This window comes from Lissotriton vulgaris, chromosome 2_2 (genome assembly GCF_964263255.1).
Source record: "Lissotriton vulgaris chromosome 2_2, aLisVul1.2, whole genome shotgun sequence".
NCBI lineage: Eukaryota > Metazoa > Chordata > Amphibia > Caudata > Salamandridae > Lissotriton > Lissotriton vulgaris.
This window is the reverse complement of record NC_141688.1, coordinates 202,209,658-202,281,746: the sequence shown is the minus strand read 5'-3', so window position 1 is coordinate 202,281,746 and position 72,089 is coordinate 202,209,658.

Sequence of the window (72,089 nt, the reverse complement as noted above, 5' to 3'; positions counted from 1 at the left end):
CCAGCTCCATGCCTTAGTTTTGTGTTGTGGGATTTGTAGTCCTGATTATACATTTGGATAATCAAGAGTACAGTTTCAGAATGATAAGCAAAAACCTTCTGTGGATGAGTGAGTCAGGCGTGGACATGGGAGATTGGAGTGCTCTGTCCTATAACCTCTGCCCACACAGGTGCATATAATTGTGCAGTGGCACCGGGGTCTAGGGTGCTGGGGAGTCCTCTTGACCATGAATCTTGCAGTCTGTGCTTCTTAACTAGAGATCAAGGGACACATATTCCATGGCTGCATTAGGGTCTATTGCACCCCTCCTATGCCACTGTTCCATAGTCACCGCGATGGGACAGGGTGGGATCCAGCATTGAAAGTCGATTCCAACATTTTTCTTTGATGTGTGAGATTTAAAGTCTTTTCGTAATTCCATTATTAAATCAAACTGACAAGTCCCAGAATTCAAACAAAAACTTATACCTGATGGCCTACTAATGTCTGAAACATTGAGGGGCATATGTACAAGCCCCTATCGCCACCACATTATCATTTTTACCAACCTTGTGGTGTCGATAGGGGCTTAGCCTAATTTACAAGGCAGAGTTAAACCACTAAAATGGCTTAATGCTGCCTTGTAAATAAGGCCCCATTTCACGCTATGTTTAGCGTGATAAGGGGGGGCAGTGGGTGTTCCACCGAAACACCAATACATCTTGACGCTGCCCCCTATGTACAAGGGGCCAACTCCCTGTACATAAACAATCCTTCCCTGTGGGCAGACACCTTGCACTATGTTGCAAGGGTACCTGCGCTAGTGCTAACTTGCTAAACTAAGCGTCGTCGCAGGGGGTAACGCAAGGCTGCACCACATTCTTGTAAATGTGGTGCAGCCTTGCGTTTCAGAAGTGGTGGAGAGACAGAGTAGCAACTAGAGCCACATTTCGGGGATGGGGCCACTAAATATTTTGGGAGCTAATACTTCTAGCAATAGGCAGAATAGAGTTGGAGGGGTGAAAAAACAACAAAGCCTCGTTAACACGCAAATGGTTTTTTAAAGACCTGTAAAGTACTCGGTGCGGCTGCGATCAGCTCAGAAACTGTCTGTGTGTCAGCCCAGGAAGCTGTCTCAGCCCGGCTGACACACATGATGGGGGGCTGAAGCCCTAAGAGTCCTATGGGCGTTGCGCGCCGGCGAAGATAGGCGTTAAGAGAGGACGTCTAACGCCTCTCTCCGCCACTTCCTTGTACATATCCCTCTGAGTCTGAGAGCTATGACACTGGGGTACTGAGGTTCTTGCACCTTTGGGATAGGGTGGTGTGGAGAAGGGAGAACAGCTTCTGGAGTGGGTCGAGTCCCTCGCCCCAAACACCTTCACAGCTTACAGGGGGCACGAGAAAGGCATTAAACATCAGACCTGCTTCACCCCTGGTCCAGCCACAGGGGCCAAATAGATGAGGGAAGGAAGATAAGGTGCTGGCTTCACACAGCCGTTCTCCATGCAGAGAGAGCTGGCCGGCTGCCTGCACCTGTGACCTGAAGGATGCAGAGGAGAACTGAAGACGTGCCAGCCAAGCCTGGAGACCAAGAAGACGGCAGCCGAAGACACAGCTGCCTGGGCTAGCTTCCCAGCCCCCACCTGGTCTAGGAGGAAGGCGGCACTAGGAGGTGTAGCCGGGTGTTTCAGTGGCCAAGCACCGACCACCAGCCCTCTCAAGGTCCAAGACTCCGACCACTTCAGAATCAGAGAGACCCGGCTACATACCATGATCAGTCTCCAGCCTGCAGCTCTTAGTGAAGTAGCAAGAATGAAGCAATGTTTGGATGAATGTTGTTGCTCCTACTGACTTTAAAGCGCTTCAATCGTGAATCATTTCTCCAAACATTAGCCCCCTTATATAACCAAGCAATGTTCTGCAAACGATCATAACTGACGAATGTGGCAACTTTTTTGGAGTGCCCATTTCTTTTTTTTTGTTGGTCCCAATCCGAGACTTTCCCCGACGCCTCCCCCCTTCGGACTTATTCCCTTTCCATCCGCAGAAAACAAACAAAAAGTTTCAGCGAAACTGATTAAAAATTCACTGTGAACAGCGAAGGAGTCAGAAACAGCCGGTGCTTTCCAATTCAAAAAGAAAAAACATACTCTGCCTGGAACAGACTGCTGCATTGGAAAAGGGGCACCACGCCAGCTACGATCGTGTCTGTCACGAAATAATTCTCATTTGGAAATTGCGAAGTTCCCCGCTGCGCTCCCGCACATCTGCAAGAGCGGCCCCGCGGCTGCGCGCGGAATGACAATGCGCATTCCGCGCCACCTGGGACTACCAGAGTTTTACACTGGATTCAGGAGAAAGTGGCTTCAATGGCACCTCCCTCTGGTACTAGGCAATTTATTTCAGATATAAAAACCGAATAAGGGCCTTGGGCACCAGCTGTAATAGCATCCACTCTTTCTGCAGCCCAGACCGTGCGCTACGCGCTTTCTCTCTCGTAAGAAAGGCGGCCCTTGCGAATACTTGATGCGCCATAAAGGGACAAAAAGCGGAGTGTGGTCCAGCATGTGCCCTACCGCGGTTGGCATAGACCACGCAGGCGGCGTGTGAACTCTCGGCTCTCTTGGCAGCGCGCGCGGAGGGCGCGAGGCACGGGGGCGACAGCGTGCGCCTGAAGGCCGCCACGGGTGCGCACTGATCACCATGGGCTTGCATTCGCTGCTCTCGCAGGCCCTCTTTGATTCCCACCCTTTGATCTGTGCCCTGGTGCAGCCCAGCGGGCGCCTTCTCATAGCTGGTCTTATCTAATAGATCACAGCGCTGCTTGGTGCAGCAGGAGCTCGGGCAATGTTCAGGACAGAGGCCGCTGCCTCCATTCTTATACAGGTCCATTCACCCGCACGTTGCCTATGACGTCATTTCCTGTCATACAATGGTGTAACAGGTTACAGTTCAGCATGGCAAGTTTTAATGGTCGCTTAAGGGGGTGGGGAGGAAACCTCAAGAGTATAATCACATAAACGTGCTGACAGTCTTTGTTCTAGGGAAGGACGTCAAACTAGATGTCCGGGTCCAGGCAGTTAGAGCTCCTTCGTTGGGGCCGGGAATCCAGTGGCAGTGGGTGTCTGTAAAGTTTCAGCCTCCGTACTGGTCCATCATCTCCTTGTGTTTACTTTGTTCACCCAAAGTTGGTAGGCTATGCCAAGACATTGGTCCCCTGCTCACTTTGCCACCGACATACCCCGAAACCGGTCCCAGGATGCTATTTTCCGGTCCAGGGAGGACCTGGCCTGGCAGTTCGGTGTGGACTGTTCCCATGAGGCACAGGGTCAAGAATGATTTGCAAATGGTTGGGTCTGAACTGGGGTGTCATGGTGAGCAAAATAACATGTATTTACCCAAGATCTATTGACTGGCAGTCAATGTTTAATTTGCTCTGTATTTCCACCATCATATGTGTGCCTTTTGCCTTCTCACTCTGAGTACGCTGGGCATGCCCAACGTGGGTCCCAGGTTCACTGTGCTACTGGATTCAAGCTAGCCTGGCTGATGAGGGGGGATGCCCCAACATCCGGTTCCTAGATGCTTGTTTTAGGTCCAGGGAGGACCTGGCTTGGCAGTTTGACCTCCATGTGTGGTCAACAATACTTGGTTAGTCCAGCGTTTTAGACAACTAATGGCAGATCATCATTTCTAAGATCAATTTTTTTGTTTTGCAGGGGTCTGTGGATTTCGACCTGCTCAAAATATAGACTTTCATAACTGCAAGTCATGCGTCGACCCAATTCCTCCTACGATTTTTCAAGTTGTTGGTAGTGGACATGTACAGTAGCAGAGTACGTCAAGGTGGTACAAAGTCATAACCTGTAGCATCCGTCATACTGGCCCAGACCTTGAACCAATACAGCTCTATGGAAATTCAAGGCCTAAGTATATGTAGCTTCGCACTTCCACTATTGTGAATCAAGGATCATTCCCATAGTTTTGTTTTCCTGGTAGGGTTTCAAACGTTAGTGCTTCTAGTAGGCATGTAAGACCTGATTAGCTGGTCTAGAAATCAGATAGGTGATAAGGATACTATGTAGACTAGAGACCACACCCCTACACTTATCTAATTTCATGTAGACACTAAATATCGGGGAGTTTAGCAAAGATTTAGCCAGTCTGCAATCTGCATGAGGATTCATTTTGACATTTTGATTTCACTTTATGAAAGGCTGTTAAGTACCCGTCTTGTAGCATGTCATTCAGAGCGTAGATGCCCAGAGAGGCACATTCTTTCCAAAGATTGGTTTCATATTACCATGAATTTTAATATTGTTATATAGGATTGTATTAATGTGGAACTATTTAGATACCTTAAGTGAACTAAAGGTATAGATCCACACTGTGAGCATTAAGTGGAAAATTAGTTTACGGTTCAACCTGATACCATCCAGTTTGTAGAGCATGTCCTTCCCTTAGAAGGTTAGTCAATAGTTTCTCACCTATGGTGTGCCAAACTCGCTTGACTTTCATGTTTGGAGAAAGATGCTCCAGTAGGAAGAGTTAGTGATGCTCGTAAATTGTATAAATTCATGCTTGGGCGTTGAAGTACTGTCAGGGAATGTAGATGATTGGCTCTAAGGCGCCATAAACGCTTGTCTGCCCCTTACCCACAAAAAATGAATGAACCATCCTTGGTTCAGCAAATCCTTAAAAGCTGAGAAATCTAAATGTAGGTGCTTAGAACTGAGATGGAGGAAGCACTACTCACCCGACTCTAAAGATGCCTATAAGAAGGCAAAAAAAACTCTACCACAATCTCTGAAACACCGCCAGGGCCAGCTTTGTCTCCAAAACTATTTCTGAAGCTGCAAATTGTTCTAGAATGCTCTTTGGGCTGATCATAAAGCTTGCTGGCACTGAGACCACTGTAAAACCGCTGCCCCAAAACAAAAGCCGGTGCGTAGAGCGCGAACCAATTCTACACTCACAAAATCGAAACAATCTATTTGGATATAGCTAACTCACACCCCAACAACCCTGCAACCACATTCAATTAACACCTCTCGCACCACACCCTGTCCTTCCCAAACCGATCCACCTCATATTAACTCACACTTGGATTCCTGGCCGCTTCTTAACCTGGATTCCCAGAAAAATATTTTAGAGAAATTAAAATCCGGCTCACCAATTGATCCTTTTCCCATCCCAATATTAAAACAACTTGACAACCCTCATCAGTCCCTTATTCTAAAAACCCTTAACTCTTCCCTGCACATTGGAAACACGCCATGGTGACCCCTCTCTTGAAAAAGCATACGGCCGACCCGAACGTTCTCTCAAACTATCGCCCAATTTCTCTTCTGCCAGCCTTCTCCAAGATCCGTGACAGACACATTCACTTCCATCTCTCCCAATTCATTGATTCTAACAAAATCGTCCATCCCTCTCAATCCGGCTTTAGAACCGGATTCTCCACCGAAACCACACTACTGGGGGTCAAGGAGAAGCTGCGCCACCATCTTGATAGATGCTTTATATTGCTCGACCTCAGGGCGGCGTTCGATATGATCTCCTACACCATCCTCATCAACACACTAAGCTTGCTGTGCATTTGTGGCCCAGCATTGAACTGGATCTCCTCTTTCCTTGCCAAAAGCACGTTTCAAATCTTTTCTACCATGGCCAATTCCGATTTCCACTCTTCACCCTATGGGGTACCCCAGGGTACTGTTCTCAGTCCTTTGCTTTTTAATTTGTACGTCAGGCTTCTAGTGCACATTGCCGAACAAGCGGGCCTAACCCTATTCACTTATGCCGATGACTCCCAGATCACCTTTTCCGTTTCGAGCATGGACCCGTCTCGACTTCTCTCCTTTGATTTGGCTTAGAGAAAATTGCTACATGGATGAATGACAACCTTCTAAAATTGAATGGCGATAAGACCGAAGTTCTGATTCTAGGTAAAAAGAATGACCAGTCACACTGGCCTGTAGAGATGGCCGCCCTCCCTCTGCCCTGCAGACACGTCCGTAACCTGGGAGTTACTATTGACGATGCCCTAACCGTGCACCAACAGGCAGTCAAGGTCTCAGCCATCTGCTTTACCGTCTTGCAATGTCTTAGGAAAATAATCTGGATGCTGCCAGGTGACTCCCAAAAACATGTGGTCCATGCCCTTATAACATCTCGGCTGGACTACGGATATATCCTTTATTTGGGTTCTAACAAGGCAGTGACCAGACGACTGCAGCTGGTACAAAACTCGGCCGCAAGATTACTGTGCAGGATTCCCAAAACCACCCCTTTCTCCGCGCCCAACATTGGCTCAGGGTAGAGAGTCTTATCGATTTCAAAACCCTGAGCTATATATTTAAAATCAAAATGGGCACTGCTCCACAATACTTACAATCCAGTGTACGTCCCTACACTCCCACTCGCCATCTACGATCTACAACTCATGGAAATTTTACTGTACCTAGAATCAAACTCTCCAGGATGGGTGGGAGATGTTTCTCCTGCCTGGGTCCTTCACTATGGAACTCTCTACCCTCTGGCATCCGCAAAGAAACCATCTACACACGCTTTTGCATATCCCTTAAGACCTGGCTATTTAACCAATAACTCTGCCTATCGGCTAAAATTAGCTATTACCTGCACTTAGTCCGTCCAGCGCCGGGAAACCCTTTTTGGGTAGCTGTCGCGCTCTATAAACTCAATAAATAATAAAATACATTGGGCGATGCAGACCCCAAGAAACCCTGGCTGCCTTGAATTTAAAGACCATTCGTTTCAGCCTTTCACCCAATACATTTACATGATTTGAAGCAGACGTTGATATTCTGCAGCTGGAAACTAAAGCCCTATGTCTATAGCATCATAAAAATGGTTTTATCCTGAGGGGTCACCTCTCTTCCTCTCCCAGAGCCAGACGTGTACCAGTGACCACCTTGTGCCGTTTGCTGCAGGTTTGTCACAAGCTTCAAGTTTGCCATTACCATGTCAGCTAGACCCTCTTTCAGTTGTATCCCCAGATGTTTACTATGCTTATGGACAACCCTGTAGGGGTAACTGTCGATAGCTCCACTCCAAAAGGTCCCCCATTTGCTACAGCTGACTTTGAAGCTGGTGAAGGCAGGGTAGTCTGATATCTCACACCGCACTCACCTGAAGGAGCTCCACTGGCTCCACCTACACAAATAAGCACAATTCAAATGACACACTCTTTCAAGGCGCTACATAACACTGGTCCAGAATACCTTTTCAAGTAATCTCGCTAGGCATAGGTATGGCTGACACACCTGCTCAGCACCTTGTTATCCTCCCGGGAGATAGAGCACTTTACATATTTGTAGAACATAACAGTCACATAATTTCACATATAGAGGCTTCAGGTGGGCTAGTGTGAGCATACTACCTCAATACTGAGTTTTAAATATTGTGCTACTAAAATATGTGAGCTAGAATATCAGTATTGTCATGGTAGGAATATATAGCAGGACTTTTAGTGGGATGTAAGAAGTGAGTGGGGTCTCTAAATGGGGCATGTTCAATGTAGATAAAATGGCTTAACCACTTAATCTACATTTATGATTTCCACAGGGTGTCACCGACTGGTATTTTGGTGTCTCTCTGAGCTTTCTCTTAATGCATCCATGATATAATAACTCAGCAACGGACGTACACCTACAACCAGCCAGGCTAATTGACTTTGTCATTGGTTGTTTATGTGCGCTTTGCAGAGAGGCCAAGGATTGAATGGCCATGTATTTTGAACAACTTTTTGACCCACAGGCAGGCACTGTGAGACATTCAGACCTTCTTTAGCCTGAGCTCTGTACCTCTTAATAGTGGTAGTTATAACCAGCTGGAGGCGACTTATTTCACACCGTGAACTATACAAGAACAATGTGCTACCGAAAAAAAGAAATAGGAAAACACAGCATCCTGGGAATAGCTAACACTGTAATAGTGTGCAAGAGTCAGTAAAATATGAAATATAAACAGGAACTAAATCACTGACATTAATTTGTTAAGAAATCGTCATTTTTTTGCCCAGTAAAGTTAAGGACCTGAATATAGGACCCGAAAGGGACCCATTTCAATGTGCATTCTAAAATGCTATCAGGTCTGATATCCAGAGGGACCTGGTCCACTTGAATCCCTGATACATAGGTAAGTACAGATCTACCATTCTTAACTCCACGCCTGTGTACCTTGCTGATATATATCTCTTCAAGGTGCATCAATCTGGAGTTAATGCACTGTAAATATATATTTACCTATGTATTCTTACCTTCACAATAATTTATTATCTGATATTTTCTAAGCATAACTTTTCGAACTCAATATTCTGATGTACAATGCTAATATGAGCGTTGTGTTGTCGGCGTACAGCATGATATTCTGCATGTCAATATGGGTGCCAATGCCTCTTATCCCTGGGGATTTTCTCATAGCAACAGCCAATGGTTTAAGAGGAAAGAGATTGCACAGAGGAAAGAACAGCTAGCCACAGTGTCGGCTGGTGGCATGCATAAGTGGTGGGGCAAACAAATCAGTTATATTGACCCACTGAAAGGCACTGAGACATTGTGGATGCCTTTAGGGTCAGCGCCAAAGCTCTCAATCATGACTCGTTATAAACATTGTTCACAATGGACCACGACTGAGCGCTCTGTAGTTGTGGCTGAAAGCAGTGCGAGTTTCTCACAATGCCCATAAGTGGGTCATAATGTTAAAAATTTAATATGTACTGACCCACTGGCTTGCCTCCTCCTGTCCTCTTCTCGTCGGTGTTCCTCAATTTTGCGGGGAGCACGTGGTTTTAGATCCAGTACTCTTAACCACTCCATACTTTCCTGTCATGCTACTGATAATCTTAAACAGCATGAGAGAAGCGCCAGGATTGTATGGAGTGTGTTGGCTCGACATTCCTTCAGGCACAGGGGCCACTACCCTGCTGTCTAAGAGAATATGCATGGGAGAGTTTTAATGTGCGCATATCTGGCTGGAATTCACAAGACCGCCAGCCAAAGGGACATGCGCACTTTAAAACATAAGTGCCCACAGCTCCTCCCTGCTACTGCCACTCAGCAGCAATAGCCCCGCCCTGACACTCGGAGCGGGACCGAGTAGTGAAAAAGAAAAGGATAATAAATGAACTTTGTTACCAGTTTATTTTTCAGCTCTGCTGTATTTTGTTTAGTGGTGGGATGTTTCTCCGCCCTAATGGAGCTGACTAGCAATAGGTCATGCCCCCCTTGGCTTTGAATGATGTAATAGGAGATCCAGCACAGTTAATCTGAGTGACAGTGTCTGAATAGTACTATTTCACCTTGGTGATGAACTGACAGACAGCCCCTTGTGACCTGGTTTACAACCAGCCGCAGTCCTTGCAGGTAACTTTTGAGACAGAAAGGCTGTAGTATGTTATTTTTTCTAGCTGGCTACTCGGGGTTTGCTGTACGTTGTTTTCTTTTTCTTAGCACAAAACAGAAATGAAACATCTGTAAATGATCCGTGTTGATCTCTCTGAATAGGGAAAGAACAAATGAAGCACATATTTGGATAATTCTGAAGGGTGTTGGAAGCAAATATTTTAATACAATCAAAAACAAAGCAATACACTAGGTGATAACATTTCCAAACACTATTGATTGTGCCTTAAATACTTTTGTCAGTAAAACGGTGTCTGTGCAAATGTAATGGTCACTTTAATTGAAGATGTGTTGTCTGTAATGGCAGTGCGCAACTACTATGTATGCTCCAATGTACCCCACTCTGCTCTGCACATGCCACTGCACTCTACTCTGCACCACTCCACACTATGCCACTCCATACTGCAACATTGCACTCTACTCTGCACAACACCACTTCACTCTTCACCACTTCCTTTTTGCCTCTATGCCTCTCTATTCTACACCACTCTACTGTATGCTATGGCACTCTATCCCACACTACTCTACTATGCACCCCTGCACTCTTCTCAACTGCACACTATGCCAGTCCCCTTTAACCTACTCTAATCTACCCGCTGTACTCTACAACACTGCACTCTATGACATCCTACTCCCTGACACTGCACTTCACTCGACTCCAAAATAAACTCATATCTACGCCAGTGTACTCTACACCACTCTATTCTACTCTGCGCTATTCCACTCCACACCACTCCACTCTACGCCACTGCAGTCTATCCTGTGCGACCCACTGCTGTCTATGCCACTCTGTTCTACGCCACTACATGCTATGCCGTTTACACACTATGCTGTTGCACTCTACGACACTTTACTCAAAACCAATACATTCCTCTCTGCACACTGCACTGTACGCCATTATGTTCTACTCTGCAGCACTCTACTCTAGACTATTGCACTATGCACCACTCTACTCTACTCCATTGCACTGGGCATACTTTACTGTGCACCACTCAATGGCACTGCACTCTACACTAATGTACTCTATGCCACTCTACACCACTCCATTCTATGGAACCCTACTCTGCAACATTGCACTCTCTGCCACAGAACTCTGAGCCACTCTTACTCTGTTCCACTGCACACTACTCTCCTCCAATCTACATCTCTCTAATCTGAGGTGCACCACAGCACTCTGTGACACTGCACTCTACGCCACTTCACTCTACACCTCTCTACTCTGCACCCCTCTACTCTGTGCAAGTGCATGCTACCCCACACTAGTATGCACCACTGCACTCGTCACTGTGCTCTGCACCACTCTAATCTACACCAATGCACTCTATGACAAAGCACTCTATTCTTCAAGACTGCAATCTCAGCCACTGAACTCAATGGCACTCTAGTATGCACTACAGCACTCTAGACCACTGCAGTATATGCCACTGCACTCTAGTCAACTATACGCGACTCTACTGAACTCTACACTCTATGCCAATCTACTCTGCATCAATCTATTCTACACCATCCTGCACTCCATGCCACTAAACTCTTCACTACACGGCACTTCACTGTACTCTGTAACAGTCTACTCTATGTGACTGCACTCTAGGCCACTGCACTCTATGCTACTGCACTCTACTCCACTCTGTGCCACTCCACTCCACGCCATTACACTCTACATAACTGCAATCTAATGTGCGCCAAGCTACTCTGAACCACTGTACTTTACGCCACTTCAATCTAGTCCACTCTATGACGCTCCACTCCACGATTCTCCTGTCTTTGACGCTCTACTCCATTAAACTTTACTCCACTCTGTGACACTCTATTCCACTCTATGCCACCTCACTTTACAACACTCTGCTCCACTCAATGCCACTCTACAACACTACTCCACTCTACGTTGTTCTATGTAAGTCCCTCTACGCCACTTTACTCCACTCTCTTCTGCAACACACTACTCCACTCTACTGCTCCTCTGTATGCAACTCCACTCCAACCTATGCCCCTCCACTCTGATACTGTATGCCACTCCACAACTCTATACTCCACTCTATGCCATTCCACTCTACTGCAATCTACTCTCTACTCTATGTAACTGCACAACACTCTACTCCATTCTATGCAACACTCCCTACTCCAATCTACTCTGCTCCCTACCACTCCACGACACCCTATGCCACTCCACTCTGATACTGTATGCCACTCCACAACTCTATACTCCACTCTATGCCATTCCACTCTACTGCAATCTACTCTCTACTCTATGTAACTGCACAACACTCTACTCCATTCTATGCAACACTCCCTACTCCAATCTACTCTGCTCCCTACCACTCCACGACACCCTATGCCACTCCACTCTGATACTGTATGCCACTCCACAACTCTATACTCCACTCTATGCCATTCCACTCTACTGCAATCTACTCTCTACTCTATGTAACTGCACAACACTCTACTCCACTCTATGCAACACTCCCTACTCCAATCTACTCTGCTCCCTACCACTCCACGACACCCTATGCCACTCCTCTCTACGACACTGTACTCCACTCTGACACTATTTTAGTCAACACCACTCAGCTTCACTCCTGTCCACTCTACAACAGTCTACACCCCTCCTCAACACACTATTCTACTCAACTGTTCATAATTCCACTCCAACCTATGCCCCTCCACTTTACAATTCTATTCTCCACTCTAAGCCATGCCCTCTAATAAAATCTACCCATTACTCTGCGTAACTGTACAACACTCTACATCACTCTACCCAACACCCTCTTTTCTGCTCTTCGCCACTCCACAACTATCTATGCCACACAACCCTACAACACTGTACTGCACTCGGACACTCTTTCACTCTATACTACTCAGCTCCTCTCCCGTCCACTCTACTACACTCTAAGTCCCGCCACAATAATACATCGCTCCACTCTTGCCGCTGCATGAGACTTCACTTCCCTCCACACCCCTCAACTCTACTCTACACCACTCCATTCCACTCTATGACTTTTTTTTTTCTTTCGTAAGTTTTTTATTGAAATTATATATACATGGTGCATTACACAAAGGCCACTGCCTACTGGGAGTCATTAATGGGAAGAGAACTCAGTGAGAAAGAAAAGTCAGTACTCTGGACATCCACCTCGAGAAAGAAAGGAACGACCACCCTAAACCAAACCAAATTCTGGCTTATACACAAAGCATACTGGACCCCCGCCCGCCTAGCCTCCGTAGGAATACGCAAAAATGACACATGCTGGACCTGCAAAAGACAGAAAGGCGATCTAGCACACCTGATCTTTCAATGCCCCAAGGTTAAGACATTCTGGCGCAAGATAGGCGAAATTATAAACGACATAACAGGCACCACACTCCAGCTAGAGTTTCACAGCTCAGCCACAGGCTTTATGACCCACACAATCAATTCCCGAGAAGCCACTCCATGACTCTCTATGCCACTCAATAACACTCTACTCTACCCTACTGTACGATACTCCACTTCACTCTCCTAAACTCCACTTACTCTAAGCCATGCTAAACAGCAGCCAAACTGGATTCCAACATTGCATTGAACCCTATGTCATTTAACTATACTATGTATATAAGACACTTACCTTGTAAAGCGCTCTGATACATGCAAGGGTCTTGTTCGCGCTGTATAAAACTTTCAAAATAAATAAGTAAATAAAATAGTAGCAGAGTCAATTGCTTTTGCATTTGCTAGACCTATTAGCTTTGCCTGTGCTTGTGTTACCTCAGCTGCCTCTAAGTTGTAGCCCAGTATGCTGATGCTGCCAGTCTTCCTGTTGATGAAGAGCCAGCAGCCCAGAAGCACAGGCTCTGCAGGTCCTTCTAAGTGGGTGTTTTGAATTTGGATTCTCTCAGTCCTTTGATCACCGGTTGGTGGTGTGGAGCACGCAGAGTATCGATGTAAGCTTGCAGCTGAGCAAGCTTTTAACTGACAGATCTAACAGAGAATAGCACCCTGCCCCGACGCACTCTGGAGGTTCACACTCAGAAGTAGCCTGCCTTTGATGCAAGTAGACAAAAAACCAAGAGCAGCAACAACAAGGCAGTGCTCTTTCAAAGAGACTAGGAAAGTAGCTGTCAGCGTCTCCGCTCCGTATCCAGCGTGGCATAGGGGCTCGCATGAGAAGCCTGGTACACGGTTCCGGTGCAGCCGTAAATTTTCCTTAGGAGTGCTGATTGTCAGTGCCTGTTTGTTATCAGCTGTCCAATGAAGAGTCTGCTGCTGCAGGCATTTGTGCTGTAGTGTGTTACAGGTGAGTCAGTGACTTTAACCCCTTGTGTGCTGATGACGGAACCACTCCGTCACCAGCCATGGGCGTGCTGTGCTAGTGACAGAGTGGTTCCGTCACGGCACGCCACCGCGCCCATGCTGCCGCGATTCCGCTCCTGAGCGGCGCATTCTATTGAGCGGGCTGGGACGTGATGGAACCACTCCGTCACAAGCACAGCGTGGCCCCTCTCACTCCCTGCGCCGCGTCGGAATTACCGCCAAGGGGTTAAGGAACACGGGCTGTTTAAAAAAAGTATCGCTTTCGGAATGCAAACACAGGGATGGCGTTATGCTCCTCCATGTAGGTTGCCATCCATGTATTTGTAGCCAATCACAGAGGATTGCTGTAGGAAAGAGCCTTTTTTTTACATGGGCACCCTCACTTTTTTGCCTGGTAATTGATGTGATATTAACTTGAAGTGCACTGGGTCCCTATTAACCAGATCCCCAGTGCCAGATCTCTTTCCCAAAACTGTGCAATTGTACCCCAATTGGCAATTCCTTTGCCCATTTCCTGTAAGACTTTAGTAGGTGGTACAGCCTTAAGACACCTCTGCACCCGTAGCCCCTGGCCCGTGAAGAAGGGGACCAAAGGTGTCCGTACATCCCTGAACATTGTGCGGCCTGAGCTCCCCTGTTGGTACAGCCAGACTGACCTCAGATCAAAGCCAGCAGCCTCTTTACGTGAAGACTGATCCCCATAGATTAACATTGTGGTATTTTCGCCCCCTTTTTTCTCCTTTGGATTTAAGTGGTTCCTATTACTCCCTACTTACATAGCAGATCCCTATATGGAGGTTTTTGTGTGTTAGGTTTTATGAGGATAAGACCTAGCGCCCTTTTATACAATACTATTTTAAATTTCTGTACGTAGGTATTTTTATCTTTTCAACGGTTATAGTTAAAACATTTGCTGTATTTTAATTTAGATATGTCAGCGAGTGAAATTATGATACGTCATGATTTGTAGATGTTTCATTTCTTCATGTGCTTTTATGCCCAATTTAGGCCGAATAAAGAATTTATTGATTGATTGATTGATTACTTGACTAACATTGGGCACTCAACGCTGTTTTGCATCGCTGCACCTGGGCGCCCTAGTGCCACTCACCTTAAATACAGGAGATTGCTCCCATAAGCCGCTGTACTGTACCTGAATGCTAACCTTCATCTTCCTCCCATAGGATAACATTACAGCTTCTGAAAAATTCACTGTTCACTTTTTTTTCACAACAGATTTTATTGTTGACAGACATGAGAGCCCTGACGACAATAGGACAACAACACATTGTATACTGTTGTAAATTGATTAAGTAGGCAGAAGGACACATCTTCAGGTTATTAAGATATATTTATTAAGTTAGACAAGATAAGACAGCAGAGCAGTAAAACTACTTCACAACACAGATAGAACACTCTTAGGTAGTATGGGAGACTGGTAAATTAACAACACTAAGAAAGGACTACAGACACCAAGTAGTCATATTGAAGTAAGTATATATATACAACATATACGTATCATGACAATGGTATAGTTGTCAACTTTTACACTATACGGTTGTTGACAATAGAAGTATGGAAAAATCAGAGATTTTTTTGGGTAGTATTCTGTTTAATAAAAGTGTGCTCATAATTTACAAGTACTTGGAACAATAGCGTTTCTTTTGAGAAATAAGGCCCAGCAACTGCAAGAACGAGGAATGTAGGTGGAGACCAGACCCTTTCGTGTTCAGTAGAAGAGGCAAGGAAAAGAGAAATTTGTAAGTGGTCTCCTGAGTGTGGTCTCTCCACGCTGTGTCCACCTGCACACTGTTAAACAATAGAGGTCCTAAAGGCTCTGAATTAACCCTGAGTGTGCCACCTCTCCTCATAGTTGGACTAAATTCAGGCAGGGAAACTTCATTTTCAGAGAATACATTGTGATCTCAGCACAAAATGGGTTCTCATTTTCAAATATTTCTTTAACGAGTTATAAAATTACTGCTAATATTTATCTTTTTTTCAATAGGCTTATTTCACACGTATTTATTGTTTCGGGTGAAAAATAGTGCTGCAGTGAATTCATTTGCACGGGAGAGCGAAAGTGGTACCAGTTATAAACATAACAAGTGTAGTAATCGGATTTTAGTTATTTTTCTCGTCTTCTGTGGCATTTTACTAGTGAAGTCTTACGTGCTTTCATTTTGTGTTTCTTTCAACCAGTGTTAAACACCCTTCAAAAGAATCATTAACATGTGAAGGTCCACCAATGGATTTTTTTTATTTATTACTTTTTTGAAAAATTATTTTCCGCTTAAATCCCAAAATCATACATCTCTCAAACCTGGTATGAACATGGGCAGTTTTGTCAGCATATGAGAGCAGGTATACACGATAATACAGCAACACATGATATCAGGGGTTTGTCAGTAAGGGTGCATCACACAGTGATTCAAATCAGTTATACAATACATAATTCCTGTGATATTTGATTGAAACATTGATAGAACAACGCATTGTTGGGAGGGGGGGGGGGAGGGCGGTGATACCCCAAAGCTCAAATCATATTGTTCCCACTCAGTTCTTGTTAGCATGTGAGTTTTACATTCCTGCCTCTGGTGTCTACGTCACCCCTGTGTTGTTCTGTGACTCTGTCGTTATCTCATTAGTATCTTTTAGCAAATAGGTTTGGTAAGTCCAAAGCAGGGGGAACTCCATGGTTGGCTCAACCGTGCAGGGGGAGTTTGATTAATGTATCCCAATTTATACATAACCCTGAGTGACCTCCGAACTGTACCACTTCACATATGATTGGTGATAAGTGTATCTCATTAATGTGTCATCAGCATAATGTGAAATGTTTAGTGTGTATTCAGGGAAACTCAGACCACTGTGCTAGTGTAATTCACGTATTGCACAGGCAAGAGGCTCCCTACTATGGCATATAATAATGGGGATAGTGGGCAGCCCTGTTTTGTCTCCGAGTAATATTAAATGAGTTGCATAATCTGAGTTGAACGCAAACAAACATTTGAAACAAGAAATATTAGTGTCACAAAGTCCATATGTATGTTATCGTACGAAATCTCCATACGTAATATTTGAGTACAGCTATACATATTCTCGGTTTTAGTACCAATCATTAGTACTTTATGGCCGATCTTCATTGTGTAGTGTAGGGGGGATAGGTTCAAGATACAAACGCCAGGTTCAAGATACAAACCCCGAGTCAGCCCCCCGCAGGGTGTTTCTGGGGGAATCCCAGAGCTTTAAAAATTGGTAGTGATAGCCCCATGGAAAAGTCGAGGCCCTGTTTCCAGGCCCCCACAGATGGCGGGAAAGTCGCTTTCCAAGCCTTAACGATGTCTAGCTTAGCCAGAGTAAGACCCAGGTAAATCAGACATCTCTAGTATCTGTTTCCTCCAATTCCCTCCGTAATATGAAGCATAGCTAAACGCGGTGACTGTTGAACATCCCATAGCAGTACCTCAGAGAGACAGGTTAGCGCCACATGCCAAAACTGCGATAATGCAGTACATCCCATACTGTGTGGGGGAGAGTGCCCTCGCCATTTCCTCAGCGCAGACACAGGGGGGGTGCAATCATCCCGGCGCGCCAAAGCCTATAGTGAGTGAAATATACACAGTGGAGGTATTTAAATTGTATAAGATGTAGGCGCGGTGCAATGGCTGCACCGCGCGGGGATTTAATAGGCTCAACCCAGTCGTACACAGCAAGTGGACCCAAATCTTTCTGCCAGGCGTCTCGAGTCTTGTTAAGTGTGGTGTAACTATTAGTGATCAATGTGCGATATAGTGCTGTAATGTTGTGATCACCCATCTCGCCAAGGAACACCTTGGCCTCAATGGGATTGAAGTCTGGAATATTGTCTTGTTGTGTTAAATAAGGGGAGAATGCGTGATGGAATTGCAGATATCTGTACAATTGCGACCAGAGCATCTGAAATTTGGATTGTAGCTCCTGGAAGGATTTCTGGGCTTGACCATGGAATACAATGGCAATCGTTGAAATACCGATGGCATCCCAGCCCACGAATCCCTGCAACTCAGACAGTTGTGTCAGGAGGCTATTGTGCCAGAGAGGTCAATTTCATCAGTTTGCCCCACCATCCCATCCTACGCAGTGCCTAATTACCTAATGCCATATCATAAAGACCGTCCTGGTTGTGGGCGGTAGCGATTTGAGTGCTGCGCTAGAGTATAGAATTGTGTGTAATGATTTAGTGTCCATTTACCAGTGCTCAACGGCGTAGGCAGAGTACTGACTATCTCCACACCACCGTTCATTTAAGGTGAGTAGATAGGAGGCAGCATGGTACGCCTTGACGTCCGGAGTCGCGAGCCCCCCACAGTATGTGTACTGGAAGCACGTTCTTAGTGCGACACGCACAGAGCCCCCACCCCAAAGGACGTGACTAAGGACCACGTTCATTTGCCCGAACCATATGTGCGATATTGGGTAGGGATGGTTTTGAAGTTGATTGAGGAGGCGGGGCAGCAAGACCATCTTAAAGATGGCTGATCTGACGAATAATGATAAAGGCACGTGTGACCAGGAGCGCACCTGTTCTTTAACTTGGATCTACAAAGGGGGCAGATTCTTATTCCAGGAGTTGGGTTGAGACGCCGACAGGAAGACCCCAAAATACTAAAATCTATCCGGCACTACCGTCACCTCACACGCCCAAGTCCCGAGTTGATCACTCCCCGCATAGGCTACAGAAATGATTTGCAGGTGTTTTGCCAAAAACTTGCATCATCCGAAGTAGACGTGGGCCAGATCTATTCAGGCGAATTAAAAAGAATAATACAAACAAAGGGAGACAGAGGGCATCCCTGCCGGGTACCCCTTCCAATGTGAAATGGGGGCGAGATGGAATTGGCGACCCACATCGAGGCAGTAATGTCGGTGTATAGGACGCGGATGTCGAGTTCCAATGTTAAGGCGGCACAGCAGTACAAAGAGGTAGGTCCAGCTAAAGGAATCAGATGCCTTGTCGATATCAGCGAGAAGGAGTATAGCTGGCACCTCCAGCAAATCCTCAGAGGCAATAGCGTAATGTGCACGACGGATATTATGTCAGGTGGCACGACCGATATAGAAATACAATTGGCCCTTGGACTCCTTTTTCATGCAATAAGTCAAAATACATTTGTAATTCAAAAACAGTTTCCATGCAGAAACAAATTCAGAATATAGTGCTCAATACACAATGCACCTTGCAAAAGAAAGAATTGATACCCACTATTTTAAGCACAAAATGTCTATTTTATTCATAATATCAAAAAACACAAGATATGGAATTACTAAACAGGTAATTGTCAGGAGGTGCCTCCATGAAAAAAGGGAAGTGAAAAAAAGAGTTCTCCTGTTTGTGATAGAAATTAGAAGGACACAGACTGGAAGTGATCCAATAAAGAGGATTAAAATGATTCCAGTCATCCCTGGACTGAAAACAAGCACCCTAGCACTGGTTTAGGCTTTCAGCCCTCATCAGGCAGGACATCGTAACTCCAGTGGAATGAAGAGCACAGGACCCACCTCTGGGCATACCCGTCCCAGGATGCTTGTTTCCGGTCCAGGGTGAAACTGGCCTGGCAGTTCGGTCTGGACTGTTCCCATGAGCCAAAGAGTCAAAACTGATTTGCATATGGCTAGGTCTAAACTGGGATGGCATTGTGAGCAAAAGAACAATGGATTTAACCCAGAACTCTTGACTGGGGTTCAATGTATGGTTTATTCAGCATTCCGTCCATCAGTTGTTTGCGTAGATCTTTTCACCCTTCGTGGGATGGGTATGCCAGACGTGGGTCCCTTACTCACTGTGCTACTGGATTATAGCAAGCCTAGCTGATGAAGGGTAATACCCAGAATACAGTCCCAGGATGCTTCTTTTTGGTGCAGGGAGGACCTGGCCTGGCAGTGCGGTCTGGACTGTTCCCATGTGGCACAGCGGCAAGACAGATTTGCATATGACTGGGTTTTAACTGGGGTGGCATGGTGAGCACCTGGATTTAAACCAGATCTCTCAACTGGGGTTGAATGTATGATTCATTCAGCATTCTGTTCATTAGTTGTTTGCGTAGCACTTTTCACCCTAAGTGGGATGGAACATGGGTTCCTTGCTCACTGTGCCACTAGATTCAAGCTAGCCTGACTGATGAAGGGTAACACCCAGAAACCGGTCCTAGGATGCTTGTTTCCGGTACAGGGAGGAATGGCCCGGCAGTACGGCCTGCACTGTTCCTATGAGGCACAAGTTCAAGACTGATTTGGATATGGATGGGTCTAAACTGGGGTGGCATGTAAGGAAAAGAATGATGGATTTAGCCCAGATCCATTTACTGGGGTTGAATGTATGTTTTATTCAGCATTCCGTCCATCAGTTGTTTGAATATCACTTTTCGCCTTAAGTGGGAGGAGTATGCCCAGACGTGGGTCCCTTCCTCACTGTGCCACTGGATTCAAGCTAGCCAAGCTGTTGAAGGGTAACACCCAGAAACCAGTCCCAGGATGCTTGTTTCCAATCCAGGGAGGACCTGGCCTGGCAGTTCGGTCTGAACTGTTCCCATGAGGCACCAGGTCAAGACGGATTTGCATATGGCTGGGTTTAAACTAGGGTGGTATGGTGAGCAAAAGAACGATGGAATTAACCCAGATCTCTTCCGCCCATCAGTTGTTTGCTTAGCACTTTTCACCCTTAGTGGGATGTATATGCTCAGAAGTGCCACTGGATTCAAGGTATTCTGCTGATGAAGTGTACAGGGAGGTCCTAGCTTGACAGTACCGTCTAGACTGTTCCCATGAGGCACAGGGTTCAAGAATGATTTGCATATGACTGGGTGTGGGCAAAAGAACAATGGATTTAACCCAGATCTCTTGACTGGGGTTGAATGTAAGATTTATTCAGCATTCAGTCAGTTGTATGCGTAGCATAGATTGCCAGCTAGACAGAAGCTCACTATGCCGCATCTGCCTATTAGTGTGGGAGCTTAAGCCTATTTTTATTTAACTCAAAATTTACCTCTTGGTAGTTTAGGTCTGGGACTCTTCTCATTGATCCAGCAGTACAAGACTTCCCTCCCCACCAGTAACACAAATTTAGCAAAGTAAAAACATAATAAAAAACTGGGACCACTCCAGAACTCAGGGGCATATTATAAAAGACTCGGGATACAATTATCGCCGCTTTATCGGCAGGAAACTGCCGATAAAGTGGCGATAATGGTCTTGATAATATGCTCTATGGAATTCCAATCGAAGCTCATGTTAGATGTGAAGGACATTTAACATGATCTTCGATTGGAATTCCATAGAGCATATTATCAAGACCATTATCGCCACTTTATCGGCAGTTTCCTGCCGATAAAGCGGCGATAATTTTATTGCAGAGTCTTGATAATATGCCCCAAAGTTCTAGCTTGGAATTTAGTTTTAAAGGTGTAATGCAGGATCGTTAATAAAACCAGTATAGAGAAAATGCTTGATTTGCAAAGTAGCCTCAGATACAAAACACAGAGTCACACATTATAACAAAAAACCTAGTGTAATGGAGCAGTTAGAGTGGGAGGAAAGGAGTCTGAGGCTTTGATCAGTGATTTTAAAGAAGGCTTTATTTTTATGTAGGCTTTTCTTCTCCTGCTTGTCAGTCTCTCTCTAGCGAAAACTGCAGGATTCGTTTTAATGTTCTTGAGTGTCTCCAGGATGAATAAGCCGGTCAGGTTGTGGCCTTGGGGTGGTCCAACGATCCAGAAAACAGAATGGTGTTACTGGGATGTTCGATCACGTCTCTCAGTGGGATTGGGGGTGAGGGAAACCAAGTGCTCAGGTGTTATGTACAGCTATTCCGAGTGCTCTGGTGCTCGTGAGGGGCGGGGAGTTCACACAGCTGTACAGTTATTTACACGATAGGCGGGCAGGCTTCTAATCGGCAGGCTTTAAACGCCGTCCCACCCTACCCGCTACCTTGCCCCGTACCTCTGAGAGCCACGCTCCTCCCGCGGGAGAGTGGCGGGGCGGCTCGTGGAGACGTTGGCCTTCTGGCTTGCTGTAATCGCCTGGGCTCGTCTCGTCCTCTTCCTCTACGTTGTCCTCAAGGTTCCTCGACTGCACACTCCTTCTCCGCTCGCCAACACCTTCTTCCACCGGGGAAACGCCGTCCGTCCTCTTCCGGGTTCGTCCATCTTTTGGCTCAGCTGATCCGATGACGTCGAAGAGGGGAGGAGTCTCATCATTTTGGAAGGCGCTGTTAAAGGCGCCCAGTCCCTTATCTTCTTCGTAATCCCAACAGTGTCCGCTCTCCTTGGGTTGCCAATTGTCCTGAAGGTATGGGTAGTCACGCTGTTGAGAGTAGAGAGAAACGGGTGACAAGCGGACCTCTGACCACCAGTCATGTTGTAGGTTGTCGTGTTCCTCAGAGGAACGTCCCGTCCCGTCACACCTAGTCAATAATAATTTCCCTTAATTCTAATTATCAAATTCATAAAGAGTACTGACAGCCTTCTGAGTGAGGAAAAAACCCTCAATATGATTGCACAGAGTTTTGAGAGGAAAATGGAAATTTGCCCCGATCTTTCAAAACTAAGGGCTTTTATAAACAATTTATCTGTATTAATAGAACTGCTAATTCAGCATGGCACAATCATGGTTAGGCACTTCTCAGATGTACAATAAGATGTAAAACATTTTCTAAACAATAGCTCATAAAATTATGTTCGTCTGCACACCTGCAATGGAATTAGCAGCGGAAATCCTCAAAATGGTACATCAGGTACATGACGGAAAGTTGAATACACAATGCATGCTTTCTAACACTACAGTGTATTTGCGTTATAGAGCTCTGTGTTATGTGGAAGCTGTCGGGAGGGAAGACTTGCAGCAAGTAGCTGATTGAGAGAGGTAAGCAGGAGCAAGATAAGTAGAACTTCAGAAACTGTATTCACATTTAAAATAATGGCATCTAGCATGAAAATGTTGTACACAAACAAATGATGTACGGAATGCTGAATGAATCATACATTCATCCCCAGTCAATCGATCTGGGTGAAATCCATCGTTCTTGTTCTCACTGTGCCACCCCAGCCATATGTAAATCAGTCTTGACCTACTTCCCTTAAGGAACAGTCCAGCCCGAACAGCCAAGGCAGGTCCTACCTGGACCAGAAACAAGCATCCTGGGACCGGTTTTGGGGTATTACCCCTCATCAGCTAGGCTAGCTTAATTTATTTATTTTATAGTTTTATAGAGTGCGTACCAGACCCGTGATGGTATCAGAGCGCTTTACAGGATTAAGGGGTAGTATACAACTGTAAGGACGGGAGGGATCAAATTGGGAAAGGTAGAAGATACATTATACACGAAAAACACGCTGCACGTTTAAAGTCCAGGCTACATGTGATACAAAAAATGAAAACAGGTAGATACATTATACAAGAAGGCACACAGTCTCAGCTCTTGGGGGGGATGCCCAGGAGTGCAGAATAGGTAGCATCCTCAGAGGCCTTGGATATTGCCGAGGTGAAGAGTGGGGCAAGTCAATGCGGTGACTGTAAAGTATTCATTAGGAAGGTTTTGGTTTCCTTCTTAAAGTGTGCCAAGGACGGAAGTCTTCTAATGGCGGGTGGGAGAGAGTAAAAAACACAAAAGAACAGACAAGGTCTTCAGATGGTGTGTAACTACACATGCAACCGTAAGGCACTGGTGGAAAGCGCATGGGACAAAGGGTTGTTAAAACTAGGAGACTATTAGTCACAAACAGGCTAAAAAATTCCCATCAGACCACCCATGTGGTGGAATTGCGTCATATGGGAATCAATGATCATACCAACCCGAATCTGACCATATAGTGTCGATTCGGGAAGGGTTGTCAAAAAATAGTCCTGTTGTGACACCATGAAGTGTTGTGAATGGACAAAGTGCAGTGCTAACAGAAAAGGGATGTAAAATAAAATTAACTACCAGGACACCAAAGAACATTACAATAGGAGTCTCAGTGTGTAAGATTAAAAACACGCCGAGTAGTAAGACTACTCGAGGGCGCTGTGCAGTGTGGTCGACATGTTTCAGCTGTAGGAGCCATTAGCTCAGCTTTCTTCAGGACCTTAAACAGGGGAAAAGCTACTGCAACTACATTAGATATATATAAGTGAAAAATAATGTCAATGTACTGATATAGAGTTACATATATACCAGGAACTAGTATACTTAAATGTCCACTGGAGGGAGAAAGAAGACTCTTCTTCCCAGCTTTGTGTGGGTGACGACCTCACCTCACCCGGCAACCGCTCGGGAGTATGAGGCCCCGCTCTGTCCGTCGGTGCTCTCGCTGCAAATACGAGCGGAAGTGGAGGAGATTAAGGGGTAGTATTCAACTGTAAGGACGGGAGGGATCAAATTGGGAAAGGTAGAAGATACATTATACACGAAAAACACGCTGCACGTTTAAAGTCCAGGCTACATGTGATACAAAAAATGAAAACAGGTAGATACATTATACAAGAAGGCACACAGTCTCAGCTCTTGGGGGGGATGCCCAGGAGTGTAGAATAGGTAGCATCCTCAGAGGCCTTGGATATTGCCGAGGTGAAGAGTGGGGCAAGTCAATGCGGTGACTGTAAAGTATTCATTAGGAAGGTTTTGGTTTCCTTCTTAAAGTGTGCTAAGGACGGAAGTCTTCTAATGGCGGGTGGGAGAGAGTACCAAATTCTTGGCGTGGCCCCAGAAAAGGTTCGATCGTAGGTTTTGTTCTTCTGGAACCGTGCTGGTTGCAGCTGCAGGTCTGTGGCAGATCGAGAGTTTCTGGCTACTCCAGATACCACAAGTTTTTGTGTGAGAAATTAAGGGGGATTGCAGAAAAGGGCTTTGGGAGTAATGCAGGTCAGTTTAAATTGGATTCTGGCCTCTGGGGGAATCCAGTGCAGAGCTTTGAGGTGGGGGGAGATGTGGTCGAATTTCTTTGAGCCAGTTAGGAGTCTGGAGGCAGTGTTGAGGCAGGCTGTCAATGGCTGTCAATGGAGCCAGGGTGTCCTTGGCTAGCTCTGTAAGAGAAGAGCATTCATATTCTAGTCTGTTAATGACTAGTGCCTGGGTTGCCATTTTAAGGTCAGCCACATCGAGGAAGGGTTTTAGGTTTCTTTGGTAACTCAGGTGGAATCTAGCAGTTTTGGCCATCTGGTTTTAAGCCGCATGTTCAGGCTGCCGTCAGGGGTTATTCCAAAAGATTTCACCAAGTCAACAATGGTAGGAGGGCAGTTTAATGCTGTGATGGTCTTGATCCATTCCTGGATGTCTGGATTGGATTTGGGTGAGGAGATCAGGAGAAATTCAGTTTTATTTGCATTGAGTATTAGCTGGTTGGCAGTAAGCCAGTAGACTGTCAGCTTCAGGGCCTCGTTCAGGGAGAGAATGTCCTCAGGAGAAGAGATTTTTATGTAGATCCAAGTATCGTCGGCATACATAAGGTAGGAGATGTTGGCGGTACGTAGCACCTCGGTGAGAGGTTCAAGGTAAAGGTTGAAGAGGGTAGGGGAGAGGGTTGATCCTTGGGGGACTCCAACCACAACCGGAGTGGGGGCGGAGAAATGACCATTGTTGAGGACTCTCTGTGAGCGGATCCGGAGGAAGGATCTAAACCATTCAAGGACCGTGTCATCCAACCCCATCCTAAGTTTGAGGCGTTCGAGGTGAATTTTGTGGTTAACCGTATCAAATCTAGCTAGAATCCAGTGGCACAGTGAGAAAGGGACCAACGTATCTCATACCCATCCCACTTAGGGCAAAAAGTGTTACACAAACAAATAATGGGTGAAATGCTAAATGTATCATGCATTCACTCCGTGTGATGGAGAACAGGGTCAATACTGATTTGGATATGTTTGGGTCTAAAGAGAAATGGTGTGGGTGCAAAAAAAACAATACATTTAACTCAGATCTGTGACTGGGGGTGAATGTGCTATTGATGCCGTCCATCTTCTGTTCTCTTTGCATTTGTCACATGAAAATATGGCATAAGTGTTCTATACTATTAATCGTTCTCCTAAATGACATAATTATATGGTTTTAAGTGTAGAATCATTAGTTCATCAGTTACAACCATGTGTATCATTAAAATTACTAATTTAGCACAAATATTTTCTCACCTAAAATGGCACATAAAAAAAAATGTTTCACACTAGTACATAGGTTCACTGCTTTAAATGGGCAAGTACACAGTTACTGAGTACATGTCTTTTTTTATTTAAAGCGAATGTACAGTGCCTTCTATAATGGGGTACAATACTTTTAAGGGGTTAGGGTGGTACTGGCATTTCTCAGTAGCAAACAGGGACTCTGTGATAGTGAGTACCTGCACCTTTTCTATTTCTGTTTCAAGCACTGCAAAGATGTCATGGCATAATTAAAGAGAAAAGGAGTATGGTCAGATTCAGATTCGAAACGCGTCGGCACTTAAAGAAAAATTAGAAATTTATTGTTGACTGCATTATCAATTGTTTTTTTAATTCATTTTCCCTTGCACTGAATGGGTTGCTTTCTTTTGTTTCTATTTCTTGGTAATCAAAAGTGAGAAATATTTCATAAAGGCAACGAAATATTTCACAACGAGTAAATATTTGTGAATACGTAGCTTTTGTAAAAGAAGATTGTTGAATACTTGTATATATGTCTGTTGTTTAAATGTTGTAAATATGTACAATTGTGGTTTAGAAGTATCTTTCTCTTCCATGAATACTTGAATTTGATAAAAAAATTTCAACAGGTGTAAATAAAATACCTGCACAAATTAAAGAGTTTCTCAGTTTGTGCTTTTTTGATTAATTTCTCGTAACAATTATCACCGTGGGGGCTAGCAAATTTCTTGATGCTCATATTTAACTGGTCCAGCTTCCCCTGCATCCCAGGACCATACTCCTTTTCTTTACAAATTACTGAGCGGGTATCCACCCGCGAGAGTCTGAAGGGTACCAGGATTTACTCAATGTTGTTTAATCTCTCTTTGCAGTAATAGCAAGGAGTGACTTCCTGTCCCTCCTAAGTAATGGGAGAGAAAGATACTTTATCCTTTTCTGAAAGCCATATTAAAAACTTGTTGGCTACCTCCCCTTTCTCTGATGTCACATTAAGCTCCTCAGCCCAACAGCAGAACGAAACTGATAAGCTCACCAGACTTCGCAAAAAGCACATCCGCACTGAACTTCACGGGCATTTTCTCCTGAAGCACCTCAGGGGTGGGACCATCCCGTGGGGGCTTCAGGTCAAGAATGTCCCAGTGATCTTCACAGAGGATGCTGAGTACAAGAAGGGTTTTAGTTGCATTAATACCAAGTGCAGCCGAGATCTGATGGTCCATACCATCGAAACTGCCCAGAGACTTTGTGCGAAAGAATTACAGGAAATCGAGGAATTAACTCAAGCCATAAAAGACAGCGAGGCAATTACAGACTCCAAGGCTCTATTGGGGAAGCTAGACAAAGAAATTCAGGTTTTTAAAGATAACACCATTAATAACAAAACTGCCCAGTACGAACGGGACTCCAAATCTTTCACGTTAGAAAGGGCCTACCCCTTTTTAAAAGACGACTACTACTCCCAGACGGACTCTCGTGGAGCGCTCTCCAACTTTCAAGGGAGGTCACGCAATAGGTTTAAAACCTTTTCAGAAACTTCTTCTTCTGAATCATCAGGGTCAGACTCAAGAGGGAATAAGAAACAAACTCCTTTTTTAGACAAGGGCCAACAGCCAAAAGTACGATTCAAGCAGCCATGGGAGATGAGAACGCGGCGAAACTTTTACAAGTCGTAGGAGGCTCTTCCACTATAGTTAATCTCTCCACTCGAGCATTAACAAAAGATGAAGAATCGGTCCTCAATCTAGGCCTCAAATTTGTTCCATCTAGGCAAACGGACTTTACCAAAATAAAGTTGGAAACCATTGAATTCTGCCGTAAAATCAGATTACGAGCATTTTTTGCCAACCAACCACCCAATATCTTCACCGAAACCACCAGCCTCAGGAACAAATCCTCTTTTGTTCCTAGCCACAACATCCCCAAACAAATATACGCCTTTGAGCAAATGTTGTTATCATCAATAAATAAACTTGAAAGTAAGAAACAGAATGTAAAACATAACATCACCAAAGGCCAACAGGTCGCGCTTAAGACTCTAAAAGAGGACCCAACAGTGGTCATTAAGCAGGCCGACAAAGGCGGTGCAGTTGTGGTCTGGCCTAGAGAAAAATATTTGGCAGAAGGGTTTTCCCAAGTAAATAACCAAGAATGGTATAGAAAGTTGAAAGAAGACCCATTACAACAAATTCAGGCCTCTATTTCGAATATTGTCGAAATAGGAAAGGAAAGTGGGTTCTTAGGCCCCAAAGAGGGAGACTTCCTACTTAAAAAATTCCCAAGAACCCCAGTGGCATACTTTTTGCCTAAAATTCATAAAGACTTATCTAACCCCCCGGGACGTCCAATAGTCTCGGGGTGTGACTCATGCCTTGAGCCCCTATCAAAATACGTGGACTTCTTTCTGAAGCCATTTGTGACACAAGTCAAAGCGTATTTGAGAGATACATCAGATTTCCTAAAAAAAGTTGAGGGAACCTCATTTGATCAAACTACTCAGTTGATGGTGACTATGGACGTCACTTCACTGTATACGCAGATCCCACAGGACGAGGCGTTGGAAGTGATAGAGCTCTATCTGGACTCTAGAGAAAGACCTCATAGAGTCCCCACGTCCTTCATCCTCAAGCTAGCGGAAATCACACTGAAAAGGAATTATTTCCGTTTCAATGAAGATTTCTTCATGCAAATTAAGGGCACCGCGATGGGGTGCCCTTATGCACCGGAGATAGCCGTTTTATTCATGGCAGAGTATGAGAAAAAGTACGTGGAAGAGAACAATCCGTTCAAACACCATATAATCCAATGGTACAGATATATCGATGACGTGTGGCTCCTGTGGCAGGGGAGCCACACTGAATTGACAGATTTCCATAATTGGCTCAACGCTAGACATAAATACATTAAGTTTTCATGTGATTCAAGCAACCAAAAAATGACATTCTTGGACGTGGAAATAATAAATACTGATGACAGACTAAGTTCCTCCTTGCATAAGAAAGCAACAGACAAAAACGCTATTCTCCACTATAGGAGCTCACATCACAGGAATCTCAGGGCAAATGTTTCGTATGGGCAACTTCTTCGTATCAGAAGAAATTGCTCAGACATTAAACATTATGACCAACATGGTCAGACCTTCTGTGAGGAAATGTGCCAAAGGGGATATCCCAGTAAGTTGTTAAAACATTCTTACAAAAGAGCACGCTATACCCCGAGAGAGTGTCTTTTTGAGACTAAAGTTAAACGTGATTTATAGAATCTGGTGTGCGTCACTACCTTCTGCGCAGAGACACATAAGATACGACAAATGGTGCTTAAGCATTGTCACCTTTTGGAAGAACTAGAAGTACCTTTTCCACGCCCAATCTTCGCGTATAGGAAAAACCAAAGCATTGGTCAACAGATAGTCCGTGCAGATATAAGGCTAATCAAACCCAAAAGTGACTTATTATCACAATGGGGTTTAAAACCAATCGAAGGCCATCATAGATGTGGAAATTGTGTGGCATGTGATTCCACCATTGAAGGTAATACCTTTCACCATGCAAATTTGAGCTGGCCACATACTGCCTTTTCAAACTGCAGAACAAAAAATGTAGTGTACGCCATCGTCTGTCCCTGTCCAAAAGTGTACATAGGGAAAACAACCCAACAAGTTAATACACGCATGACGCAACATCGATCACGTCTTAAAAATAAAGTCCAGACTGCACCCCTTGTACAACACTTCATTGATAGCAACCATGTGAATAGCGAATTTCAGTGGACTGTTCTATACAGCCTGAACCAAATGAAACCTGGAATAAATATAGAACAAGTGTTGCTCAAAAAGGAGGCATACTTGATCCTAAAATTCAATAGTGCCCAAACAGGCCTGAATTCACTGTCTGAGGTTGCAAGGCTTTAAAGCACTTGGAATCTCTAAATGACGATCGTCAAACTACATATACCAGAATGCCTAGCGGTGACTTAACCTAGTGGAAGAGCCAACATGCTGCCACGTTATTGGAGGAAGGTTCAGAACATCGTGAAATCGGTCTGAGAGGAAGGTGAGCGGGGAAGGGGGGCGAAAACAGCCTGACTAATCTTTGTACCAGCTCCGTAATCTAAACTGCAACACCCCTTTGCAGAATTGAAGCGCGAACTGAAACGCTGCCGAGTTAACCGGTAAAGGACACCGAGTGAAGGTCCTGATCGGCTGGATTAACACAGCGAGCAACACGAGGCCCGTGAAGAGTACTACTCTCTGTGCAACGACAAAACAGCACAGGTACGCCGGGCTCTATTTATAAAATATCATGTAGTTGAGAAACAAGCAATAGATTTTGACAAGCGCTACTCACTATGTTTTTCAGAAGTGAGAACCCCCGTGCAAGTAGGGAGGACATCTCCTACAACCTCGGAATTCTCAACTAAAAAACACCTCCACGTGATAAACAGCAATAGAGGTAGGAATCCTCAGCTTTTCTGTCTGTATAGCAGACTGTCTTAAGAATGGCTATGATTTTAAATAGTAAACATCCCTCATTCCATACAATAGGTCTACAGTCACAGAAACAGGACCCTCGAAGCTATTAGCTCCGTTACACATATTGGACCTGCGGGACCGCGTAGCCCATAGATCAAGGTAACAGATGTCATGACATCAGTCTTCTATAAGGGGAGAAATAAGGTTTTAGATCTAGTTACTGAATATTCTTCTTTCATATTTTTTTATTTAGATTACCCTCAATGAAAGAGCCCTGATGAGAATCTGTCACTCAGGTTCAGATTCGAAACGCGTCGGCACTTGACTGCATTATCAATTGTTTTTTTAATTCATTTTCCCTTGCACTGAATGGGTTGCTTTCTTTTGTTTCTATTTCTTGGTAATCAAAAGTGAGAAATATTTCATAAAGGCAACGAAATATTTCACAACGAGTAAATATTTGTGAATACGTAGCTTTTGTAAAAGAAGATTGTTGAATACTTGTATATATGTCTGTTGTTTAAATGTTGTAAATATGTACAATTGTGGTTTAGAAGTATCTTTCTCTTCCATGAATACTTGAATTTGATAAAAAAATTTCAACAGGTGTAAATAAAATACCTGCACAAATTGAAGAGTTTCTCAGTTTGTGCTTTTTTGATTAATTTCTCGTAACAATTATCACCGTGGGGGCTAGCAAATTTCTTGATGCTCATGGCATAATTAAAGGCAGGTCGCAAAAAGCAGATCAGAATTTACAACCACTTTTTGCAGCAGTCTTTTACTACATCGGCCCCTGTAGTATTTTCCTCTAAAGGCTAGATACACACTCATTCAAAGTCTTCCTCCTGCCACCAAAATGTTTCAATGTTTTCTGTGATATCATGCTGTCTACAAGAACTCCACGCCAAGCATCAGTCTGCCTCCTAGAGGGCCTAGAGGGCACCTCTCATCCCAAGGTCGATGCTGCTTCTCAGACACGAGTGAGTCCTCAGTTCTGCAATGGTTGCACATCTCTCCCAGTCCTGAGCAAACATCACATATTCTGGAAAAATCGCAAAACAATAAACTTTAAGCCCCCACTGCTGAGCCTGGGTTTATAGGACCATCAATCTGAGAGCAGCCAGAGTCGCTTATTATGTACTATTTGGCTGGCGCCAGCATGGGCAGCAAAATAGCACCAAGAGGTGATATAATTTACAATGTGCGCTATAAAAACAACAATAAAAATGGAAATGTTCAGAAATAACTGCATTCACATCCCGCAGAAACAAGGAGCATATATCCCCTAATTCCATGATGCGTCTACACACGATTAGATTTAATTAGAGTAGAAACAGTAGGACCACGGAGAAGGGTCGTGGGGAAGCCTAGGAAGAAAAGATAAAACATCAGCCAGTGTTTACAAGAGACCTACAGGATGAATCACCCTCATAAAAGCAACAAAGATAATCTCCATGCAGTGGTCCATGCAGCATCTCCATCACTGTGTGGCGTCTGGTACCCGCAGTGATGTCTGATACTCATGCACACGAACAGACTGTAAGAAGCCAGTTTTATCCCCGTGGCGCTCCAGGGAGGCGAGGAGGCGTGATTACGTCTTAATTACAAAATAAGCCTCTACACGGAACATGGGTTTGTAGCCCAAGCCGCTTGTGCTTTCCTGGTGCATTATGTCACCACGTTGCAGTTCGCCTTTCATTGTATTTTTCTCTCTTTTACCCTTGAGTGGAAAAAAAATGATTTCCATAGGACTGACGCAAAAAGAATAATTGATAGACAGAATACAGAACAATGTAATACATTCACCCCAGTACAGAGTTCTGGGCCTAAATTCATCGTTTTTGTGCTCACCATGCCATTCCAGTTTGGACCCAGCCATATACAAATCAGTCTTGACCCTGCACCCATTTTGAACAGTCCAGCCTGACATGCCAGGCCATGTCCTCCCTGGACTGGAAACAAGCATCCTAGGACCGGTTTGGGGGTTTCACCCGTCTTCAGCCAGGATAGCATGATTCCAGTGGCATGGAGAGCACGGAACCCACGTCTAGTGGTATGTTGTATCTCACCTTTTTCCCATGGTACATTCCTCCCCTTCCCCACCTTCCCTCCTCACCTGTTGGTATGTCCGGGAGAACTACTTTGAATGTTGAGATTGTATTACCTCTCCTGAGAGGGATGTACATCAGTATAACGCGATCAAAATGATCGCGGTACATTACGACGTAGCCATTACAACGCAAGTCGTTACAACGACTTGCGTTGGAGGGCGCTGGATTGTGGATTCGTTTCATTTTCTATTCCAACTCCAGCCCACGTAACAGAAGGGAAGGTGTTGGAATAGAAAATCAAACTATTCCTTTACCAAGAGCGCCCTCCAGCGCAAGTCGTAGTAACAACTTGTGTTGTAATGGCCGCGTAGTAAAGGACGTGCGGTGTAAACAACGCGTCGTAAAGGATGTTTACCCCTGAGAGAGTGGATGACTGGAATAAACGTATCTTCTTCTTACCTGAGACTGCAGGAGTTTTCTTTCTTTGAATTACAACACTGGCGACAATCCTGCGTGGGGGGCAGGCCCAGTCATTTCCCCTCTCTGTAATCTTTCTCTTAAAATATACTGGAACACTAGGATTATTTATGACTGTCCTCGGAGCTCATAGCGTTTTTCTTTTACAGGGTCTCCTGGATGCTTCACCAATTCATGTCAGCTGGTGGGTCTGCTGATCTCGCTTTTGCCCTGGAAAACTCTTCGTTTGTGAACCTTGTTGATCCACCATTGACTTCACGTCGGCTTCTTCTATTCCGGAGTGATTTGTTCTGACTTCAGCGTTCCTGCCGCTGCTGGGGGCTGCTTCAGCTGTGGAGTTTCCTGTCTTTAACGGGACTGTTACCACACGTAAGCGTGCAGGCATACTGTGACTAGCTCCGGAATTTTGAAATCCTCAACATTGATCTGGGTAGTGTAACCTGGACACCGGTATTTTTCCGGAGTTGGCTGTAGTGGTCCGAGGGTAGGCGGATGCTCCTCCCGTCTTCCGTGGCGTCATAACCCACGGCGACCGGCTGGTGTGCCGCACTCTGTCTCAGGGACTTGTATCCTCTGCGTCGTTCCGGGCAAAGGGTCCCCGGCATTGTCCCTGGAACCGTACGCGGATCTTGTGTGGTCGCCTTGCCTGGGGTGATGGGGTGCCGACGTTTCCCAGTCCGGTTAATTGAGGTGTACTGGAGCCCTGAAACGTCCTGGTACAATGTTCCCGTCTTTCCCCGCTGGTCCCAGATTGGTCCTACTACCCGGCGCACCAGCCACACATGGACCTCTTCAGCCGGAGTTAACCCTCACAGTACCTCTTCGCTGTCAGCCGAACTACTTGGATGCCCATGCTACTGTTCCTTCTGTCCTGAATCTTTCCCGTTGTGACCTCCTCGTCACCGAAACGGAGGCACCACCAGATCTTACTGCCTCTGCCCTGACGTCTGCAGAGGGTTTCCCACCGAGTTTTAGCTGACTGAAATTTCTCCATAGAGCTCCGGGTGTGACTGAAGTAAGTGTGTTCCATGATACCAACTATACTGGTCCGGGACTCCGTTATACTCTGTGACTTTGCTGCCTGGGACACAAGTTTCTAAGAGGGCTCAACGCTATCCTCTTGTTGAATTTTTGTTATCACCTTGAATACGTGCTGCATTGACATTTTTATTAATTGCCTTATTGGGGGTTGATACGATTTCTCAGATACAGTGAAGTTGTCTTGTCAGCAATATAGTGACCAGTTGTTCTACATTTCTATACTGTTGGGGTTTATGCTAATTTATATGTGACAGTATTTTTCATCTCAGCACCAGAGACCTGCTTCCTCCTTGAATTACAGTGTTTTATCAGTGGGTATTATTTGCCTTATATGCTGTCTTACTCATCTATACTTTTAGCATTTTTGGCAAATTGTATATCTGCCTCATATGCTGTCTTGCTCCTCTCTACTTTTAGCATTTATTGGCTACCCCTTTTTCTCACCATTACACCCTCCACCATCTTGCACCCCACTATCCTTCTTCACATCGTACTGTTTCCAGTGCTAAGAGCGTTCTATTGTATTTATCCACTGCTCTTTCCCCTTTACACAAGAATGGGTACTCCGGGTATCAGTCAACCTCCATCATTTCTAAACGCGTGTGGGGAACCTGGGATCCACTGGAAGGAGTGGACAAAACTATTTGAATCTTACTTAATTGCTATGGGGGGGAGAAAGGTTTTCCGCAGTGCGCAAACAGCACATTCTTCTCCACAACTTAGGTGTTTATGGTCGTAAAGTTTATGAGACCTTGCCAGAACCAGAATTGGATGAGGATGAAGAAATGGACGTTTTTGAGATTACATTACTAAAATTAGGTACTCATCTTGGTGACAAAATTAACGTCGTACTTGAACATCACAAATTCTTCAACTGTGCTCAAAGCAAAAATTAGTCAGTAAAAAGCTACATTACTGTGCTAAGAGGTCTCACCCAAAGGTGTGATTTTGGAGAGCTAAATGACTCTTTAATTCATGATCAGTTAGTAAGATGCACAAGCAACAGTTGCATTCAGGAAAAACTATTGGCAAAGAATCCCACTTTAGAGGAAGCGATGTCTATTGCTCAATCTATCGTAAACACTGCCAAATGCATGAAGGAAATAAAGGTATCCGAGGAAGTAGGAGCTTCAGTACAAGTGGAGGAACTGTCAATTAAGGTCTTAAAAATAAAAACAAGAAAGAACCTCTATACAAGTATACTAAAGAACAATTGCACCTAAAATGTTTCAGATGTGGGAGCAGTAACCATTTGTCGAACAATCCCATATACTCTGCAAGAAATGCGTTTTGTAAGAAATGCAACAGGGGAGGTCATCTGGCAAGAGCGTGTAGAGGCAATGACAATTGTCAAGTGACAGTTGTTAATATTGAGAGTGATGAACACCAGAAATTCATTTTCCAAGTGAAAAGTACATGTAGTGGTGTTGCCCAGGATTACCTTAAATGCAAAATATTACTAAATTAGAGAGCCATTGAAATGTTCGCTGATTCCTGCTCACCATTTACCTTGTTGAACTTGGATGACTTTAAAAAATACCTGGAAGATCAAGAAACCAAAATAATGAAACCAGACATCTCTCCGCAAGGTTACACCAAGGATCCCATTCCCTTAGTAGGAATGTTAGAAGCTCAAATAGATTTTAAGGGAAGAACCACTGTGGGGAAGATCTACTTGGTGAGTGAAGGCTCAAACCTTCTAGGTTGAAAGCACCAGAAGGAGCTAGGCATCATTCTTGATCCCAACAATAGAGAACAAGTCATCTTAGTGGAGAATTCTGACCCTGGGACAACTCTTTGTGATGAATTCCCGCACCTTTTTTGCGATGACCTAGGCCTTCTGAAGAATTATCAACATAAAATAAAAGTCAGATCCGGTGCCAAACCGGTCGTCCACAAGACTCGCCTAGACCCTCTCTTCCTAAGACAGTCTTTTACAGTCGAACTTGATAAATTGTGCCATCTTGGTGTCATTCAACCCATCGATTCTAGCGAGTGGCTTGCGCCCATTGTCATCGCTTCAAAGGCCAATGGTGACGCATCCGCGTCTGCATCGTTCTTCGGAGCCTCAACAAGAGCATTTGGGTTGAGAGATTTCCCCTACCCAATATCAACGAAATTCTGAGTACTATGGGGAAGGCTACAATGTTTTCCGTCATTGATATTTCAATGGCCTACTATCAAGTAGAACTGCACCCGGACTCAAGATCTTTAACGGCTTTCTCGTCCCCATTTGGCATATATATGTTCAGGAGAATGCCATTTGGCCTTGCTTCGGCAGCCGCCGTTTTCCAAAAAATGATGCAGCAAGTGCTGGAGGGTATTCCGAACAGTATGTGTTTCCAAGACGATGTCCTAGTATATGGGGCAACAGAAGAGGAGTATGACATGGTGTACCGGAAGATCTGCGTCAGATTGTCGGAGGCTGAATTAACTGTCAAATGGGACAAGTGCAAGGTAAAAGCATCTGTAGTTGATTACCTTGGGCATAGGATATCACACGAAGGGATCAGGCCTAAATATAGTTTGATACAAGTGGTGAAGAGGCACCTTTTCCGACCAACAAAGAAGAACTAAAGTCTTTTCTTGGCCTAATCGAGTATATGGCCAAGTTCCTTCCCCAATTTCTCTGATAAATGTGAAAATCTCCAGGAACTCTTGAAGGCAAACATGAATTCAAGTGGGATGAAACACAAAACATCACTGTCAACAGGCTAAAGCAAGAATGCATAGAGTCTCCTGCGCTTAGCTCATTTGATCATAAAAAGAAAACCATTTTAAGTACTGATGCCTCAAACAAAAGAGTTGGAGCTACACTTTCCCAGAAAGGTGTAGACGGTGAAACCATCATCGCCTTTGCTTCTCGCACCTTGAATTAGTCAGAACGGAACTATTCCGTGATTGAAAGAGAAGCCCTGCCGTGCTACTGGGCCATTAATCATTTCAAATTTTTCCTTTGGGCAACCAAATTTACGGTCCGCACAGACCAGAAGCCTTTGATGTACATTTTTTCAGCTAAGCAAGCACACTGTGATTCACCAAGAATAGCCAAATGGATATTAGGCCTAGAGAATTATAACTTTCAAGTGGAATACTTGCCGGGACGTGAAAATATAGTTGCAGATTATCTATCAAGATCACCTCTTACGATTGACTATGGTGAGAATCCCTTGGATGTACCTATTTTAACTATTCAACTTCGCTCCCTCATCAAAACAGAATGGGATGAGGAAATGAAGAAAGATCCCATAATGAACTCTTTGAAAGAACTAATTGTTAATGGATGGCCAGAAAATGTTTACAATGTCCCAGAGGACATGAGAGACTTTTGGGATGTAAGACACGAACTTACTATCATTGATGACAGGATCTATCATAACAAGAAAGTCGTCCCACCTTCAACTCTCAGAGGAAAAATCATAGACCTTGCTCACGAAGGTCATTTGGGCAGAAGCATTACTAAATCCAAAGTCAGAAATAGTTTTTGGTTTCCCAAACTTGACTCCATGGTGGAAGGAAAAGTCAAGGAGAGCATTAGTTGCGCTAAAAGTGATAAAAACAAAATACTAAGTAAGGTCCCGTTGTCCCCGGTGGAAGTCCCAACAGTACCATGGACTAAGCTCGCAATGGATATAATTGGTCCAATGGTAGCCTTAGGTCCACAGAGAAAATGTATGTTTGTCCTAGTGGATTACACTTCTCACTGGATAAATACCAAATTTACATCCTCTGCTTCGACTAAAAACCTCATATTGTTTTTGAAATCAGTTTTCCCCTTTGAAGGAGTACCTGCAATTCTCTTGACGGACAACGGAGTGCAGTTTACCTACAAGAAGATGAATACCTGGGACACAAAATTGGAAAGGGAGGTAGAAAGGTTTCACTAGAAAGGGTGGAAATAATTTCCAAGATAAATCCACCTCAAATAAAGAAAGAAGTCAGGACATTTTGGGAATGGTTAGCTGCTGTAGAGAGTGGTTACTTAACCTTTCCCTAGTGGCTAAGCATTAACTAAGGCTGACACATGAGGATGTGTCTGATCCGCTTCCATTGCACAACAATTGCACAAAAACATTCCTAGAGTTGAAAGAGAAAGAATGCCGCGCCCCAGCACTAGGAATGAAAGTTTATTTCAAAGAAAATACACCAATTTGCAGTGAGAGGGAGGGTTGCGCTCTCTCATTGCCTATTCAAATAGATGACTGTGTTCAAAGGTCTGTGATGTATTGCCCAATGACCTTTGACCCTAACTTCACAAAAATGTCAGCAAATGAATTGGATTGCGATGAAACTGAAAATAAGTTTCTAAATATCATGAAAATATGCATAAAGCCAAATTCTGACTTTAAGGATGAACGTCTGAGTCAGCCCAACAATGTCCATTTTGTAGATGGCTCATGTTTGAAAGGTGACACATTAAAAGCAGCACATGCTGTGCTCCTTATACATTATGTTGTCAAAGCTTCATGGCTTTCAGTAGTTACCTCAGCCCAAAATTCGAAAATTGATTGCCCTTACCATAACATGCAGTATATCTGCTCAAATGAGAGTCACTGTTGTCATGGGAGAGAGAAATGCTTATTCAGTTGGACACATTTGTGTTCTGTTAGCATGTACATTCTATGAAATCTTCACAGTTGAATTAAAAGAGGCTCAAGAAAATGTTTTTGAAGCAGCACTACAGGGTTGTATCAGAACTGTTTTTGAGAAAAGTGACAACTGCATAGTGGCAAAGGTGTTATTGCAAATACTGGTGCCGCTCAAAGCCGCTGTTGGAGCCATTGATTTCCCTGACTTGTGGAGGATTCCTGGTGACCTGTCCTGCCTGGACTTGCTGTGCTTCTGCCGGGGAGTAGACTCGTCTGCGAGGGTGCGGGACTGCGAGTCCCAGAGGTCCGTCCGCGGAGTCCACCAGGCGCACCTGTGACTCTTCCCGCCCCCAGCCTGCCCTGAGCTTCATTACGGCTCGTGGCCCCCGCTCAGCGGGAGCCGCTCGAAGCCGCTGTTGGAGCCATTGATTTCCCTGACTTGTGGAGGATTCCTGGTGACCCGTCCTGCCTGGACTTGCTGTGCTTCTGCCGGGGAGTAGACTCGGCTGCGAGGGTGCGGGACTGCGACTCCCAGAGGTCCGTGCGCGGAGTCCACCAGGCGCACCTGTGACTCTTCCCGCCCCCAGCCTGCCCTGTGCTTATAGTCACGCCCTTCACCGCGCGCGCGGGACGGCGCCGGGCGAACCCGGGCCAAGGGCGGGCCCGTTTGTGCCCGTTCGTGACCGGGCTTGACCAGACCAGGCCCCCCCTCTTGCATCTGTCTTCACCCACTCCAGTACTAGCGAGGGGGGATGTCCGGTCGCGAAACGAGGAGTAAGACCTCTCTAACAGGAGGTGCTATAGTTGGAGGTATGGAAAAGTTCCTCATTATAGCCAATACCCACATAGACACCGAAATAAATGTCCTTGAAAAACGCCTATCAAAGGAACTATCGGCTATAAAGAGATCATCCCTTGGAACATTAGCTAACGCCAAAACCCCTGAGAGGCCTACTGAGACTATTATCAGCAATGCGGTTGGTCAAGCTACAACACTTAAGGAGGTCAATCTGGGTGCACATGATTTGGACATTCTGGTTAATGAAATTCTCCCAGAAATTGATTTAGTCCTTGACAACAATGTGTCTATCCCTTCCGAACCCGACGACACTTGTAATAACACTTTGTCTAATGGGGTTAAAGAAGGGGCCGCCACCAAACGCAAGAGGTCCTATAACAAGAAATCTGGTGGAAAGTCTAAATCAGCTAAGCTTAAACATGACACCATCAATTCCCTAATTAGTTTAACCCAACCCCTGCTTAGCAAAGAGGTATCACTTGAAAACTTGGGAGCCTTATTCAAATCGCTCCTATTCCCTTTAGAGACCAAAATTGAACGAATAGAACTTCGTCTAACATACATTGAGAAAGCTACAGCTGCCATATTGGCTAAATCTACCAAGCCTAATTCTTTGTGTAATCCGCCAACTACCCTCATTATCCCCGGTCCCCCTTTAGTGAAAGATGCCCCCAATCCGACTTGCCCCTCTTTAGGCCCCCAGGTTCCAATCCAGTCTAATAATAATATCATACCCCCCCCCCCCTGATACCATCTGGCCCCCCCATAGGCCCCAAGGTCCCTTTCCTGTCTAATAATAATAAAATACCCCCCTGCTACCATCAGGGCTTGTTCCAACTACCGCTAATGCTAACGGGGTAACGGTTGATGGCAAAATAGATTCCTCAACCCAAGAACTGGGAGCCCTTAGACGGCGCCTGCCAGACCTGCCGCTAATCGTTTTATGGTAGTTTTGGCAGGAGCCCCCACGCTGGAAGCCGGGGAAGCCGAGAACTTTAAATCTCTCCAAAGTAAAGTTGTTAGATGGCTGAATTGGAACAGACCCCTTCCGGCCCATCTTCATAACGAAATCATCATGGTTAGAAGGGTGCCTGGTTGGGTAAAACTGTAAAGACTATAAATGGGGACTGCATAACGGTCCGTTTTAGAGACCCTAGAACGGTCTCACATATTTGTGCGGGTTTTAATAGATCCTTTGACTCCAGTGTCCTTTTTCTTTCCTCCCAACCACATGTACCATGATAGAGGTAGAGACGACTGGACCAGGGTTGAGCGGAGGGGTAGACATAGCAGATATGAAGCAAGACCGGTTATGATGCCCTCGAATGCCCTCTTCTGTGATTTCAATCGGTTCAGTTGTCTAGATGGTCTAGACGGAGTCGATTGACTACCCCCAGCCCATGTTTCAAGCTCTCTTCTTCCTGGCACCGGAAATAGTATACCGGTGGGTAAGGTCGAAACTAGTGTAAAAACCCCTGCAAATTGTATACCAACAGATGTAGTCCCTACAATGCTTCCCTCCCTTACCCCCTCAACACCCATGGACATAGACCCCATGGTCTCCCACCTCCCACCAGCCTTTATGGTCACCCCAGATGAAATACTACCATCTATAGTGCCCCTTAGTGCCCCTGAGATTGTAGAGCCTACACCTTGCATCCTTGGCTTCAAACTTGCTAGCTGGAACATCGCTGGTTGGAGACAGAAAGTGTTGTCTCTGGGTTGGAGGGAATCCCTTTCCCAGTTTGACGTCCTTTGTTTACAGGAGACATGGGCAACACCAGATATCCTTTTTAACGGTTTTGTGTCCTATAATAACCCTGCGCAAGAGTCTAACATGGGTAGGGCAAAAGGTGGGCTTGTAATTTTACTCTCTGTGGATTTCCCTGCACGTGTGAAATCGCATTCGATTGTGGGCTTCCACTCACAAATTCTAAGGCTGGAACATAAAAGGGGTCGCGATACTCTGTTGATCAACCATTATAATAACTTGTTTGATGCCACAAGTACTTGTGCAGTGGATGAGCTCGAAACAGCTGTGAGGAAAATATGTAGAGATACCTATAAGACCTATGATATCATTTGGGGTGGGGATTTTAACATCCGCACTTGTCCCCACTCATTTACTAATGTATGTGGGTGCGACGGGGACAATGGGGAGAACCGGGCACATTTTACCCACACTCCTTACGGCGACTCTCTTAACACCCTAATGTTAAATTTTGATTTACTGATTCAACATCCGGCCACGGATAAAGAGGGTAATATTACAACAACTTTTGTTGGGAGGAATTCTACTTCCGTTATTGATTACTTACTGTTATCAGTATATATTGCCCCACTTTGTACACTCCCGATTATTGTAGACTTTGGTAATAGCAACCACAATGCCATCACAATGTCGACCTCTATCTGGGGGACCCTGTCTAGCGATAAGCGCATGATAGTTGATGAGATAACCCCTTGTAGGCAAAATGGTATCCGTATCAAATGGTGTGGGGATAACTCGGAGAAGCTTATGCGTAAACTTATGGGGGCAGGGCCCGAAGTGATACTCAATTGTCTTGACTATGATGCTACCCCCGGCGCATTATTTCTGATTTCGAGAAACTTGGCACCATAATTAAAAGGTCCCTTACCATCACCAAGGGCATATCCAAGAGGGCAGCCTTGGGCTGGTTCAACAGTGCTTGCACGAAATCTTTACAAGAATTAAAGAAGGCTCTGTCGAGACAACCCAGAGATAGGGAGGTCATCACACTCCTCAGGTCGACCTATAAACAGCAGCTTCTTTGTAGAAAACAGGAGCTAAGGGAGCAAGCCTGGGATTACTTGACCAAAGCGGTGGAGCTGCGTGACAGTAAGCTCTTTTGGAGCACGGTCAATAGCCCCTTCCTTCAAAAGGAAGAATTCCCAGTTTTAACTGCCCATGTTAGCGAGGACAGCTGGGTACAATATTTCACAAGAATCTCTGATCCGGCAAGGGAGGTTCATGATAGTTTTAGTGCCGATTCCATTGAACTTAAGCTACCCCTGGGGATTACCCTCCAAGAAGTAGATATTGCCATCAGTAAGAGCAAAGGGGGGAAGGCACCGGGACCGGACGGGGTCCCGGTCGACCTGTATAAAACCGATCAGGCACTTTGGAGCCCACTCCTGACCCAGGTGTTTAATGTATCCGTTAGCGATAGTACACCATCTACCTGGAGTGAATCCATAATCCGGCCGATCTACAAGAAGGGAGATAGAGGAGAGGCCAAGAACTACCGACCTATCTCCCTCCTGGATTCCTCACTCAAAATCATGAGCAGGGTCCTACTGATGCGATTGGAGGAATGGGCAGAGGACAATAATATCCTTGCGGATTCTCAATTTGGTTTCCGCAAGGGTCTTGGGACAATTGAGCAGTGCATCAACCTCGATCTTATGTATGTATGTATGTATGTATGTATGTATGTGGCTTGTAAAGCGCACTGCTGCCCTGAGCCGTCGTGGCGCTGTAGACCGCTGGGGAACCCGTCCTGGCTATCCCTGTGAGATGGTCCCTACTGAGTTTCTCCAAGGTGAAACCAGACATCCCCGGCGAATGTGGGGGGCCGTTGTAGAGATGAGGCAAGCTAATGCCCAGAGTTGCCGAGTGTGATCCCTGGGTAGAGTAGGCACCGAGGCGAGAATTATCGAGTTCGCTGACCCTGGTCCACAACCCTGCCGCGTTGGGAATTGAACCCTGGTCCCGGGCCGTTCTCTGCTTCCGGGTCTGCCGCCTCTAACCAGTGAGCCACTCCACTCCACTAATCATAGGGAAATATACTAAAGCGAAACAGGGTTCATTATTTCTTTGTTTTGCAGACCTCTCAAGTGCTTTTGATCTGGTGGACCATGCCCTCCTATTGTCCACCCTACTTGAAATGGGAGCGCCGACAGCAATAATTTATTTCCTGGACAGACTATATAACAAGCTGTCAGCCCAGATTCGCTTTGGCCAGGCAGGGGAATGTACTAAGAAGATCTGGGTTAAATCAGGTATAAGGCAAGGATGTGCCTTGGCTCTGTTACTTTTCTCCCTTTTTATAAATTCTATGGAGTCCGAACTGAAGAGGGTTCAAGCTGACGCCCCGCAGATAGAGGGCCAACCAGTCCCGGTACTGCTATACGCAGACGATACGGTCCTTCTTTCGAGAACTCCAATTGGTCTCCAAAAACTTATGAACTACTTTTACGATTTTATTCAGGGGCGAAAATTAAAAATTAACAACTTTAAGACTTTTATCATGGCCTGTGGGAAAAAGGTGAAACAACTTAAACCATTCCAGTTTAGGGAACACCGAATAGAGGTTGTGAATAAATTCTGTTATCTTGGCATAACTTTTAATAGTAGTGGGTCGTGGGCATCTGAGATTTTAAATGTGAAGGCCAAGATGGGTAAAAGCTCCTCAGGAGTATTTCGTTTTGCTTCCAAATTGGGCAGTCGCCGCATCTCTGATATGCTAAATGTCTACAGGCATAGATGCGCTTCTATTGCCCTATATGGCTCAGGAGTATGGGGCCATTGTAACCATGGGGACCTGCAAGTAACAGAGAATCTGTTTCTCAAGAGACTTCTTTTCCTCCCTTCCTCGGCATCCACCGAACTGATTCATAAAGAGGCCGGGCTGGAACATTTGACAGATTTAACAAGATTGAGACCCCTTATGGTTTGGAGGTCAATCTGGGCAAAGGACGAAACTGGATTTACCAGGCGAATTGTCCAAGACTGTCTTCGGCTGGACAATGTCCGCAAGATCCCCTGGTTAAAATATGTTTTAACGTCCTATAAGGAAATCTTTGATTTGGATATTCTCGATGACCCCCTATGTGTTAATAATTTACCCAAACAGGAGGTTAAAAATGTTTTTGGGGGGATCAAATCCAATACGCGTAGAGTCCAACGTAGCCATTTTACAACCCATGTTTTTTACTATTCTAACAAGGAGGAAGGTCAGGGCATGCCTAAGTATTTAAAAGCAATCACCAAACAGTCACATCAGTTTGTTCTCACTAGGCTGAGATTAGGCATTGTCCATAATTTGGTGGCATTTCCACAGATGAAAATTTATAGTTCAAGCCCTTGTCCGTGTGATGGTACCACCAAACAGAGCACATTGCACTTTATGCTAATCTGCCCATTGTGTCTGTCTTATCTTAAACCTGTTTCTATGAAATACTCCGTGTCTACAACTGCTCATGCCATGAAATTACTACTTGCACTCGATACCCTGGATGTTTGTTTTTTACCGCTACCTTTATTCTAAAAGCTGTGTCCCATAGGTAAAGTCTGGAATTTTAAGTCTGTTTTATTTGTACAATTTAATCGCCCGGTCGAATACTTTCCTTCAATCGAGCTGCTCCATTTATTGTAACTTATGTAATTTTTTCTGTTCTGTAATGTATTTTATTAAGCGATATTTTTAACACTATATGCTTTTATTTGTTCATGAATAATCAAATAAAGCTTATGAACTGAACTGACTGATGCCCAGGTATAGATTGCCAGTTTCTCTGAAATCAGATCATAATGTGGTCTCAAAGATAATGAGTGCAGAACAACAGATTGGACAAGGAAAGGATTGTAGTTCTCTGCCTGAAGTGACAAGCAAAAGAAAGCAACACAATGGCAGCACAGAGTTAGCTTTTGCAAAAGACGGTTCTTCAGCATCACCAAAGTGGCTTGAAAATGCATATGTAAATGCACTTGTGGAAAACAATGATGAGAACACTACCCATTGCTGTGTAGGTCTGGTTGATGTACAGTGTGCAGTTTCTCACCAGATTGCAGCTGCTACAGAAGATCTGCATAATGGATGGTGCAACGGCTATGATCTGAGAGATGCTGTGGTGAAATATCTGAATCGGATCAAAGTGAAAATAAGAGTGAAAGGCATTGGTTGAAAAAGTGCAAGAGATTGAAGGTGCTCTGTCAGAATTTCTCAGCACCTAAGTAGTCTAATTTGCATTGAAAAGGTAGAGAATGCCACACTGTATGAGCAATTCTGATGGCAAGCTGATAACAAAGAGAATAGAAATGCTGAAACTGTCCTGTTTAATTTTCCTTTTTAGGTCTCGTAGCGATACAGTGCGTAAGCACTGTACTCACCGAGATCTATTGTTACTGACTCTGCTTCCCAGGAGACAGTGCCGGCCGCGCGCTTCTCTCAAAATGCGATCGGCGCAGGCGACGCGCTCGCCGTGTCTGTCTCCTAGGAAGCGCATACATACACAGGCACACCCCCACCCTGCACCACACACATACACAAGCGCACATACACGCACGGGGAGACGTCCCCCCACCCCTCCGCCGTCGCATACACACATGCACACATATAGGCATTCCCCCCTTCCCCTGAGGGGGTCACATAGCTCCCCACGCTGGAATAAATATGAAAAGTGCTCTGACGCCTGGCATGGTTCCTGCTTTACACAGTCATAAAATAAATACCTTAAATTATGGCCCCGCGCGCTGCCGCAGCTCACCCCGGCTGTCTCCCATCCCGGGGGGCGGGGTCGCTCGCTGGTGCCGGGTGCCCCCCTCCCCGGTGTGAGCCGCTCCTTGCGGGCTACCGCCGGGTCCTCCGCAGTCCTTTCCACCTACTATCTCCCGGGGCCCGCAGCCGCCCCCGCGATCCCAGCCTGCACCGCGCGCGGCCCGAGGGAGGACCTCCAGCGATCCCATCGACCAGCGTGCAGCGGGGACTCCGCCTATTACTTCCTGCTTTCAATCATAGGCAGCGCCGCCCGGCGGCCTTCGCCTCCCATGAGTAATCCAGGGGCCGCCTCGGGAGCCGGCAGCCAGCAGCGCTGATCCCGCCGCGGCCGCACCGAGCGATGCTCCTCTCCATGGCGTGGTTCAAGGCTCCTCGACGCAAGGCCAAGAAGGCGCCTCGAAGGTAACCAGCGCTTTCTGACTCCTCGGTGGTGGCGGGGCGGGGTGAGGCGACTGGCGGGGATCCTGGGGTTTAGCACAAATTGTCGGGTTTGGAGGAGGCGCGGCGGGCGCTCTGAGGCAGCGGCACGTCGGGCAGGGGTGATAACCAAATGCATGCTCGGTGAAAGAAATATTTGTGCATTTCACGTAAAATGATAAATGATGTTGTCAGTTAAGCAATTCAATTTCAAGCTTTATTCGACTATTAAAAACAATCACAAAAGCGTACAATAAAACACAATACAAACATTATAATAAAACAATAGCTCAGAAATGAAGAATTTAGGAAGATTTAAAACACCAAACTTTTCCTATGAGAAATGGCTTTAAGTAAAAAAGTAGCAGTAAAAAAACAGGTGTCTGCAGAGTCAAGTGCAAATAACAATTCCATGGCTTGGGTAATAGTATACACTGATAATCTTAAAAACATAGGTCTGAGATAGAGACGGCGAAGATGCATATAGAGTGGACAAATAAGCATAAAGTGCCGAGTACTTTGCCTAGTCTGACCATCGCAAGGACAGGGGGAATGGCTAGGAACTTTCATCTCAGGGAAGGCAACTAAATTATGTACTATACCAAGTCTAAGACGTGTCAGAACAAACTGATGAGACTGCTTGGTTATGAATTTTAAGTACATGGGCATGCCCTTTCCTTCAAATTTAGTGGTGTGATAAAATACATAGGTAGACATGGTAGAACACTTTACACTACGCATATCAGACTTAGTTTGGATGAAAACATCTTTAAGTTCCTTTTTCGATACAGTAACGGCACAATAGGGGTCCTTAATGATGTCAAAATTAAATACCTTGTCATAAGTATAAGAGACATAACTTAGCCAGGGAATCTTAAGGACTTTGTCCAACTTCAAACAATCAGTAATAATCTTCCTGGAAAAAGTAGTCTCTTCTTTAGCCCATATTGACCTCCATACCATGAGGGGTCTTAAACCCGTAAGATCAGTCAGATAGTTTAAACAGACTTCGCTATGGCACAGTACAGTAGGAGCCGAGGGAGGTAGGCAAAGCAATCTTCTAAGGAACCCATTCTCGGTATTTTGCAGTGTCCTATGCTGACTGTAGCCCCATATACCGGAACCGTACAGAGCAATAGACGCACATCTATGCCTGTAAATGTCTACCATATCAGGTATACGGCGGCTTCCTAGCTTTGCAGCGAATCGAAAGATACCAGATGAGCTTTTGGCCATTCTACCATTAACATTTAAGATCTCCTGGGACCATGTCCCCTTGTTGTTAAAGGTAACACCGAGGTAGCAGAACCTATCCACTACCTCAATAGTATGATTGTTAAAATGGAACGGCATAACAGATTTCATCCGTTTACCACAGGCCATAATAAAAGTCTTGGTGTTATTTATTTTCAATTTCCTCGCATTAATAAAATCATAAAAAGTGTTCATAAGTTTCTGTAGCCCATTTGGAGTACGCGAAAGGAACACTGTATCGTCGGCATAAAGCAGAACTGGTACGGGAAGTCCACCGACTTGAGGGGAATCCGCCTGGACCTTTTTGAGTTCAGATTCGATGGAATTGATAAAGAGGGAAAATAACAGGGGGGCCAGTACACAGCCCTGCCTTATGCCTGACTTAACCCTGATTTTCTCGGTACATTCACCCGACGGACCAAAACGTATCTGGGCCGACAGCTTATTATAGAGACGGGCCAGAAAGTGAATGATTGCCTGGGGGGCGCCCATGGCCAATAAAGTGCACCACAAGAGTTCATGGTCCACAAGGTCGAAGGCGCTCGAAAGATTGGCAAAGCAGAGAAATAGGGACCCTTGTTTCGCTCTCGTATATTTCCCTATAAGGAGATCAAGGTTAAGGCACTGCTCCGTAGTCCCCAAGCCTTTGCGAAAACCAAATTGGGATTCAGCCATGATATTATTTTCTTCAACCCACTCCTCGAGCCTTATAAGGAGAACCCTACTCATAATCTTCAGGGAGGAATCAAGAAGGGAGATAGGGCGATAGTTCTTAGCCTCGCCTCTATCTCCCTTCTTGTAAATAGGTAGAATCAGGGATTCACTCCAAGTAGGAGGGGTGTTCTCCAGGACTGATGCATTAAACACCTGGGTCAGGAGTGGGCACCAGAGACTGGGGTTAGATTTGTACAGATCTACCGGTACCCCATCGGGTCCTGGTGCCTTTCCACCTTTACTCTGGCTTAGGGAGATAACCACCTCTGGTAGGGTAATTTCCAAAGGTATCCTAGTCTCAGACATCGGGATAGTAGGACCGTTAGAGTCTCTCCCGGGTGGATTAAAAATACCAGAAAAATGGGAGACCCAATTGGCTTCGCTAACCTGCGCTGATAGTTTGGTGGACTCTTCATTAGCAAGGAAAGGACTATTAACCGTAGACCAGAACAGCCTACTGTCCCGTAGTACCGAAGCTTGGTTCAGGGCATCCCAGGCAAGTTCCCTTAGTTCCTGCTTCCTACGTACAAGATTGCTTTTATAGGTAAGCCTAAGTAATTTGACGGCCTCCCTATCTCTCGGGTGTTTTGTTAAGGCCAGCTTGAGTTCCCGCAGGGATTGAGTACATAGGCTATCAAACCAGCCCACATTTTGGTTCCTAATTCGGGCTTTAGTAGTGGTAAGGCACCTTTTTACAGCATCACCGAGTGCCACAAAATTAGTTATAATACACCCGTTAGGGGCCTCAGGATTAAGGCAACTATAGATTTCAGCAAACCCCTCTTTAATAATTCTAGCTTGCAGTTTATCGGAGTTGTCCAGTTTCCACTTTATACGGAACCCATTCTGTCTGCATGGGGTAGCATCTTCTAATACCAAATAATCACTCCTAGCACTAGGCCCCCATGCAGAAATAAGCATGGTGATTGCTTGGTGATCACTACCTCCCAGATCCGTAACGACGGGGACTGTACAGTGAGGAGTGAAATGCGTAGAAACCAGTATGTGATCAATGGCAGAGGACGAATTGGGTCCTACAAAAGTTGGAACAGGCATACCATCTACATCTAGGGCCGGGGAGTGGATCATAAGATCCAGGTTCAGCACAAGGGAATTAAAGGAGTCACCATGGGGGGAGTGTACAAAATGTGCTCTGTTTTCCCCGTTGTCTCCATCAAAACCACAGGTTCTAGAAAAGGAATGTGGGCAAGTACGAAGGTTAAAATCCCCACCCCAGATGATCTCAATTGGCTTACTAACATCGTTTCGTAGGTTCTTCAAAAAAGGACCCAGCTCCTCTGCCACCGAGGTATCTGAGGCATTAAACAAATTGTTATAGTGGTTGACCACCACTAGGACATGGCCCTTAGGATGTTCTAGTATTAAAATTTGGGAGTGGTGTCCCACAGGGAGGTAGGAAATCAAACATAGTGGAAGTTTGACTGAAGTAAAAATCACTAAACCCCCTTTAGCCCTACCCATACCTGTCCTTATTGCCTGGTTGTTGTAAGACACAAACCCATCGAGTTCAATATCAGCAGTTGCCCAGGTCTCTTGAAAGCATAAAATATCAAAATCCGAGAGGATCTCTTTCCACCCCAATGAGGCCGATTGCCTGCTCCACCCTGCAACATTCCAGGTAACAAACTTCAGCCCTGGGGAACAAATGGAGGGTTGAATGGACACTGGTACCGTGGTGATTAAAGCATTATTGGCAGGTAGAGGGTCCAGTAATATTGGATAAGTCACTGGGATTATCGGGGCAGATTGGGGCATTGTAAGGTCTTGGATGTGAATAGGGCTACTGTCGGGCAATACCATAGGCTCTTTATCAGAAGAAATAGTGGGGTCTACAGCAGTGGGCAGTCAATCAACACCATTAAGGCCACTCAAACAATTAAAACGATTATAATTATGGAAGGGTGTCATAGGTGGTTGAAAAACAGGTTGTGCTGGGTACCCACAGAGTCTACCCCTCCGAGCAACCCTTGTCCATTTGTCCTGAACTTGATCACGATGCATTTGTACAGGAGGGAAGAAAAAAGATACGGGCAGGGTCCGGATGGTGGATTCAGATGATCTATTTGACCCCGAACAGATGTGATGAACAGTCCTTGGGTCTCTAAAGCTCACCAAAATACAGTCCCCAACTATTGACTTCCTGGTCTTGCCCAACCAGGGTACCCTCCTTACCATCACAATTTCATTATTAAAATATACAGGAAGGGGTCTATTCCAGTTCAACCATTTAATTACTTGGTTTTTTAGTGAGAAAAAATTCTCGCCTTCCCCCATCTCCAGGGGAGGAACCCCGGCCATAACTACCATAAGATCGTTCGCTTCGGGGGGAAGGTCGGGTCTCCGAACTCTAGGGGCAGGTTTCTCCGGTAAAGGGGGTGGAATACCGTCACCATTTACAAGCCCATTGGGATTTATAACAGGGGGAGTAATACCTGCTGGTAGTAGTGGGGGATTAATAGTTTTACTATGGCATGGAGGAACTGGTATGGCCATGAGGGGTTGCAAAATAGGGGTGGCAGAAGTCACCACAGTTGGTTCTGGAATAGCTGGAGGGGGTTGTGAGGTGGGGGTAAGGTGGGGAGGGACATAGTCTCTGGGGGTCTTCCAAGGGTATTGACCTGCGAATTCAAACTACTTAATGTAGCCTCAAGAATAGTTAGACGGATCTCCACTCTCTTAATACTCTCGGTGATAGGCTGCAGCAGAGATCTGAGTAAGAATTCTAGGTTCCCCTGGGGGGCAACTGGGGGCAGTAAAATAGGCAAGCTATTCATAGGGGGGGAACAGTACCCGTATCTTCATTAGACTTACCGGGAACAGGAACAGACTTAGTAGGTTTTCCGAAATCGGTATGGGAAAGTTTGGATTTACCCTTACTTGCCCTCGACTTCCTTCTACGCTTATTAGGAGGAGGGCCGTGTAGCTCGGCCACAGTAACTAATTTGGGCTTAGCTTTCCTTGATTTAGAGGTCAGGGTAGGTTGGGATATAAGATCAATAGCCATACAGCAGAGGCTAGGGGAGGAGCTGGGCACCGGTACCTGACTGGGACTAACAGTACATTCCCTCAGCAATAGAGGGACTCCTTCCTGTGAAAGAGATTCCTCACTAGCAATCAGCGATGTGCCACCATCGACAATATCTACCAGGGGTCTACGTTTCAGATTCTCAATAGAGCGTCGGCGCTCAGCCCTGCGTTCGGCAAGGGCAGTATCCAAATCTCCCTCGTCCTCCGCCATGGAGCGTGGAAAATATGTATCCAGGGTTCTAATCTTAGACCCCCCCCAGTTTCACTATGGATTTGTCCAGAACTGGTGAAGGCATGATAGGTAAATGGTATATCTTGGGCAACAAAGGCTAAGTAGAAACCAGTACCAAAGAACAAAGGGGCAGGAAAGTAGGCCCGGCCCGGCCTACTCTGGCCTATGAGGGCCTAAGAGGGTCCGCCCTTAGTCCGGGCTTTGTCCCGGGTGATGTCCCGCACACGCGTCCCGCTGACGCGTAATGACTTCAGGTATTAAGCAAAATGAGGATAGAGGGGGCGGAGCCACGGGAAGAGGCGTCAGGTGTGCTGGCTGGTACACGCACAGCCTGCTGGCCCTCGCAGTCCCGTGCTCCTCGTGAGCAGCTCCCCTCGTGATCAGAATGCCCGGCGGCGCTCCTGGCACAATGTAGAAATGCCCTACGGGGCTCCTGGCAACAGCAGCAACCAAGGATCAAGGACTCCTCCACGAGCGGCCCCCGCGGAGCGGGGGCCGCGAGAAGATTTCAAGCAGGCAGGCAGGCAGGGGGCGGAGCCACGGGAAGAGGCGGCAGGTGTGCTGGCTGGTACACGCACAGCCTGCTGGCCCTTGCAGTCCCGTGCTCCTCGTGAGCAGCTCCCCTCGTGATCAGAATGCCCGGCGGCGCTCCTGGCACAATGTAGAAATGCCCTACGGGGCTCCTGGCAACAGCAGCAACCAAGGATCAAGGACTCCTCCACGAGCGGCACCCGCGGAGCGGGGGCCGCGAGAAGATTTCAAGCAGGCAGGCAGGCAGGCAGGCAGGCAGGGGGCGGAGCCACGGGAAGAGGCGGCAGGTGTGCTGGCTGGTACACGCACAGCCTGCTGGCCCTTGCAGTCCCGTGCTCCTCGTGAGCAGCTCCCCTCGTGATCAGAATGCCCGGCGGCGCTCCTGGCACAATGTAGAAATGCCCTACGGGGCTCCTGGCAACAGCAGCAACCAAGGATCAAGGACTCCTCCACGAGCGGCACCCGCAGAGCGGGGGCCGCGAGGAGTTTTCAAGCAGGCAGGCAGGCAGGGGGCGGAGCCACGGGAAGAGGCGTCAGGTGTGCTGGCTGGTACACGCACAGCCTGCTGGCCCTCGCAGTCCCGTGCTCCTCGTGAGCAGCTCCCCTCGTGATCAGAATGCCCGGCGGCGCTCCTGGCACAATGTAGAAATGCCCTACGGGGCTCCTGGCAACAGCAGCAACCAAGGATCCTGGACTCCTCCACGAGCTTAAGTGTGTGTTTTGAGAATAGGTGTGAACACGGATTCGAGACGGTATTCGCCAAGTTGTACCCCAAGCAGTAATACCAAAGATGAACAACATGTTACATCTCTGCGCTCGCACGGATTCTCGCCTTCTGTTTTGTGTGTTGTAGACTGTGCTTCCCCTCCATTTTTCGCCACTCGCCATTCCTTAAAAATTCCATCTGACACCGATGCATTAATTTTTCAGACTCGGACACAGCCTACCTCGTTAGAACGTTGAGGCCTTCCATGCTCCTCACATTTCCGCTTTTTGGTAAGCTGGTGGAGGAGAGGGTGGGACCTGAGATAGGAACCTGATGTTGATCCGTTGACTCTGTTTAAAAACCCTTATGGTTTGAGATTCTTACATTTCTTTTTCCTTTCATCCTTTCTGTATTGTGTTTAGATACGATTAAAGGCCCTGAAGAGAATCCCCAGAAACTCAGCGGGACTCGAAACGCGTAGGCCCCAGCCATTCCGCTGTCTGCAAGAGTGATAAGCTCTTTAAAAGGATCCTTTTGCTTATCGCTGATTTGTGTACATTACCTTTATTTAATGATTGAACAAAGTTTCTTGGATATTTAGATTTGATATAGGAATGTACCTTTTTTAGAATTTTTTTGCAATACCACCCAAAAACTGTTTCGCAGACTTTGGCTTTTTTCTTCTATATTTTCCCCTTGTCTTGTGCCTGTTATTGTATTGTAAATATTGCACTTTTTTGTAGTTTTTGTAGTTATAGTACACCCTCCCCTAGAGATTGGTTGCATGTTGTTGGATGCCTGTGATATGTCTGATATGATGAATGATTTTTGATTTGCGCTCCTGCCTAGTATGTATTATGTGTCCGTTTTGAAGATGTAATTTTGTATGAAGTTTTTTATAAAACCTGTTCTTTCCTTGAAAAAATTACAAATAACAATAAAAGCTATTGACTAGCTCCCGGTCTTGAATGTTGTTTCAAGCGCTGTGTTATAACTTATGTATACCACTTATTTACATCAGTACTGGCAACCTTTGTTTGTTATTTGGTAGACTGTGCGTGGCACACCGCACATCTGTCTAGGGCTCTAGGCGCTGTATTCAAGGGTGCGGTGAGAACCCTCTCTACAGCAGGCACGCCACTGATGTATGAACAGTAAATATATTCTTCTGTCCCTTTATGAACTTGTGGTTTCTTGTTGCATATTTTTTCCCGTTGCAAGTGTAGCAAAAATTCTTTAGCAAAATGCGGAAGGCGTGCAATAGTTTCCTAGAACAGTGCGAGAGTTCCCACCACGAATACTGCACAGGCTGCCCCAGGACCAGAGGAAAGGCCTCACTTCAGAGGAGTGAAGGCTGAGTCAGTCTGGAGAGACTCCAGACCTGCGATATGCAGGAAGACCGTAGCTCTCAGCACCGAGTCCTTAACTTTTAAGCGGTTCTCTGTAGTCATTGACTTTCGGAAGTCAAGCTTGAATGCAGATCTGACTGAGCCAACGCACCTGCAGTAGACACTGCTCCCTATGCGATGTGACCTCCAACTATCACTGCTTTAAACAGCCCCACCTCACCATGTCTGTACCCCAAGCTGTGTGAACTCTAAGAGTTATCACTGCTCCACCCAACCCCACTAGACCATATCTGCTTCCTTGCCCGTACCACATCTACTCACTAAGTGGTGCAGTCTCCTAATCTCCCCTCCCGTCGTGGAAGGGATATCCGACCCTCTTAGGTAAAACTTATTCAGTGATTAAAAACTGATAATATTGTTTGAAGAAAATACACTCTGTGTCATCATTAGAGCTGCGTGAATAATAACTGCTGTGAGCAACAGCACTCTTGCACACACTCAAACTGCTCACCAATTCAAAGTATGCTAAAAAAATTTATGCAACGCATTGTCATACACAATGCCAATAACTCAAACTTTAATGCTGCGAGACCTATTGCATTGCAAATGCTTGTTTATTATTTTAGTTACTTATTTTAAAAAAGACTAACTGTTCCAAGACGCTACTTACAGAACTCTGCACTAAAACATTTGAGCTTGGCTCTATATGATCTTATTACAGATAGACTTGTGTTTGCCTTAGAAATAGAAGTAAAATTGTTATATGCTCAGATTTTGCAATTTAAAAAAAAAAATGTGACTTTTGAAAATGAAATATGTGTGATGAATTATAAATCATTTTATTATGATTTGAATCATCAGAAGGGTGGATTGAAGGAGCAGATTTCATCTGCAGTCAGGCATTGTTTTATTTTTTGCGCTTCAGACAGACTGCATTTAAATTGCCACGCAACTTTTGGTGCAAGTTAAAAACATGGCACATGAAAAACATGAAAGTGAGGACTATTCAGTCTGAAATGCTTTTGCTGAATTAATATGTGTTTTGCAATGTAGAGAAAAGTGGCCTTTTTAACTTTGAAGATTAATAGAATATGTTTCTCTCTTTCCCAGCTCATCCCTTATAATCTAAATTCACTATTTCTGTCTTAAGAGACATTGACTTGTTGCATATTTTAATAAATATTTTCAGTTAATAACACCTCTTTTTATAATGTGTGTGAATTAATAATGCACCAAACACTACACAGGGGGCTGAATGCTTTTTGCAAGAAAAGCTATCTAAAAGACTAAAGCATGTTGCTGTGTGTGTTATATTTGTGGAGAAGTGTGGCTCAATGCTTAGAGTGGCAGACCTTGATGCAGAACGCTGGCCAGGGACCAGGGTTCGATTCCCGCCTCAGCGGGTTTCGGGCTTAAATTCCTCTGACCGGATATTCTCGCCTCAGTGCTGATTCTAAGCATGGGTCCCACGCTGCAACTCTGGGCAATAGCTTGCTTAGTCTCCACAAAGGCCCCCTGATACACAAGGGATGCCTGGTTTCACCATGGGATGCCCAGGAGTGGACACCCCACAAGGAAAAGCCAGGAGGGGTTCCCTTGTGGTAGGAGTACAAGCGCCGGGATGCCTCCGGGTCACTGTTCGCGCTATACAAATACGCCACATTTACACATATTTACTGTGTGCGCTATATTAACTGTGTGTGCTTATTACACTAAATGCATAAAAATGCTATGTTGCACATTGCACATTAATTTTGCATGTTGTCATAAATAATAGAAATGCTGCTTTACACTAATAGCTTGGCTAGGTAAACATTTATAAGGGGTATTAGTATGGAGTTGGGAAACATAATGGTCTGATATACATGAAATTAATATTCTATTTGTGTTTGTTTTATTTTTGGGCCTACCATTAAATGGCTGCCTGTGAAACCAACAAGGATATGGCTTGCTTTGAAAGAGAAGAGAGCATGCGCAGACACCAGCTTGACTCAAACTGCGGAAGGAGTCAAGGACATCTAGAACTGTACATTCTTGTGATTGTGCCAATGTACCAGTTTGATAAAGTATCCGTCCTGCTGCGCTGTGACAGGAAGGAAGGACAACTATAGAAACATTTTCCCTAGCAATTGCTGCAAACTTATAAAATGTATTTATTATGAATGCTTCTTTTGTAAAAACTGGTATAGTCAGGTTTTTAGAATGAGTCAGGGTAGTGAGAACTCATGCTATTGCGGCTGACCAATCACGTACAGGTTTTCCTGAAGATGCAACATTTTTGTGTGGACTGCCAAAAATTAGAGTATAAATAATGACCTCTCTGGAGGGGCTTTGGGCTTCTAGGCTCATTAGGGGGGCGTGTGAGCTATTGAGAGAAGGTACAGATTAGACCAGACATTCTATGAGTTAGGTACGAGAAACGTCCCGGGAGATTGCTGAAGGGCGGGGTTTGCGTCCGAGGAGAGTCAGGGGGAGGTTTCTTGGTTTCACGTCATATTTTGGCACTGCAGGCCACATTCCGTTGAGGTCTGGTGTAGGAGGGGCTGTCTCACTCCCTGCTTGCTCTTTAGACACAGACAGATGCAGAAGAACAGCAACAGATAGAAAGGCTTTTTAGATTTAGATGCTAAACTATAAGTTTATGCTTTGACTAATTAATTAGGTCTGAAAAGATGTATTTGACGTATGCATTTATTTCTCTTATTGGGAGATTTTTGCAAACTATTTGATTTTTGATTAGCCTTGCAAGACTATTTTTCTTAGAAACTCTTTAAGAGTTTTGACTGAAATTTTGCGCCACATTTTCTTTCCTATATGTAATGCTTATATGCAGACTGTAATATGTTCTGTATTAATGCTATTTTTCCTGTTTTCCAAATTCTGTAACCTGATTGATATTTTACTAATGAATAAAGGGTAAGAGAAAAATTAACTTTTGACTAGAAAATAAAACCTTTTAAATACTGAACAACTCTCTTTATTGGCTTAAAATAATAATTGCATTTTTGACTGTTCATCTTTATTTAAAGTCTCCTGAAGGTAATACATGGTGTGAAGGGCCCAACACCTTTTTCAGCGGTAAATTAGAGGTAGCATGAGGGTATTGCATTGAGAAATTACCAGAAGAAATGACTGCTCCATCACTACCACGCCTGAGAGAGTGGATGACTGGAATATATGTATCTTCTTCTTACCTGAGACTGCGGGAGTTTTCTTTCGTTGAATTACAACAGTGTAATATTAGGGTCTATGGTTATGTGTTCCACTCAATTATGTTGCATCGGCGAGCGGCTTGAAACCCTGGGTCTAGAAATATGTTTTCCAGCCTATTATGAAGCGTCAGCGATCGCCTTGAAACGCTGGGTCTAGGGTTATGTGTTCCGGCCTATTATGATGTGGCAGTGATCGCATTGAAACACAGGGTCTAGGGATTTGTGTTCTGTCCTCTTATGATGCGGCGGCAAATGCCTTGAAACCCTGGATCTAGGGTTATGTGTTTTGCCCTGTTATGATGCGGCGGCTACATCATAATAGGGCGGAACACATAACTCTAGACCATAGGTCTTTAAACTTTTTTGCTCTGAGCCCCCCTTCAGCAAAATTTTTTGAGGTCGGGCCCTCTCCAAAACTTTATGTATAGATTGGGGGAGCAGGAGGGACATAGCTATGTTCCGGGGCAGGCACCCTCCCCCGTAAACAATCTATCACAGAGCTAAAAAAACTATATTTATAATACTTGTGCCTCAGTAGGTACAGGTACTCTAACAAAACTATGGCACTCCTAGGTACCATTCGGAAAAAAATTCAAATGCTCAAAGACCTAATTAGCCGCCACATGCAATTAATGCTGTCCACAATGAGTCACGAATATGTCCACCATATGTGTTTTTGAGAACATTTACCAATTTCCTTAGTGCAAAATAACAGACACATGAAACACTTGATTCACTGAACATAATAAAAAACTAGCAAAGTGTCCGCACTGACACAGACCCACAAGGAAAAGAAAACAAAGTCTTTTGACTTCTGCAACTTTAACAAGCAAACTAACAACATGGGGACATTGAAACTAACATGAAGGCCCGTAGAATACTAAAGAGGATTTCTTGTAGTTGTTCCTTATGAGAAACACACATGTACAGGAGTATGCTGCATGAAAGTCTGCATTTTCCCCACATTCGCTCATTTATTCCTCAGTTGCTCTCCAAGTGTACATCTGACATACCTACCAACCATCTACCATTTTTGATTTCCATAACCTCTTGAATTTTTCTATTTGCCTTTTTCATCCGTAGCATGTTCAATTCATCATACTATTCTACCTCACACCTCATCTTTTTCCACCTAAACCTCTGTCCACCTTCCTCCTCTTCCAGTCTTCATAGCCCTCCGCCCCTAACTCTTTAACGCCCCAACTAATTCAAATATTATGGAATATAGCGCACTTTGGGCCAGAAGTAGGAACCCTAATACCGGTAGTTAAAGGCCGAAATTACCGAATTGCGCCCGTTACTGACCGGTATTAGGCATTTGGGATGTAGGTGGCTACATTTCAGATTCGGTAATTTACCGAATCGGTATTTAAGAATTTGGTAACTGACCGATCCTTTAAATTACCGAATCTGAAATAAAGGAAGCACTCAAGTGAGTGCTTTTCACCTGTAAGGATTCGTTATTTACCACCAACTATAAGTTGGTGGTAAATAACGAATACCTTTAAAATTGCAACTCTGTGCATTTTCAACTGTGCCATGTGGCAGACATACATGCCCTTAGGGCATGTATGTGTGGCACATCTTCACACAATCACGATTCAAGGGTGCAACAGGGTGTCAAAGTGACACCCTGGCACCCTTGAATGTTTCCCCCATTTTACCGAATCGGTATTTACTGATTCGGTAATTACCATTCATTCCTATGGGCCTCAAGGCCCATAGGTATGATTGGCAATTACGAATCGGTAAATACCAATTCGGTAAATACCGAATCTTACAGATTCGGTCATTTTTACCGAAAATTTATCTACATCACATTTACCTATTCTTAAATACTGAATCGGTAAAATTCGGTATTTAAGTATAGGTAAATTGGGATTACCTACATCTGGCCCTTTGTTCTTAAACAATCACTCCACTACAGACCCAAAAAGTAAATAACAAACATTACAATTTATGATGCCAATAGCTGTAACTTTTTCAAATGCCAGACTTTTACTGTGAAAACACAAAACACTTACTTACATTGGTTCTCGTGTGTATGAAATGCGAGCACCTGATAGAAACTCTCGTGCAACCGCGCCCGCTTGCACGAGGCTCCTCTCTGTATACAAATAATGCCAGTAATAATCCCCATTTGACCTGTGTGCTGTTTGAGTGGTGCCTGAACCCTGTATAGAGGGGGTTTCTACAGTGGCATGATGAAAGTTGACGGGTCCCTCCTAAAAATGGCCCCCTTTGGACTCACTCAGGAGCTTTCAGGCCAGGGTACAGTGCTGCCAGGCCCCCTGGAGTTCAGCCCTTTCCCCAACTGTTGTTGGTAAAAGTTGCACTTAATATATTTTTTCCATTCATTTAGTCGTTCATTCATTCATATTTGTTTCTGAGCGCCTGGAGCAAAGGCTCGCTGTCAAACAAAAAAGTCATAGGAAATAGATGTGATCCAATGTATAGTGGTGAGTAGGCCAGCTCTCCTCTTTTGTTTAAGAGACAACAGAAGATAGTCAATGTCTTAGCAAAGAGCTCTCTACTCGCCAACTCGTCAGTCTATGCATCGCTGAATTCAAGAGTCCCACGCTGAATTATCACCTCACAATCTATAAACTATGGCTTATTTACAAGAAGCACCACTTTAACTAAAACGCGATAGTCCTTGTGGCCCTGAAATTCTACACCTGTCAAAAGGAGAGCATCAATAGGCTATACATTCTTGGATGGCCCCCGCTGGGTCAAGTAATAAGTGCTGAAATACAGAGGAGTATGTAGCTCTACTCAAATGTTAAGCTGGTATGTTTATCGGGCCTTTGAGAACCAGAATGGAGTCCTCACTTCACTAAATAAATATCCAAATCACCCAAATCATTTTTTTATTTACAACTAATTCCTAATGAAAGCAGCTGGTAATAGACCCCTTTTATATATTAGTAAATCCACGTGTTTAGATGAATTGCAAAGTAACTGATGTTGAATGAGGATGAAATCCAAGGTAATCTTAGTTCAATAGGTACTAGGGCCTAGATGTAGGTAATTTAATTTTACCACTTCTTAAATACCGAATTTTACCGATTCGGTATTTAAGAAGTGGTAAAATAGAGGGGGGGGAATGTAGGTATTACAGAATCGGTAAATACCGAATTGTTAAGATTCGGTACTTACCGATTCTGTAAATACCGATTCGGTAATGCCCATTGATTCCTATGGGCATTGAAGCCCATAGGAATCAATGGGCATTACCGAATCGGTATTTACCGATTCGGTAAATACTGATTCCAGCAAGGGTGCAGGGGGTGTCACTTTGACACCCTCTAGCACCCCAAATACAGGCATGTGTGCCATGTCTGTCACATGGCATAGGTGTGCATGCACACATGTGCATGCATACCTGGATTCGGTATTTTACCACCCAATTGGATTAGGTGGTAAAATACCGAATCTGAAAGGCCTTTGGGACTCAGAAGAGTCCCACCTACATCTAGAAGTTACCGAATCGGTAAACATACCGATTCGGTATTTAACCGAATCGGTAAATTTACCGATTCGGTAAAATTGGCCCCCTACATCCCAAAAACACATATACCGGTCGTTAACGGCTGAAATCGGCCATTACCGGCCGGTAAATGGCCACCTACATCTGGCCCCTAGAAGTTTAAAACGCTAGAGTGTCCTATCCTTTGGCTGGAGTTCTGAAAGTATCTGGGTGTTCATCCTGACCATAACTGGGCCAAGGTGGTGCCTGAATAGATAGGTGACATTCTTTGATGAGCATACCCTAATATTTTTCGGATCATAAAACTCTAAAATGTTGACCATCATAAGGAGAAGGCAACACTACAGCTACTAATTGGCTAAATGCTTCAAGGCACAGGCCCATTGTCCATTCCATTTAGTTGATGTAGAGATCTTTCTACAGCTGAGATGAATGTAGCTTTTGGGAAGAGAAAACTCCTCCCTGCCATGAAGCCATAGTGCTGCACATGCAGGAAATCAGAAATGGGAGTGGATCAGACTCCTTATACCCTCAGCTCTGCAGAGACATTAGTACCATTAGGAGAGAGAGGTTTGCAATCAACAAGACACTCCTCTAGCAACATAACTATTCTGAGGTCATTACTACACAACGCCTCAATAAAATCACTGTGCTTAACCTTCTTGAAATACTTACTGTGGTAGAGGAGGCCACTCCAATGGCTCATGGGTGCTGTATAAATGCTAGTAACTGCTTAGCACGACATGGACTGATGCCACTATACCAGGACAAACACCGAACAAGCAATAGGTAATAAAGCCCATTCCACAGGGGAAATCGCTGCACCCCACTGGGCAAAATAATAACAGAACTATGATTGGGGCAAAATAGTGAAGAGGGCACTAAAGATGGGCAACTTATGATAGCCAATCCATGCACCGATTGGTTAAATTATGTTACTGTGGGATTAAAATAATCAATATTTTTCATGGCATCTTTTGCTAAAATGCATTCAAATCTAACTCTAACTCTGATATTGTAACCTGCAGGGGTGGCACACCTAAAAGTCATATTGAAATCGTAATATAATTCATGGAATACATTGAAGGTTATTCTCATCTTGATTGGTAAATCCATACATACCATGACTTATTAGTAGAACCGGTAAATATAAAACGTATTACTAATTAATTACTCTCTAGTGGAAAACTGTGTATTTAAACTATTCAATGGAATGAGAAAAGGCCATATTTTCTCCTGCAAGAGATCAAATACTACAAAATGGCTGCGATGAGAAGAATATCAGCATTATTTGTCTGGTAACACTGGAGCTATGTTCACAATGAAGGTAATTGCACTGTAGAAGGACATAACATGAGAGTTCCTTAAGAGTACATCTCTAAATGTTCCAACAAGTGTGACATATCATTAAGGGAACAAATCTATCCTGATTCTCTATAGAATCATCTCCCTACCAATCCTAAAATGTTGAAAATATTTTGAAATACTATTAGTAAAAAATATCAAAGAAATATCTGACGGGCATCATTATGACTAGCGTCCTAATGCCAATATAGACCCAGACCTTTGAGTCAGGAGATAATAGCGCATACAACATTACCACACTATGTAATACTGAATGTGATATAGGGATAAATCTAAGAGATCAAACATGATGTTTCATAATCACATAAAATAGGATAGACTGCAGAACTGCATTCAGACATCGACGTTGTAACAACGATTTCCACGTTATTGCTCATTCCAGATAGGAACCTTTAAAAGTCATTTAATGGGGTAGTAATACCACTCATATCGGTAATCTGAATGGAATATTATCACACGTTTTTAATGGGCCACTTACACTGAGGGCCTGTGTGCCTTCCTACAGCAATCTATTCAATAAACAGTCCCTTAGTGTTTGTATTTATGTCTGGTGTAATTTTGGAAATTATCATATATTGATTGAATAAATTACTACTACAGTTTCTTGTCAATGTTTAGACTGTTTTGTACTGTCATATATCTGGACTGAAAGGGAGTTATTCAGTCTGCACTTGGCTCTTTTATCCATATGTGCCTATATTGTATGTATTCTTGGTAGATGCGCCCTCTGGCAGCACATAAAAGCCTACATATTATGAGCGGTGAGCGTGTTTCATGCCTTGTGACAGCAAATAGGCTTAGTTTTATTTGTTAGGTGTACTACTTGTAATATAATTTTACCTGGGAATATTGGTAATTGTGTGTGCAACTTAGAGTTGTCTTTGCATTATAGTATTAAAAAAAATAAAAATCACTCACTGGACAAAGATTTATTGATTCTCTTACTCACCCATAGCACCTCCATGAATATGCTTTGGACTGCCCAACCTCGCTAGCATTAGAGTTAACCACTAAAAAGGGGCCCTTGGTCTCCAGGTTGAGAGTCCATACTATGGAGACCCCAGGACACCAGAGAGGTTGCATCTGATTGCCAAGAGGGCTTCTAAACTAGATCCCTGGCAATAAACATCAGTTTGTGAGTGGCGAGTATTAAAACTAGGCAAACATCTGTCTGAGTGAAAGACCCAGCAAGCAAGACCTACTTTCATAATTTAGACTTAAGAGTCTCTTCTAGAATTTCTAAAATCCCTCGTTGCATGAGGCAGGTTTGATGGATATCTCATTAGATATCACAGGAAACACGATCTGCTGCAGAACACAGCATACTAGGGCGGCTCACATTACCCTAGACCCAGGGTTTCAAGGCCATTGCCGCTGTATTATAATAGTGTGGAACACTGTTGTAAATTTATCTTTCCTCTATTTCCATGCTGTACCATGATTCTTACCTGTGTCATTCATTCCAGAATGTAGATGGCTCTGCCTCCTCCTAGTGTTCTAGGTGGTGACAGTTTGTGCCTGGCCAGCTTGTGTCGAGTCTGTTTCCTTGTGCTCTCCTGCAATAAACCAGGTGTGGTACACTTGTGGTCTCCAACTCCCTTACTACAATTTTGGCGACGTTCTAATGCTGGCCAGCACCTCTGAAGACCTCCACTTGATGCCTGACTCGTTCAAGACATCGTACCAGTGAGCAGTGCGTAGCGGAACATCCTCGACAGAAACTAACCTGTTGCGTGTGGACTCTGTCATTTTCCACTTGGTCAGCCTCAATTCTGGAAGAAGATGCCCATGTTGTGAAATTGTGAGTACTTTTGGCTCTTGCGCGAGCGAAGCACGAGCGCAACCACAGTTGTAGCTCCGACGTCATCGTCTTGCTGTTGTTGCCTGCTGTTGCCTAGGAGACGCTCTTGCGCGAGCGAAGCACGAGCGCAACCACAGTTGCAGTTCCGACGTCATTGTCTTGTTGTTGTTGCCTGCTGTTGCCTAGGAGACGCTGCATCGGCCCGCTCTGACAACGCTCAACCTCGTGCGTTCCAAGCCTCAATAGGTTGTGTTTCAAGCCTCGTTTTCGTCTGTCTCCTAGTGGCGGCCATTTTAGCTCCTACTGTTTGCTTCCCAAGCCTCGATTTCGATCGAGTTTCGGTGGCGGCCATCTTAAGTTGCTTTAACGCGAATTTTTCATCGCTTAAACCCTAAAACCCTTGCTCATTCCTGTCACAGCGCTTAAACATCGTTTTTCGGACAATTGCCAGATCTTCAAGCAAGAGAGGTATGTTATTGCTATAATTACAAATTTTACCTGGTTGTGCAAAATTTTCGCTTTTCTCTTATTTGACTTTATTATTTTGAAAAATGGCACAACAGTTTGTAGTTACTTTACCTCCTCAGTTCTTACCCGAGCCTGGGGTTCCTGAGATACCTTGGGAGGACTGGTATATAATGTTTGACAATTACCTTGAAGCGCTAGATGGACAGGAATTTTCAGCCAAAAGGAAAAAGGCTATCCTTTTGAGTACTCTTGGCAAGGAAGGACAGAGGGTTTTTAGATTTTTACCGATCACACTGGGAGCTAATGGACAAGACATTGATGAATTTAAAGAAGCGGTTGAACGTCTGGAGATCAGATTCGCTAAGGAGGAGAATTTGGTTATGAACCGCTATAAATTTTATACACAACGCCAAAAAGATTCAGAGACAATAGACGACTTTGTGGCTAGACTTAGAGAGTTATCCATAAAGTGCAAGTTGGGTGCTATGAATGACGAACTTATAAGAGACCAATTAATTGTCCAGTGCTCAAGCAAGAAAATCCAAGAGAGGTTATGGGCTGCTAAGAACCCGACCCTGAAAGATGCAATTGACCTGGCTAAAGTTATTGAGGAGTCAAGCAAATGCATGAAGGTCCTAGACTCACATAAGTCTTCTCCTCATCAAGAGGTCTCTGTTGTTTCTGACAAAGGTGGTGTGGCGGAGTGTGAAAATTGCTGTGGAGACAATGTTGCTGTAGTGAAAAACAGACCCAGACCTCCTGCAAAAAAATCCTCCACGAATAGATTCTGCAATAGGTGTGGCAGTAGTAGCCACTCTTCTGATGCGAGGTTTTGTTTTGCCTCAAACAAGGAGTGTTTGAAGTGCGGAAAAGTTGGACATTTCTCCAAAATGTGCAAGGCCAAAGCTAGACAAAGAGTAGCTATTGTTGATGACTACGTCGATGATCCTGTGGTTGAGCCCGATAGACTCCTGGTCATTGATGATGTGGATGTCATCTGCGATGATCCAAGACAAAACAGACCCAAAGCTATTTTCAAGATTGACTCCCATGAGGTGTTGTTGATGGTTGACACTGGTTCTCGCCATACCATCATACCTAAGTCTACTTTTGATGCCTTTTGGGAGGGGGTGAATTTACATGACAGTGATATTTCCCCTAAGGGTTTTAATGGCCAGAAAATTGAAATCCTTGGTTTCTTCGAGTCTGAGAATGTCTTCGAGAAGAGGTCTATATTTGGGAAGTTTTATGTTTCAATTGATGGTCCTCCCATCCTGGGATGGGTACATCAATATGACCTCTACATCGTTATCAATCCCAGGGCAAAGAATCAAATAATGGTTGGTAATGACGACTCTATTGAGTTTATCCTTTCTGAGTTTGGGTCTGTGTTCAGGGAGGAGTTGGGTGAGCTTCGTGGGTATGCCCATCTCATTAAGTTGAAGAAGGATAGTTTGCCTGTACAACATCGCGTAAGGAGGATTCCCATTTCTATCCGCAATGAGGTCAAACTCCTTATTGAGGAGATGCTTCAATCTGGGGTGATAGAGCCAACAGAAGCATCAGCATGGGTTTCGCCCGTTGTGATTTCTAAAAAATCAGACGGAAAATTGAGATTCTGTGTGGACCTCCGGTCCCTAAACAAGTGTGTCGTTGCGGACACCTTCCCTTTACCCAACATTGCTGAGATGGTGTCCACTCTTCAGGGGGCTAGATATTTCTCTAAGCTCGACCTGAAGAGTGCCTATCATCGGGTCAAGCTCCATGAATCCTCGAAGCACCTTACGGCCTTTATCACCCCTGAGGGGATTTTCCAATTTACTCGCCTTCCCTTTGGGTTGATATCGGCAGCGAGTGTCTTCCAAAGGTTGGTCAGCGAAATCTTCAAGGGGCTCAAGAACGTAGTGTTCTTTCAAGATGACATCTTGGTTTTTGGAGACTCCGTGGCAGATCACAACCTTGTTCTAAGAAATGTTTTACATAGAATTTGGGACACTGGCCTTACCTTACGTAAGGAGAAGTGTTCCTTTCTTGTTCAGAACATTGAGTACTTGGGACATGAAATCTCAGTCAACTGAGTCAAACCTAAGAAGAATCTTCTTGATGCAATACGCCTAGCCCCTTGCCCGTCTGACAAGGACCAGTTGCGGTCATTCATGGGCTTAATCGAATACTACTCCAAGTTTGTGGAGAGGTTCTCAGAGAAGACCTTGCCTCTGAGGGCTTTGTTGAAGAAGGGTTGCAAATTCACTTGGGGCCCTGAACTGGAAACGTGTTTCAATGGGATTAAGGAAGCTATCTGCAGCGCTAAGGTGCTGGCACCCTTTAATACTTCCAAGACTTCCACTCTGTTGGTAGATGCCAGTGCTCATGGCCTTGGCGCAGTTTTGTTACAGCCCCATAAGGACGGCGACAGGCCGGTTGTCTTTGCCTCACGCACTCTTTCCAAATGTGAACAGAATTATTCTGTTATTGAGAAGGAGGCTTTGGCTGCTGCGTGGGGTGCTCACCATTTTCGACCTTACTTATGGGGCATTCGTTTCAATCTTAAGACTGACCACAAACCCCTTATCCGCATTCTTTCTCCTGGGGGGGGGGGCCTTTGGTTCTCCACGGTTGGCGAGGTTGGCTTCCAAACTCCAGGAATATCATTTTGACATTTCCCACATCCCTGGGTGGAGGAATTTCCAGGCTGATTGCCTGTCTAGGTTGGCTGTTCAGTCTGATACTGATGTTGGTTTCAGTCTAGAGGGTTTTGATGAGAATGTTGCCTGGATTGATGATGTTCTTCTACTAACTGAGAGCTCTTTTTCTCGGTCTGAGTGGGTGGATGCTATGTCCAGGGATAATGTCTTACAGGAAGTCATCCAGTTGTTAAAACTGGGTTCCCGCAGGGAGAGTTGTGTCCATGTTTCTGTTCGCCCTTTTCTAAAGGTCATTGATGACTTGTCTGTATGTAGCGACAATGTTATAATGCGTGGTGATAAATTTGTGCCTCCTGTTGATTTGAGATCCAAACTCATTTCTTTAGCCCATGAGGGTCACCTTGGCCAAACCCTGACGCAACAGCGTCTCAAGTTGAACTTCTGGTGGCCCGGTATGGACTCCATGGTATCTTCTTGGGTTGAGGACTGTTATACCTGCAAGGTAGGTGAGAAGAGACTTAAGGTTTCTGTGGGGTCCCAGATGGGTGTGTTGCAGTTCCCTGAAATCCCGTGGCACACTATCTGTTTAGACTTCATAGGTCCCATGGCCGAGCTACCTCTTTCGCAGAGGTTTGCTGTCGTCATCGTAGATTGCCATTCCAAGTGGTTGTCAGTGGAGTTTCTGAAGGATATCACTACGGACACTACCATCAAACACCTGAAATCTGTATTCTTTATGGAGGGTTTTCCTAGTGTCCTTATAACTGACAATGGCACACAATTGGTTTCGCATGACATGCAAGCCTTTTTGGCTGATTGTGGTATTTCTCACCATAGGACTTCTCTCTACAATCCCCAAGGGAATGGTCTTTGCGAACGCCTTAATAGATTGGTGAAAGGTACTGTCCAAATGGCCCTCTCCAGCAGTTCTTCTGTCTCTTCCCTTGTTCACGAAATGGTCTTTGCGTATTGTACCACTCTTCATGGCTCTCAGCCCAAGTCCCCTTTTGAGATGATGAGGGGTAGGGTTCCCAGCACCAAACTGATTCCCTCTTGGCTCAAGGACATGGTTTGTCAGTCGGTTTTGGGTGAGGTGCCGAGAGTGGCTCCAAAGCCTTCTTGTAAGAGTTCTGTGGGTCTGCCTGCTAAGTGTGCTTCTAGTAAGAGTTCTGTGAGTCTGCCTTCTAAGGGTGTTTCACGTAAACTCGTTATAGGCGACCTGGCTCAAGAGGTCCCTAAGTCTTCTAGTAAGAGTCCTGTAGGTCTGCCTGCTAAAGTTGTTTCAAGTAAACTCGCAAAAGGTGACCTTGTCAAGGTAAAGTCTGGTCGTGTTTTGGGTGGTTTGTCTAAATTCCGTGGTCCCTTTCTTGTAAAGATGGTCTATCCTCACTATGTTGTCCTCTCTAATGGGGAAAAATGGAATTTAAGGAGGGTCGCCCTCTATCAGAAAGCTGGTGCATGTCCTGTTTCTGTTTCCTCTCCGTCCTCTCTTCCCTCCTCTGTTTCTGCCCAGGACCTCTCATCTTCAGGGTTCATGTTTATTCCCTCTCAGGATCCAGCTCCTGTTGTGCCTGCTCCTGTGAATGCTTTGGTGCGGGGCGATGGTGGAGGGGATGCTCCTGATCCCGTTGTATCTGACCCCAACCCTGTTTCTGATCCCAGCCCTCCTTTGTCTGCCTCCAGACCTCAGAGGTGCCATAGACCTCCTGCTTACTTGAATGATTTCTGTTGCGATTAGTTTTTTTTTTTTTTTCAGAGGGGTGACGTGTGTCCCTTTCAATGCCTTGTTTTTATTGATCAATTGTTGTGTCTTACTGCTTCTTTTATTGCTCAATTGATGTCGCAATCGATATTGCTGTTATTGCTAAAGTTTTGCGTTAAGTTTCCTTTTCATGACATGTTTACTTTTTGTGTTAAGTTTTCTTTTATGACATGTTTCTCTTCTTTTTATTCTACGGGAGGAGATGTGTTGTATATTTATCTTTCCTCTATTTCCATGCTGTACCATGATTCTTACCTGTGTCATTCATTCCAGAATGTAGATGGCTCTGCCTCCTCCTAGTGTTCTAGGTGGTGACAGTTTGTACCTGGCCAGCTTGTGTCGAGTCTGTTTCCTTCTGCTCTCCTGCAATAAACCAGGTGTGGTACACTTGTGGTCTCCAACTCCCTTACTACAAACACATAACCCTAGACCCTGGGTTTCAAGGCGATTGCCACCGTATCATAATAGGGTGGAACACATAACCCTAGACCCTGGGTTTCAAGGCAATTGCCGCCGTATCATAATAGGGTGCAACATATATCCCTAGACCCTGGGTTTCTAGGCGATCGCCGACTCATCATAATAGGGCAGAACACATATCACCCAGGGTTTCAAGGCGATTGCCGCCATATCATAATAGGGCAAAAACATATCACTAGACGCAGGGTTTCAAAGTTATCGCCGCCGCATCATAATTAGGTGGAACACAAAGCCCTATACCCAAGGTCTGGAGGCGCGTCTGGGTATCATAATAGGATCTAGAGTTATGTGTTCTGACCTATTATGATGCGGCGGTGATCGCCATGAAACCCTGCGTATAGAGATTTGCGTTCCGCCCTATTATTCTGCAGCGGCGATCGCCTTGAAACACCGGAACTATGGTTAAGTGTTCCACCCTATTATGATGCGGCAGCGATTGCCTTGTAACCCTGTGTCTAGGGATATGTGTTCCACCCTTTTATGATGAGGCGTAGATTGCATTGAAACCCTGGGTCTATGGTTATGTGTTCTGCCCTATTATGATGCGGAGGCGATAGACTTGAAAACCTGGGTCTAGGGTTATGTGTACTGCCCTATTATGATGTGGCGGGATCGCCTTGAAACCTTGGGTCTAAGGATATGTGGTCCATCCAATGCGTTGGCGGCGATTGCCTTGAAACCCAGGGTCCACTACCGATAGCCATAGGTATACACCTACCACCCCTGGCTCGCCCAGGCCCTCACAGCAACTCACATTCTGGCTGCTCCCTTGAAATCAACCATATACCCCTCAACTGCATGCTGGTCAGCTGTCGAACAGCTGCACGACATGCAACGGAAATCTCTGAAACCATCCTTAGTGAAGCTATTGACATCGCTTTCCTTATGGAAACCTGGCTCAAGGCTCACTCCTCGTCTATTCTTGACATGCTCTCCCTCCTGGGCACTCTATTCTCAGAAAAGATGGACTTGACAAAATTGGGGGGGACTAGCCATTATTTATAAAGATGAACTCCCGCTCACCCTTATCAAGAATTCTGACCAAACCTCCTTCGACTACATGGGAGCTGTACTTAAAGTTCAGGGAGCCCCTTCTATTTGGATACACAACATTTACCATCCCCCTGGTGACCCTACCCTTTGAGGAGGAATTTTCTGACCTACCACAACCATGCCTCGATTTCCAATTACATCTTCATCGGTAACTACAACATTCATTGGAACAATAAGATTGAACCCTCGGTTAGCACCCTCAATGACCTCCTTGACGTTACAGACTTGATTCAACTTTGCCATTCACCTACACATTCCATAGGGGCTACTCTTGACGCTATCATTCTAGCAAAGACCTGACTTCCCTTTTGCAAATTGTCCCGATTGATTAATCGGACCATCACCTCATCCTCTTCACGATAAACAGCGCTGCTCCTTCCCCTTCCCCCATAAACATTAAACAAAAGAAATTAACCAGAAACCTTCACCTGGTTCCTCCAGAAGATCTGGAGTATAAAATCAAAGCAAAACTCCAACTTCCTCCTCCCTCACTAAATACTAATAACCTTACTGAACACATCAACGAAGCCACCGTTGAGGTCCTTGACCAAATTTCCCCAGCCAAATTAATATCCCCCAAAAACATTCCCTCTAAATCCTGGTTTAATGCTGATCTCAACGGTGAGAGACGCGCGCTCAGGATGACCGAATGCACATGAAGACAACATCCCTTCCCCCCTTATCTTACCCTCCTCAGAACCGCTAGGGCCAATTATAAAAAACACATCTTCAATGAAAATGCCTCCTTCTTCCACGCTCAGCTTGACAGAGCCAAGAATAGACCCAGGGAACTATTAAGCATTATCAAAAATCAAACAGCTACAGCCCCTCCCAAACTGATTGCCTCTACCGAATGATGTGAGGAAATTGCTTCCTTTTTTTCTGAGAAAATTGTCAAGATTTCTATCCTATGCTTTTACCCCCACACCACCGAGCTCATTACCACACTATGTCCTCCCACCCAAGTCTCCTCTCATTCCCTCACCACCTCCTGACTCTGTCCCTCTCTAGCACTCCGGTGCCCCCCTTGAACATTTCCCCGCCTACTCACAGCTAAAAAATAACGCATCTTGGCTTTATTTTAGCCCAGTTACTGAGCGAGAAGTACTCCACATCATCACTAAGCTTAAACCTTCCTATCACACCTTTGACCCGCTCAACGCCTACATCGTTCAAGATTTAAAGCACATCATTGCGCCTTATTGGACTACCATCATCAACTTCTCCTTGACCACTGGATCTGTCCCCGTCTCCCTCCAGCTCGGCCAAATCTCTCCAATCCTCAAAAATGCCACTGCTGACCCTAATTACCTTAACAATTTGCGTCCTATCTCGAATCTTCCCCTTTTATCCAAGGCCACCAAAAAATGCACCTTGCTCTAACTGGATTAACACATCGACTCATTTAATCTTTTGGACACACTACATTCAGGCTTCCATAAGGGCTGTAGCACTGAATCTGCAATGCTCAACATTGTTGATGACATCCAATACTCCCTCAACAAAGGGGAGGCCTCCCTTCTCATCCTTCTTGACCTCTCTGCTGCTTTCGATACTGTCAACCACTCTACCTTCCTCAACACCCTCAAGGATCGGTACGGCTTCAATGGTCCTCTACTCAAATGGTTTACCTCCTTCTTTCAGCACAGAACCTAACAAATTAAAATCAACAATTGCCTCTCTAAACCTATGCCTATTTCCTTGGGTGTCCCCCAGGTGTCTATTCTCTATCCTTCTCTATATTACCTCTTTACGGAGCTCCTCACCCTCATTCTAAAGCAAGCAGGTATTA